This window comes from Diadema antillarum, unplaced genomic scaffold (genome assembly GCF_040938485.1).
Source record: "Diadema antillarum isolate AM-2024a unplaced genomic scaffold, OU_Dant_1.0 seq00000085_RagTag, whole genome shotgun sequence".
Lineage (NCBI taxonomy): Eukaryota > Metazoa > Echinodermata > Echinoidea > Diadematoida > Diadematidae > Diadema > Diadema antillarum.
Window position 1 is genome coordinate 341,547 of NW_027271177.1, and position 72,089 is coordinate 413,635.

The 72,089-nt window shown below is 38.1% G+C and overlaps 2 protein-coding genes across 2 annotated transcripts; both read left to right on the plus strand.

The window, feature by feature from the left end:
• Nucleotides 1-10,808: 10,808 nt before the first annotated feature.
• Nucleotides 10,809-14,605, plus strand: LOC139726487 (uncharacterized). The gene is made up of 2 exons (XM_071637441.1): nucleotides 10,809-10,955; nucleotides 12,492-14,605. Exons 1-2 carry the CDS (start codon nucleotides 10,833-10,835, stop codon nucleotides 13,863-13,865), a joined length of 1,497 nt encoding a protein of 498 aa, XP_071493542.1. The 5' UTR covers nucleotides 10,809-10,832; the 3' UTR covers nucleotides 13,866-14,605.
• Nucleotides 14,606-28,178: 13,573 nt separating this feature from the next.
• LOC139726458 (sodium channel protein 1 brain-like) lies at nucleotides 28,179-54,468 on the plus strand. Its single transcript, XM_071637414.1, has 28 exons — nucleotides 28,179-28,487; nucleotides 32,261-32,388; nucleotides 32,918-33,004; nucleotides 34,269-34,292; nucleotides 34,909-35,037; nucleotides 35,476-35,582; nucleotides 36,126-36,338; nucleotides 37,023-37,080; nucleotides 37,617-37,628; nucleotides 38,090-38,252; nucleotides 38,995-39,129; nucleotides 39,409-39,672; nucleotides 41,453-41,597; nucleotides 41,857-42,131; nucleotides 42,523-42,693; nucleotides 42,892-43,236; nucleotides 43,901-44,252; nucleotides 44,566-44,696; nucleotides 45,125-45,637; nucleotides 46,400-46,573; nucleotides 46,933-47,055; nucleotides 47,636-47,899; nucleotides 48,372-48,425; nucleotides 48,845-48,982; nucleotides 49,518-49,631; nucleotides 51,367-51,637; nucleotides 52,394-53,619; nucleotides 54,436-54,468. Exons 1-28 carry the CDS (start codon nucleotides 28,179-28,181, stop codon nucleotides 54,466-54,468), a joined length of 5,958 nt encoding a protein of 1,985 aa, XP_071493515.1.
• The last annotated feature ends 17,621 nt before the right edge of the window (nucleotides 54,469-72,089 follow it).

Genomic DNA, 72,089 nt, shown 5'->3' on the forward strand with positions numbered 1-72,089 from the left:
TTTGCGTGTTTTATCGACTTGAAATTGCTATAAAGTACAGCATGTTACGTGCACGAAGAACGCACGAAGGAAATGCGAACAACCCAAATTTTTCAATAATCATGGGAGAATTTAATGTACCCAAGGGTTGGTGGGAGCTGTCTTGAGTTTTTTTTTTCTTTCATGAAATTTTCCTTTCTTTTTCTCTCATTTCTCTATTGTGTGCTGGCCTAGAGTTTTTTCATGGGACCTATCTCCACTAGTAAACCATTTGATTTTTTTTTGTTTTTTTGGGCAGTTTCTTCAACACATAATCTCTAGTTTCAGATGTAGTTTTGGCATACTTTAGATTCTGCGATTTTTTGTACATCAAACATTTCTTTCTCTTTGGTGGTCTTTAATTTCTTTTTTACTATATAGTTGTTAATAGTTGTTCAGATATATGCTACAATTCTGATTTGTAGAAAAAGTAGGTCATCCAAACAAGCGCTAAACGTGCGTGAGAATGCCTCAGAAAGTACGCGAACAGTTTGCGGTTTGAAGTAAAAACGACATTCGCGAACGATTAACGACGCTTCCGAACCTTCACGCTCGTTTGGCGATCTACGGAAGCTTATAAGCGCCAACCAGATGACGAGATAAGAAGACGAGAAGACAAGTTAAATACCGAGAAGCCGAGTTATTGGAACTCGGCAAGTCGACTTGTTTGGATCAAGAAGACAAGAAGCCGAGTTGTTGAGTCGATTTGTTTGGGACGAATAGACAAGATGATGAGCTGTCGAAACTCGGCAAGTCGACTTGCTTTGGACAAAAATACAAGATGACGGGTTGTTGGAACTCGGCAAGTCGACTTGTTTGGGTCAAGAAGACAAGCAGCCGAGTTGTTGGAACTCGGCAAGTTGACTTGTTTGGGACAAGATTTCAAGATAACAAGTTGTTTGGGATAAGAGGCCGAGTTGAAAAAGATAACGAGTTGTTGAAACTCGGAATTTGACTTTTGGGGGATAAGAAGACAAGATGATGAACTGTTGGAACTCTCCAAGTCGACATGTTTAGGACAAGAAAACAAGATGACAAGTTGTTTGGACAAGGGGACAAGGAGCCGTGTTGTTGAAACTCTTCAAGTCAATATACATATTTCTTTGCGACATTTGCAACCTCATTGCGTCGTGGATTTGCATACTGAGTTTCTCTTCCACACGACAGCAATATCTGGGAAAATTGACATTCTTCCTGATTTTTAAGCTATTTGCCATATTCCACGAATTGTTAACATGGAAAGAATAGTACTGGAATACGTATTTGACAGACGGAAGGCAGCAACTTGCTCTTTAAAACATCTGAAACTATCTGAAATTATATTAAACTATAGGAATTAATTGCGACAGTAAATAAGCCTCTTCATTTGACATTTTGAAATTTTGTGGAAAAACTGAAAATAAATTATGCAACTAATTGGGATTAAAACCAAATCAAAGACATGGACTATTGAGCCATTCACTCTGGAAATTTAAAATAGAATCATTAAATAAGCGTTGACAATTGACACAAGTATTATCATAAGCATTTCTCAACAAAATGTGATATCAACACATAGCATTGATTTACCAAGGGCGGAATGGGGAGAGGGCATAGATTTTATCTACGGCCACTAGCACTAACTTTTTTGACAAGCTGCAAGAACTAGAAAAAAAAGATACAAGAGTCAAGCTTATAGATCGATTTACGGAGGTGGGGGGGGGGGGGGGGGAGAGAAGGCAGCTCAGTTCATAAACCTGTCATTTATGTATATTATGGTCGTTCCTTTACTTCTACAGCAATATCATATTTCGCAAACATATTGTTCCCATCTCCCAGAGCACCCCTCCCCACCAAGCAGGGGCGTAGATAGCAGGGGGGGGGGGGGGGGGAGGTATGCACAATCATTCCCCGCAGGTTTCAGAGATAGTAAAATATATGTGTTCCTAATAAATCGCCTGATTTTTCCTCGTGAAGGGTGGGGGCAGTTGGCAATGAAAATATTGGGGGGGGGGGGGAAATATTGTCCCCGGCCCCCATAATCAGGTCGCTTAATGTCAAAATTTGGGCTTCACCGTTACAGGGCGGATACAATCACCAAATTTGGAGAGGTGATCCCCTAGGACCTACTCATTGATATTAGAGCAGGAGCCCTCTGGATTTTTTTTTTTGATTTTTAGGGTGAAAATGCTGAATTTCAATATTTCTCAATTTATGATAGATACATACCGTATTTGCGTAATATATAGGGGAATATGGTGACATATAGGTTCAGATCTGTTGTGAATTGATTTATGTTTTCATGGATTGAAAATATTTAACGTAAACTTGAAACCATGATCAACATCATACCATATGAAACATGGAGTTGGTGGAATTAATTACCGATCAAATATGATATACATATATTACATACCAATCAAATATATGTATACAGTTTAAAAAGAAAATAGTTTCTGACATAAACGGTTTTCCTATACTCAATAGTGGATCCAGGTGGGGGCGCACCGGCCCCTCTTCTTTGTTGAAATAAAATAAATGAATAGAAAAAAAACATAGAGGGGGAGCACGTACCCCCCCTTTTTTTTGTAAAGGCGCCCCTCCCCCTCGTGGAATTCCTGCATCTGTCCCTGCTTCTCCCATAATCTGACACTTATTTTACACTGAAATTATTGTGCAGTAAGATTTTGAACTGTTTTCAGGTACAGTGCACCCTTGTAATAACGAACGTGGTAATAATTTTCGTCATTATAAACGTTTTCGTTTAAAGTTAAAAACCAGGTCCCAAAGCTATCATATATCCTTCTATTAATACTTTACTGTTCGGTTGTAACGAAATTTCGATATTACGGGAAGAAAACTGCTGGTCCCGACGACGTTTGTTATAATGGGGGTGCATTGTACTGCAGTCTTTTGGAAAACATTATTTTGACTCCCATCATTATTTTGACTCCCATCGTAAATCTAGCAAGGTCTAAATTGCATGAAATTGAATGGTCATCGATTAACTAATTACTTAAACCACGAACAACTTCCTGTTGTGCTACGGAAGGTCATGCTGAGATAAGTTATTCATCTAGAAACAGCCAAAGATAGACATCTTAGAAACCACTGGTGAGGATGTTTGACTACATTCAGCTACTGCATTATTCTTCTTGTGCCACCGAAACGTGTCTCAGCAACCGAAAACTTCCCTTCTGAGATTATGGGTGAACTTTATCTTTTACCAGGAATTTCACTGAATCAGATAATCATACCAAATGAGGACAGAAAAATATACACGATGTCTTGTCATAGTTGTGTTGGCCATAATCTATATTTGTGTTTACAGATGTTTGAAGTTTTGTGGGATGAGGGAGGTTTGTTTTGCAGAATGTTTCATCAGACGAAAGAAACTAGCTGACTGGCATAGTCGCTTTGTCCTTTTTCCCCCCAGAGGATTACCTTTATCATGTACATGTGTTTTCTGCTGTAACAGCCCAAGGCATCATAAATGTACATACCTAGAGATCAATTTTCACCAGAAAATGTCTTTGCTGCCAAATACATGACAATATTACTCCAATCCACCTTAAGTGAAATGATTGAATGGAATTCAAAGGTTTATACGATAATTGGATTAAATTCCAATACTTTTGCTTTTCAGAATGTAATCCATGCATGGTAATAAAGTGGGATCGTTGCGTGATTTGCCAGCAAGACACCGATGAACCCTTGAAGTGTCCCTTAAAGAGTTCAAGGGCAAGTGGTGACAAGACAGATCCCTACAAGTCTTTCCTGTCGAATGTCGAACAGTTCCGAGTCATTAATGCTGTTCCAGTTTAACTCTGTTTTGGAACGAAGAAAGTGTTGAAAGCTTTGTTACAACTAAACTCTGCTCAATGGCACAGAGCTTACCATTTGCAATTCAATAAATCTAAAGTGGAGAAGCCAAAGAAAAGAGAGTTCACACCCAAAATAAAGACCAAAAAAGGCTCACCAAGCGCAGAGATGTTCAAAAATGTTTCTTCTGTGAGAAAGGAGCAGAGGGTGGAGGATGTCCTCCATGAAGTGTCAACATCCGACGCTGATAAAAATATCATTGACATGATCACAGAGCTCAATGACACCTTACTAATGGCCAGAATAGTCCGTAGGAGATGTCATTACAATGGAAGCAAAATATCATTTGACCTGTCTCCTCAAGCTTAGAAATCAATATCGCAGTCACACTCGCAAGACAGGCCAGTCGTCAGAAACATATACAGTGAAACCCCGTTGTAACGAGGTCCGTGGGACCGCCGAATTGTAACTGGTTCCTCGTTATCAACGTACGCACTAAAAACAAAGAAAAACATAAGCGTGGAGTCGCATACCAAGGAATCAAACTTATGAGCAGTCTTTGTATTGTTATTACACAAGTAAATGTATCATTATTATTGAGAAAGAATAAAAAGGAATCATTTGTGAGTTGATACCGTAGCCAAAAGAATAAAAAAGAAGGGGTTGAAAACGTGTTCTTTGTTTTTCTTCCGAAAAATCTCTTCGCGTGTGTTGTGCATGCGTTCTTGAAAAGTGCACGGCAGGGTTGAATTCGTAATCCTTTCTACACTATCTCTTCCTCGTGTTTTGAACCATTCTGAAAGAATGAAAATATAATTTGTGAAACACAGTATAAAGTTTAATAAGCAAAGTCATATTGTATTAAAAACGTTTGTTACTTTTTTTTTCTGAACATGGTGCAAGCAGAGTAACATGCATTATTCAAAATCATTTTACGCTGTGTGCGCCCAGCGGGATCGCGATGATTACATTAATTATTTATGCTGTACTTAGTATTCCATGTCTGCACTTTGCGTTATTACATTACACAAGTAAATGTATCATTATTATTGAGAAAGAATAAGAAGGAATCATTTGTGAGTTGATACCAAAAGAATAAAAAAGAAGGGGTTGAAAACGCGTTCTTTGTTTTTCTTCCGAAAAATCTCTTCGCGTGTGTTGTGTATGCGTTCTTGAAAAGTGCACGGCAGGGTTGAACTCGTAATCCTTTCTACACTGACACCTATCTCTTCCTCTTGTTTTGAACCATTCTGAAAGAATAGAAATATCGTTTGTGAAACATAGTATAGAATTTTAACAAACAAAATCATTATTGTATTAAAAACGTTTGTTACTTTTTTTCTGAACATGGGTGCAAGCAGAGTAACATGCATTATTCACAATCATTTTACGCTGTGTGCGCCCAGCGGGATCGCGATGATTACATTAAATATTTATGCTGTATTCCATGTCTGCATCAGCAGGGGTTGAAAATGCGTTTTGTATTTTTCTCCCCAAAATCTATTCGCATTTTATACATGCGTTCTGGAAAGGTAGACGACATGGTTGAATTCGTGATCCTTTTTACGCCTATCTCTTCCTCATTATAACGGACCATTCTGAAAGAATGAAATTATTCATTTGTAAAGATACAGTGTGAAATAATAATGGACATCACGATGATTTCATAAATTATTTCGGCTGTAATCTTTTACGTATAGTGTACACATCAATGTTTCCTAACCAGCAAAACAACTGGAAGTCGGAACTAATATGGAAAGGATTATGATAAGCTGCACATGCATTCCAAAAATATATTTCTCAATGTTCTGTCACCAGTTTGTTTTACTGGATGAAACATTTTTGAATGAGTTTTTTTTTTGGTCACATATTATAAGGCTCAAGAAAGGGACACAGAGCGGGAGGGTTTAGGAGAGGTACGATCCCCTCGTAAGCACAAGAGATTTTACATTGCATGCATTCTGGTGCATACTTTGGAAAAGATATTTAGACAAACGCAAGAAAATTTTCCTCATTTCGGGAATTATTTGGCGACAAAATGACATGTTTACCCCCACCCCCCCGTCGTCCAGAATCTACGTCCCTGCATACGAACTGGGCTTTTGCGTTCTTAGAATACAGATACAAATGAAAAAAATTTTGATGGCAAATTTGGAAAGCTGTCAACCCCCAGAATGTACTATAAGGTTTTTAATGGGAAACAAAGTGGGGAAAAGATGGATTCAAAGAAGATATCCCCTCCCACCGCGATGGATCTGTCGTGTTCTCTCTTGTAACTGAAGTGAGAGACCTGGTGCACTCTTAAGATAAAACTTTTGGGAATCTTGTAATCTAAAAAGAAAAAAAGAAAAGGACCGAAAGGGGAGGGGGTATCCCCCTCCCACGCGAGATATTTTTTTTTTCGCATTTTCAGAATTGAAATTCTGCAATGTGTTGCACACTTTGGATAAGATGTTTGGACAGTTTTCTATCCAAAAACGCAAGAAAAGTTTCCTCATTTCGGGAATCATTGGGGATCAAAATATATGTTTGGTACCCCTTGCATTTTTAGAATTCAGATGAAAATATGTCGCAAACACATTTATAAGGTAATCTGGGAAAATTTCAATCCCAGAAGTGTATATATTTTTTTTTTTTGAGGGGGGGGGGGGGACCCTTCAAAAAATTGAAAGCATCTAGATATCTCCTCCCACCCACTGAACTTTTGCATTTTCTTTTAATTGAAGTAACAGACCTGGTGCACACTTTAGATGAAAACATTTTAAAAATCTGTCAATTTGAAGTGTACGGGGGAGGGTATGGGGACGGGGTAGGGCCCTAGGCCTATCCTCCTCTTACTCGAAGGAGATTTTTGTATTTTTAAGAATTGAAAATTCCGCCATCTTTTGGTGAAAATATTAAAAACAGTTTTTTCTATTTTGAAAAAAAAAAAAAAGGTAAGAAACATTTCCACATCTCGGGAGTTACGAGGAGGAGCAAAATGATATGTTTGTCCACGATACTTTTATTGGGGAACCCCCCCCCCCCTCCCCCCACCGACGCCTCTGCATATGAGGGAGCTTTGTAAGTGAAAGATCTGCTGCACACTCTGTGATAAATTATTTGGAAATATACGTCAATCTCAAAAGTGTACAAAGTATATTGTAAGGGATCCAGTATATAGCGGAGCTTTTGCAGGTTTATGAGTGCAATTCAACGATCTGGGTCATAGCTCTGGCGGCATTTGGTCAATTTTCCATGAAGAAAGTTCGAGATTTGTTCGAGATCTTGAAAATTCGTGGGGGACAGATGATTTGTCTGCCCAAACACTCCCATAGGGGCGGGGCAAATGCCCCTTTGCCTCCCCCCAGATAGATTCGACGCCCCTGCATCCCTTAGTATACCCATAGATGTATCCTGACTGAGTCAGCAGAGTCATCGTCGTTTCTCAGGAATGATTCAGGAATTAATGGAGAGGGTTCAATTACGGCGGTATAGTTTTTGTTATTGTTTGTTTGTTTGTTTTTCGTACATATTTTGCAGATGGTCCCGAGTTGCTCGCGTCATAGCACGTTTACATGTAGGTCTATATCTATTGACGTTGTTAACGTCTGGGCCATTCCTTACAGTGTATGTCGATTATTACTTTCTTCAGCGCTTGAGAAAAATATGTATTTACACAACATCCTACAAGATAGAATACTGTTCAGTTCTGTTACCTGTATTTCGGGGGGGGGGGGGAGGGATTCATACCCCCATCCCCTAGTATTTACGCCCATGCCTTGTACTCGTGGTAGGGTCATTGTCATGCTACTTAAATTCTGCAACATTGAATCGTGATATTTTGCAAATTGTATAAGCTTGCGTACTGATCATGGAAGATAGTAAAAAAAAACACTACAAATACAAATGTGCGAGCTTTTTTTTTCTTACGATTGACACCCATGACACTATGTGACCGTGCACCACAAAACGAACAAAAAGTCGTACAAACTGATTTTGTGTGAGGACTGAAAATAAGTGAAATGGGCCAACTTAACCGATCTTGAGTTTTTCATATTTTCTGACAGAGCAAGTCTTCTTCTACATTATGCTAAAATTTGGGATCATAAAACGGGTAGAAAAGTGTGTTTTTTAGCAGTTTATCTTGAACATGTTTTGGTAGAATAGTGTTATCAGGTGTGTTTTTAGAGTCCCTTTTTCATTTCTTAAGAACCTTGTGCGTACTCTTCACTTTCAACTCTGATAACTTTTTAAAGGATGATGCTACTGCTTTGAAAGTTAGCATCAATTATGAACAAAATATGTTGATAAGGCACGCTCAATTTCAGTTTAATCTGATAATCTCTTCATTATTGTTACTTTTGTGGTTCACATCCTGTTTTTTGTCCCATTCATTGCACAGCCAGCGCGGCTTGGTAAAGATTTAGTTAGCGCTTGAATAGACACTGCACTTCAGAGCCTCTTTTCTCAGTTCACACTTTTCCTGAGTGTGTGTTTTCATTTCAATATTCAGATAAAAATATGAGAGTCCATTTGATTTGAGTTATACATCATTTTAAAACTTAAAGTCTGCTATTTTAGACTATGCTCTTAACTAAAATTTCATGTCTGGCGACTTTCTGTGCGTTTTGTGATGCAGGATCACCTATAGTCTGTGGCAACATCTGACAGATTTTAGGATTTGTTAGGATTTAGCCCCCCCCCCAAAAAAAAAAAGCCCAAGCTATTTTGACCCTTCCCAAGCACGGGGGGGGGGGGGGGGGGGGGGGGGGCTAACTTTTTTTAAAAATCATTTAATGTATCACCGTCATATTTGGCACATGGATAGAGCAACTCACATGCTGCATGACCGTACATTTGAATTTTCTCATGGTCACCCATGGAGGGCGCTATTTACGAGAAACGATAAAGAAATACAAAGGAAATATGCTAAAAACATGATTTTCCTGTGTAATATCTTCATCCCGGTATACATGTCTTATTATAGACCAATCATTCTCATATTTGCCACAAATGATAAGTAAGTAGAATCTCATTATTGGCTATGGTGGAAATTTCTCAAGATCATCACATGGAGCGCTATTCATATGACATAAAAAATACATTTTGAGACCTGTGACCTGGGATAGGTAGGCGTACATGTATAGTTATCACATTTCACATTTGCATGATATTGGAATTTTGAGTTTGTAGATAGATAATAATTGATTATGATAATGTAATGATATTACAGCCATAACTGGAGTGAAGGAATCAAAATGATTCATTATAGAAGGGCAATCGTTGTAAAAAGCGGGTTTTTTATTTTCGCTATCAACGTTTGATGCTTTTGTCACATACAAACAATGGACATGATAAGAAAAACATTTTTAGGACCATAATCACTTCACATGTTGCTTCTCCAGCAAATTTCAGCCCAGAAACGCCCATTCCATTCATTGTAATTTTGTTAATTGAAAGTGGAACAGAAAAAAAAAAATGAATCTGACTGACATGGTTATCAGTTTATGGTTGCCATGGTAGCCAGCAATATCAAATATAGCTAAATGTATATCGAAATGTTTGCAATAAGATGTTAGGATAGGTCACTAAATCTGGTTGAAATTGGATAGAGGGCAAAGGAAAGGCAAATGAAAATCGGAACGGGCTCAGTGCCCCCCTCCCCTTAATGGGCTTTAAAGGGTTAAGCTTATGGGGAAGGGTATGAAACTTTAAGTTACGAGTACTTAATTATTAAAACAACATAAGAATTGAATATTTCCTTGTGAACAATAGCAATAGCGTAGCAACAGAAATGCTATTAAAATAATAAGAAAAAGAAGGAAGAAAAAAATAATGTACGTACTGCTGTCAATATGTATGTGAATACGTGTGTACTTAAACTCTGTCTCCCTAATATGTGATACATAAATATGAAATGTGATATTGGCACATTATGGAAACAGGTCTCCCAGAGATACTTGTTTTTCAAAGTGTCTCCCTAAGGTGGACTCTTGGGTTAGAAAACCTAAAGGAGACAAAATTATCACTTTTAGAATAAATATCTGAAATGAATTTTCTTGGCTCCAATTTATATTTCGGATTAAAAAGAGATCTTCATTTCCAATGTTTTAACGTAATATGCAAAAATAGAAACTACGACAAAATCACTCTTTTCAGGGTTTACCATATTGTCGCTGTAAGGTATGTATTTCACGAACGTCTCCCTAAGGTTTCTTCCAGGAGTATATATATACATATATATATATATATATACAAACACATACATATATAGACCTATGTGTGTGTGTGTGTGTGTGTGTGTGTGTGTGTGTGTGTGTGCGTGTGTGTGTGTATGATGTGTACGCATGAACTTCCAAAAAACTATAAAATATAAGGTATTTGCAGACGGTGAAATGCAAACTGTGCTACGATGTAGCCCAATATGTTCATTGGGGTCAAAGTCCAAAGGTATACAGTGTATACTCATCAGAACGTTCTCTATAGAGTCACGCGGAGTATCTCTCGATGTACAATACTCGCGGATTTAAATAAATATGACAAGTACTAGTACGCGAATGTCCATGAAATCACATGTTTGACGTGGTGTGAAGGTATTCTATCTGTGCGTAAGTATACATCATCCCCATCTATGGTGAACTGAGACAACCAAGGGTTTTGACACACGGCTTGCGTTCGTACAATGATTGGCGTACATGTAGTAACAAACCTTGTCTCTGCAACTGCATTACTGGAATTTGAACCTAAATGACCAAGTGTGGCATTATCCAGTCTGTGACTGTGGATCTGTGATTAAGGCATTTACAATACATCCACCTCGATAGGCCTCAACAAAATATTGCATCTGGGAACAACAGCCGCCAGAACTCGACGAAAGCGGACCAGAAATTTGAGAGTATATCGCAGTCATCTTATCAAGGGAGCCATAGTGGGCTCCGGGACCCCTGTCAAAGGAACTCAGAGCTCCCGCGGGCGCCGCTGTCAGGAGAACCGTTATTATTGATACTGTACTCGATGGTCGACGATCAGTCATGGACCCAGTCAGTATCAGTGGACGGCAGGGCCAAACAGTGACCAGCGCCCGCTGTAACAGAAACAACAATGAGAGTAGAGACCAGGGGAACGGATACGAATGGAACATACCTCTCGACGAGGTAATAGTTATGATTAGCCATGGTATAGACATCATTGAGAATAGTCTAGACCTGCGAACAGTCAAAACACTCTAAAAATGTCTACCTTATTTTATGTCAAAGATTTAAAACCTTATCAAAACTTGCCATATTTGTAAAACTTATGTTATAGTGATAACAAATCTAAAAGGTAGAAATTTTACAACGTATACGTGAATCATCATACACCTACATGTTTCACATTGTGCAGACGATATAAATTCATGTTTATAGTCATGTTGTAAATATGTTATGCTTTACATCTTGATGAAATCTTTGAAGGCTTCCGTGGCGGTAGAACGTTGGGTGGCAGAAGCCTGCACCAAGTATTTTTTCTTGGTTATGTGGTGTCCCTGAAAAAGGCCCTTATACTCACTTCCCTCATTTCGGCAAGCATGTTCTTACCCTTATGAAGAGAATGAGTTATTAGAAGAAAATACTCACTCTCTAAAATACTAATTATTCATTCTCTTCAAAATAGCACGAACATGCTCGCCGAAAAGTCGGGAGTGAGTAGGCTCTTTTCAGGGTCATGTACATACCCAAAAAAGAATAGGTGGTGCAACGTTAAGTCTTCTATACCACTTTATTTTCTTGCATACGCTTTTTCTGAACTGCCATCTTGTCGTGTTTTCTTTACTTGTTTTTCCACCACTCTTATTCATATTACTTGTATTTTGTTAAACTTTCAGATTTGATTTATAATATTGTATTTCTTATGATCCAAAAGGGGTTAACAGAAACGAAGAAAAAAAGTTCAGAGTTCAAGTGAACAAAAAGTGAGAGTGTGAGGGTAATACTTTGCGAGGGAGCGACGAGACGGGATAGGAGAGGTTCATGTTTGCTAAAAGAGGCTTCTACATTTTCATCAAATAATGGTGCAATCAAATGCCTGACTTTTGGTTTATTTCTCCACACACTTTAGACTCATTCTCGTCTTGAGTAAGATTTAAAAGAGGCGATTGATTTTAGTTCGAAAGTACGCGGATGTTAAAAAAAACCGTGTCAATTTCGGGACCCATTTTCTTCCGGTAATGACTATATTATTTATATCTGATAACTAATTCCATTAAATTGGGCTCGGTAGGTAGGTAGGAGTACATTCCTTCTAGGATTGAAAACACACCGGGTCAAGCTTTAAGCATTCATTGACATTATCATATTCTTTTCTCTACAATCAAGAGTGATTTTGTTTTCAGACATCAGAGTGAAATTTGTGAGTCTCATCGGTGCATGTGATCTCCATGGTCTCACAAAAGTGTAATGCCTTTTGCACTAGTTCGTTTCCGCAGTGATCCAACAATATCTTGACTTTTTATTCAGAATGAAAAAACGAGAATTCTTGTTGGATTTTCCTGAAAAAAAACCCCACACAATTTGGAGTACTGTCTGACTTTTATTAAGATGCGGATTTCTTCCTCTCTTAAAAATGTTAAAAGGTACATGCTGTCATAACACACGACATTTTTCAGCGTTCATTGACCCTTATCTATTTGTTGTTTCATTAACTAAATACAGGTTTTCGACTGCGACTCTGCCCCTGAGTGCTGTCAGAAGTTTTACTATAAACACAGAAATGTGTCTAAGAAAACAAGGGTGGCCATCGCGTTCGTCATCGTCGGCATCGCGGTTGTCATCACGGCTATCGTCGTCCGATTCTCACTCGGTCCCGTCAACGTCTTGCTGGGGGCGGGCGACCAGCGGCCGATAGTCGGGAACGAGGACAACTTCTCACCTCTTCTCTGCTCGCAGTACAAAGTGACGGCTTCCAATATGATCTCCAATCCGGTCCCTTTATCTTCTCCGTCGTCCTCATCGACATCCTCGACATCCTCATCGGCATCCTCGACATCATCGCAGTCGTCTGTGCAATCACTACAATCTGCCTCAGAGGGCCTTCGCTTCACTGCCTACATGCTTTTAGACACTCCTTATAAAAATTATCGCACCAATTCGTATGTCAAGGAGGAAACAATGCTGTTTCCAAGTGATAACTACTTGAATTATTGGGCTTTGTACTTGAGTTCTGGATCAGAGGTTACAGTATCATTGTGTGCAGCTAACCATACTGAAATAAAGCTAACAGTCGTTCAAGGAAGAAATGAGATTGAAGAGATCATCAATCATGGCGATGTTCCAGAAACGGCAGATCACGTTTTTGGACTCTGTACGTCCCTTCAACAGAATTCTTACCGGTTTTCAGTGAATTCTGGATCCGACGATTTTGGCTTTGTCTTCACATTGGAGGAGACGGGTGTCAGTGGCGGGGATGCTTACACCATTCCTCTCTCCTTCTCTGTACGACGGAGCGCTCTTGTGTTCGACAAGTACGCCCTCTATGCTGAATGCAAGGATATGGTGCAGTGCTCGCTCCCGATGCCGAATCAGGCGGACGCTGTGATGCTGACCATGCGAGAGAATGCCACCACGTGGCCAATCAACGTCCGCGCAGAGTGCGTGCCAGCTATCGGAATGTACTGCGCGTTTTTCGTCGGCATACCCGTTGGTATTGCGGTGATCTTACTCAGCTGCGTCGGAGTTCTTTATCTCTGCGAGCAATCTATCTTACGGGATGTCGAACGCGCAGATCGTCTCCGTAACACCATGGCCTCACGCTCATCATCGTTCGGAGGTCGCAGAAGTTCTCAAAGAAACACTGAGACTTCTACGAACTCGACCACGGCAAGGCGCTCGTTCCGCACAACAACTTCGCCGAGAGCACCACTTGTAGACCACGATGTAATGTCGGCGATGGCGGAGGTCAACCGTCAACGAGACCTACCACCACTATACGGCGACATCAAGCGTGTATCGACGGCCGTGAGCGACAACGACAGATCTCAATCCGATAACGACGAGCCACCCCCTACTTACGACAGCGTCGCCACCTAATTGGATGTCATTTGTATTGACATAATCCTACATGGAGTATACAATACTGTATTCAGACTTATAGATTTTATAGTACTGTGTATTGTACTGTAGTTGTAATGTCCATTTGTTTTTGTTTTTTGCTTTTTTTGGTAAAAAAGCATGTCAGCAAAACAAATATCCATGATATGGACAATAAGTGACTGAAATGAATAAATGAAATGAGTGAATATACGGCAAGCTGCCGAAAATGGAACCTGCCTTCTACTGCTTCCGGGACAGGAGTAAGCACCAGCAGGATCAAATTAATGTTCGAAATACCGCCGTCGTAATAAGAAGGAATATACTCATGGTTGGGTATACGTCACTTCCGGTGATGCTGGAGTAACTCTTGAAAAAAACCCACAATAACCCAAAAAACAACAAACGGTTCTCTTGGACATAAGTAGGCGTACACGTACGTGGAGATGGAGTGTGAATCGGTGTGCCGGAATACTGTGCATGTACAAGCATATACAGTGTATGAATCTACCCGGAGATACAGACGACACGGTGTTGGTGTTCAGAATCCTCGATCTACCAATCTTTTTTTTTTTCGTAATTTGTCCATGATATTCTTGTTTTCTGCCAGTTTCATGGAATGTCAAAGCCAACCACTGAAAAAAGTAGATAATTTCGTCTCAAAATACGCCGATCGCGGGTTTGTTTTCACTCCAGCCGCTGCTAATCATCCGGATGTCTGACCATGAGAATAATTACGTAAACAAAAGTCTTTCACATCAGCCCGATAAAAATCCAAGCTCGAAATATTTTTTGATTACCCAAGTCAGAAAATAGCGCGCTATTTCGAAACATCGGGCTGATGTGAAAACGCTTACTGTATGATCAAAGTGTAAATGTTCAATGGTTGAGGTAATGGTTGGATAGGTAGAGGGTTAACGGTACTCCCCCCCCCCCCCCCACCAAAGGAACAATCCCGGAACTCTCGAAAGTCATAGGATTTCTTGTGTTCAAATCTGACTCAAAACTTCGACAAAAAAAGAACAAAAAGAGAGATAGTAGATTATGTGAAAAAAAACACATTTTCTCTATGTGTGCCAAAAACACGGTCACCCAGATGTATCAAAACCCATGAAATGAAATTATTTTATCCATTTGATATGCTACTCTTTATTCAACTATTCTTACATCAAGTACTAGTATTGTGTGAATGCCAACAGTATTTGACATCTCATGTACAATCAAGTGCAATAATTGCTCTAGAATACCACAGCCAGATAAGATTTATGTGCGCATGAATTAATGTTGTAATAAGCATTGCCTTATTATGAAGCTTTTAAATGTGAAATATTATCTTTTTCAGTCTTACTGTGTCTAAACAAGTTCTCTCATACCCTATTTCAGACTCTCACTTTCATTGAAAAAAGTATGCAATTACACTACATGTACGCTATACATATATACGACATAAATGATTATACACTATCAAAATACATGTATCTGATATGATTATGTATATAATGTGATTATAAACGTTATGTATATATAATATGATTATAGAGATTATATGTATTATTATGTTGTGGATGTAAAATACATATCAAATATTTTCAGTATACTGTATTCGTGTGGTAAATATATCTTCATGTATTCACAATTTCCATTAAAATAGGGGAAAAGATCTTGCTGATATATTTATCAAGATCAAATTAACATTTAGTTTACATCCAGACTATCAAAAAGACAATACAATTCATTATTGTTGTTTTTCAGCATTTCAATTATCTGCAGTCCTCTTGAAGTTCCCCTATATTCTATTTTTTTTTTTACCACCCAATGTCCTCATGAAAACGCCTATGTCCTTTTGTATTATATCCATAGTCGTCATGTCTAACCGTCAGTGTTGAGTTTATTTTCCGTCTCTTATTTCTTAAACAAACAAATTAGAGGAACCCGCAGTCTGAAATTTTTTCTCGCTACTGTTCCTCGGTATTCACAGTGAATGTCAATTCTATTAGAATGAAATACAATGCTATTTGAAAATATGTTTAAATTCATAATCTTCTATTCACAGATATAAACGACGTGCCTCTCCATACATTGATTCTACTATATCCCTTGTTCAGGTCGAGTATGAGCGAAAGAAAGAAAAAAAGAAACGAAGGATTAAAGAAATGTCGCTGATTTCACAAAGATAGTTGTCTCAAATTATTATTTGTTCTGTTCGTTTCTATGCACGACAACACGTTGTTTGTTACAAGCATGATATTGATAATAATGTAGTCGCGACAGATATAAGGACATACTACATCACAAACATGTAATTACAATTTCCATACATGTAATGTTAGCCAGACCTTGTATGTCTAAATGTCGAAATGACCTCTGTATCAGAATTCCAGCAGTTATGAAACTGCACAGAACCTAACTACAATGGATTCAGTTTGTATTTCATCATTTTATAAAATAGGAAACGGATTCTTAGAACAAATATGCTGTACTATCTTGCGTTCCTTGGAGTAGTTAACATCTCAACAACACAAAGCTGCAGACCTGCTGCGTAAACCGATATGTTTGCATTCCGGCGGAAAATATGCATATAAGGTATACTACGAGCAAATTCTTGATTTATCTGTCTTCGTGTTGAAATCAGCCGATTCAACAAATAAATGCGAAATATATCAGGATAAGTATTAGAATCGATTAAAAAAAAACCTAAATCCTCTAAAGCAGAATCAGAACCAAGAAAAAAAGAAAGAAGGTCAGGCAGGCCTGAATTTGGTAAATAACTCAAGTACATCAAGCAAATAATAACAATTTCCGTACTGTATGGTAAGCATCTCGTCAAACAGAGGTCACGATGTTACGTGATTCGCTTTTCGTTACGCAAGCTGCAGTTAGTGACCAACGTGCTCTGAAAGAAAGTTCAAAACGAGTTTCGTAAGTACGCCCTCTAGCGTTTCCCTCGTAATAGGACGGTCATTGCTATTTTTGACCACTGTTTCTAAGCTTGGGGTTTGGAGCGGGCGGCACACCTCACGATTGGTGACGCACGAAAAGCCACTTTGTGTAATGGAGTGTTCGAAAGGGAATAGTCTTGATCAATACAAATCAGACACAATAGAAAGGGTGATGAGGTGGGTGATGGTACGAATTCACAATAGAGACATCTACTGCTGCACAGAATGTAGTTTGCATATTGATTGGACCCAGTGGTGGTAAAGTCTTTCTCAGCTCAAATGGGCAACCATATATATTCCTCCAATTCCAATAAGAAGAGTGTGCAAGGTTGTGCGTGTGTATGTGTGTGTGTGTGTGTGTGTGTGTGTGTGTGTGCGTGTGTGTGTGAGTGTGAGTGTGTGTAGAGTGGAGGGGTGTTTAATGGGACGCGTGCAGGAGTGTAATAGAACATAAGGCAGCACAGAGATAAAAAAAGAAGATCATCTTCTGCTGATCTGGCGGATCACGCAATTCTGCCGAAAGAGAAAATTTACTCTTCAGTTATCAATATCATTCATAATATTTCAGGCATATATTACAAATCAAATTACTATTATTACATTATTTTTTCTTCCTGACATCTTAGCCACACAAATTGAATCTGCTATGAAAAGCGCCTTTCTTTTTTTTTTTTAATTTGTAAAATTATCCAGCCAACGTGGCCAATGCTAAAGATATTGAGTGACGAATATTGAAGTGTCGAAGCGAATGGCATTATTGAACAATGCAAACGAAAGAAAGAAAGAAAGAAAGAAAGAAAGAATGATGGAAGACACAGATGAGGGTACTTGCACAAGACAAAAAGGTGCTGGATGTAACTTTGAAAAAGGGATGATCTTGTAATCTGGCAAGCTGAGATAAAAAACAAAACAAAACCACACGACAGTGACCTACAAATTGCATTACCTTTGGGCTAGATTCCGCGATTGTATTCAAATGTACGATATGGGAAAGAGGCGATTTTCAGAAGAATTGAATTAACATTTTTGTTATCAAACAATATTGATTGAACACAAAGATATCACGGTAGGCCTATTCGTCAACGCTTATATTCGACATGCTATAAGGTCCATATTCTGCTAAAGATTAAATAAACTTGTTTGATAAGAAGCTGAAGGTATAACATCATCACCGGGAGCTGGATAAAGAAAGTGACACACACACAAACAAACACAAAGAAACAACCAAAAACACAAAACGTAGAAATGCAACGAAAAGGTTAAGAAGTGAAAAAAAGTATTTGAATAAACAATAAAACAAGGAAAAGGGCAAACAAACAGATAGGTCCAAAGGATAGACGAATTCTGATGACATTATCAAAACAAAGAAAGAAAAGCACAGGAAGCGAAACATCAATTAAACAACAATCAATCAAACAAAAACAAAACAGTATAGCCCGGAAAACAAACGATTTTGAATGTCATTACAATGAAAATAGAACTTAAAAAAAAAACACACGCAAAAGAAGCTGAAGAGGAAACTGAACCAACAAGCAATGAACAAAACAACAACAAATCAACCAGGAAAACAGACGAATCATTACGTTATTACGATGATGTCGCGTCTTTCAATCCTTGATCTACTTACATCACGTGCTGATGAGATCTCGTGGTGCTTATAAATCATCGTCTCCGGCTCAGGCAGAGTACTAACAACGGTCTGAGATATCATCATGGTAACCAGCCATCTGCCAGCCAGCCAGCAAGCTAGCAGACGACTACAACGACTTTTCGGAGGCGCAGCAGCAGAGAAAGAATATGAAGACTTTGAAAGAGCGGAACAAACATGACAAAAAGTAAGTTTTGTCATTTTGAGTTGTAAATTATAATAGTAACATTATGTGTTTCGGAAACCACTGCTTTTTTCTCTTTTTTCATCATTCAATGAGTTGATTACGTAATCACTACATTTGAATTTTCTGCAACGCATTCCAATTTGTCAAACTACACCCATTTTAACACATTTAAACGCTATGTTTTCTTCTTTCTGTAGTTGAAAGAAGTCTCTTCAGCTTTCAAAAACGAAGTTGATGGCAGAGGCGATATATATATATATATAATCAATATTCCAGGATATATTCAAAATATATATCTTTATAGTTTTTGTTTCACTTCCTTTCATCCGACAAGGATTATCTGAAATCAAAAGCCAGTCGATATGCTGCTAGCAGTATTCCAACTCTTCATCTGGACAAAATAGTTTTGATGTCAGTGCATGCTACATTGAAAATTTGAGAAGTTAGAAATGAAGTGCTTTGTTTAAGAAGATTAAAGGGGATGGCTAGTAAATGATCAGTGGGAATCAGTGGGAATGCTGGGGGATGATTGTTCCAATTCTTGTGGAATTCATTTAAGAGTACATTATATATCTACTGTTGTGTGAAAATTATTTGCTTCAGAATGGTCTCATATTCAAGTAATGTGCAGTTTAATGGTTCCAGGCTAGCATGCCTGTACAGTGACGGGGCATTTAATTGCACATTACTTGAATATGAGACCATTCTGAAGCAAATAATTTTCACACAACATAGATATATAATGTACTCTTAAATGAAACCCACAAGGATTGGAACAATCATCCTCCAGCATTCCCACTGATTTCCACTGATCATTTACTAGCCATCCCCTTTAATGCAGATTTTGCCGCGAAACGTTATATCTCTGTATAGCGAATGCAATGTAAGAATACCGGGAGGGAATGATTCTTCCTCCAATTCATTGAATATCGGCAGAAAAGAATCATAAGTTTGTGATGAAGCAAGAAGTGCAATGATATCTGAAAATAACCTTTGTTCCGAAGCTTTGATAGCTTTTATATCTCTTTTCTTCAATTGCGTCAATACTTCTTTGCAAAAAAAAAAAAAAAATGCAGAACAGGGTGCCATGAATTATCATCTGTGAGGAGAAAAAAAAACACCTGTTGAATTCAATGTAAATTACATACACGGTTACATCATGGAATTACAATATCTCCATGGTTACATTGAAAAATATTTGACACGTACACGTAAAGCTCAGATTTGGTAAGGAGCAAGACATAAACAGTTGCTCTTCATTTAATATTGCCAACTTTCTAACATAATATAAACAAAGAATGAAAACGATGAATGGCATTCAGTGTTGGCCAAATATCCTCTCACCATACATGCTCACTTTTAAAGGAAGGCTACTTCTTCGATTTTGAGATTTTGTATACATGATTTATCAAAGTGCTACCAATCAATTAAAGCATACAAATTGACTTTGTATTTTCCTCTGTACGTATGTATGGTTATGTTAGACATGAGCCTACCTCAAATGAATAAACATAAAGTGAACCTTCCAAATGCTAGTATATCATTTGTGTGAAAGCACTCAATTTAATTCAATGCCAATCCATTCAGTAAAATTAATTTCATTTCAATTCAATTCAATTCAATTCAATTCAATTCAATTCAATTCCATTCCATACCATTTAATCAAATTCGAGGATACTTTATTTTCATCGAGCAAGAGGTAATAGATAATGCGTAGTATACTAATGTTAATTCATATTGTTACACAATTTGAAAGAAGAGCAAATCAGAAAGTATAGCACAGAATATATCTATGGATAATAATACAACGAGAAACAGTGCACACTTTGCAATGGTAAAACAAAAATAAAGAGAGTGATCTAGCAAAAAGCAGAGATTGTAAGAAGCAGATCACTCGAAAAATACCAATTACATATTTATGCAAAATTAATCTGAATTATACTTATGCACTATCAAAACATTTGATAAAGTATAAGAAAATACAAACATTAACAATGTTACGACATAGACACTATTTACTCAAATAGACCAAACCGCTCAATTCAACTGGAAACTAACAGCTTTATCCGTTCTTGTTTATACCTTGTATTACCTTGTACATAATGATTTAAAAGGGAAATCTCCAACGAAATATGATAAAGATGTCGCCACAGCGTGAAAGTGATTGAAAGGGAGCGTGCATAGCTGGGTTTCTTAAACACCAGCAGAATATATGCAATCAATTGCCATTTATTCAGTAAAGTTACCATTTCCAAGTGTCGAAAGCCTGCAGAAGTGATAATTAGTCATCTCAAAACATCTGCTCCATGGCAAGTCGTGACTTGGAGAAAACGTAATCAATCAAACTGCACTTGTGTCCTTTTTCTTCCGCGTTGGATACTAGTCCAGTTGGACACACTTCCCCGGCCATTACCGGCGAGACAGCAGCCTTACGTGTTGACGCGGAGTCTATAATTGACTATGAACTTTAACAAAAAGATTATATCTCACCATTTCGATTTTCATACTTTAAAACAACAACAACATCATCAACGACATCATCATCATTATCATTATCATTATCATCATCATCATCATCATCATCATCATCAACAACAACAACAAAACAGGAGGAGAAAAGGTTGACTGCGAGCGGTGCAATGGTAACATGAATTCAATGTTCATGGCGAGTTGTGATTTGGAATGGCGATTGGTTTAGTGATGTAAGCCTAGAATCAGAGGAACAAAGGACCTACTTGACTACGAAGATGAGTGTTAAACTAAAAAAAAAAAAGATTTTTTTTTTCTGAGCTGTTGTGTGTAGGACGTTGGATGTGGAGAACTATCACATAAAACTTAGATTTTCCTTCTTAGTGTGTGATGTAAAGAGTTAAAATGTTATTTTTGTTGTAGTTTTAGTTGTAGTTTTGTTGCTGTCGATGTCAGTCCTTCTTTCTCACGGTTGTTCTCCTTTTACTCTGGCCAACACTTTGTTTTTATTCTTCAATGTGACGTGCTTTCGTCGCCCTATCAAATGCCCAGCAATTCACGCACCTGCAGCGGTCTTCTCACCTCCTTCTCTTGCTTACTTGGAAGCAAGAGTGCGTGAGTTCTCTCGCCACTCTCAATCAAAAGCACCTGTCCGACAAGACGGGCCCAGTTTCCGGTATTGCTACTAGCATTCAAGTCTTCGCTCCCTCAAACAAGGAGCAAATTACTGGCCAATTTGCGTCTGAGTGAGTTCAATAAAGAGCACATTGGCAATCTATGCTTGCCTAATGCATTAATGGCACCAAATGGAAAGTGTGAGCCTCGCTCCTGCAAATTACCGCCGAGAATTTTACCCAATGTCTCTGATGAGTGTAGTTTTTAGTATGTGGATACACACTCTACACTACCGACGTGTTAGCGCCTGTTAATAACATTGACTTTCAGCTAAAATAGAGTCAGTTTAACGGCTGATATATAAAAAAGCGCTCTCCTCAATTAGCATGTGCTTTTAGCATGTGCTTGAATACGCTAATATGACCACTTAAACTCTTGTAATAACTGTGATTCCACCATAATTTCAACCTCCCACAGCGACTTCTAATCTTTCATAGAAGATTTGAAATCGATGATCATGAGACGACTGCGACCAAAATGCGCTTATGCTATGCAAATTTTTGCTCATTAAGGATTCTTTGTGTGCTTTTTGCATTTGGGGTTTTTTTTTGTACAGAGGTAAGCTTCATTAATCAATTGAAACATTTCCTTGCATTGATTCGTCGAACAATAATTTTGATTTCCTAACTTGACAATGAAATGAAATGAAATGAAAATTTCTTGAAAATGACTAATGAGGTCGAGAGTTACGCCTCATGCATGTGAATGTATGTGAGTCAGGTTGTTTGTTGTTGTTGTTGTTGTTGTTTTTTTTTTGGGGGGGGGGCATAAAGTAAAAAAATTATATATCCTGAGTTGAAAGTAGTGTGAAATCTTCACCTAGGACTAGATAATCGAGTAAGTTGGAGAAAGGAAATTAAGGCAATGGCTCTAACAGAAGACACCAATCAAAATTACGCAGTTTAAAGATGGTACGGTCGCAGGAGTGACGTTGCTACAAATCCTCTTCTCCTTATAGGCATTACAACACTGTATTTACCATTTGCAGATGAAGCAAAAACCCAGCTTTAGTGCTTCAAATTAGTTCTAAAATGTGAGTAAGGGATAGAAACAACCAATGTAAAGCTTTTTATCATTATATTCAATGTTAAGTATTGCTAAATATACAAAATGTGAAAAAATAAGATTGTTGACAGACTACAGTTATGGTTTAGTGAGAAAAAAAGTGATAATCCCTTTATGTTAGGCTTCGCATTGCGATTTTTTTTATATGGTAGGATGTTTTGTGATACAACTGACCTACATATATGCATGAAACGTGATAACTCGAACATTTTTTTTTTAATCACTGCTCCCGATGGTAAACTGTACCTTTAAGTTATTTGCCTAGGTTTTATTTTTTAACGCGAATGAAAATGCTGGTAGTGAATGCTGGACTGTATACCTTGGCATAGTGGATGAGATCCTGGGTCGTAAGAGGGTCATTCGTTCCAATCCTGCTTGATTACACGAGGTGATTTTCAACGATTTCCCTTCTAACCCAGCAGGTGTATACATGCACCTGGCAATAAATTCTGCACTAAGGGACTATAAATGTTGACAGCTTAGAGACCCTTTGTGAAGCTGTAACTCCAACACAGGAGAGAGTAAATGAAATCATTGTCATTATAGTTTATGAAATCTGCCAATTAAATTACGTCTTTGTCAATGACAGAATCGTGTCAGAAAAGGAAAGTCGACTGAATTTAAAAACTTAGGCTATTTCAGCTTCTTCAGTTTCAGCAATTGATAAAAGTGGTTCAGGGAAAACGGAGCTTATCATCAAAATACTTGTCACGTTTACCACTTTCTCCGAGGTGTAAAAGCCATCAAGAACCACAATCGATATAGGCCTACGTCTGTATGTCAGTGCTTCACACGTTATTCCCTCTCATACGTTTTTACGCCGATTCCTCGTCTTCACATGAAGAGTTTGATCGCAAAACGACTTAACCCTATTCTCGTTTAATTGAGATATTCACAAACAAATGTGTTAAAAACAAAGGAAATAATAAGAAAATATGGGATATTTGTAATCATGTTTTCATCAATAATCCTTCTTATGTAATAAGTAAGGTATCATTGGAAAAGTTTTATTTTGTTCTATCTGATGATGGACTTACTTGAAACTAATTTTTAGAAATGGCGCTTAGATCATTTTGCGATGAAACTCTTCACATGATCGTAAGTGTGGTAATTACTAAAACATGACTTCATAATTAGAGCTCATAACATAGCATTTCGAGTAGGCCCTATATGTGTTCTCTATATCAAATTTTCTTTTATAGTCTGGCTTTATGAATAATTTCAAGATCTTTAATAAATTTTCCAATATTTGATTTCAATTTCAATTCATTGTCATATTTCTCAATGAAAAAATAGATAAAATATCACAAGGTACAAAAATGCATAATAATGATTATCTCTCTAGGATGCACAACAGATTATTAAAACACATAGAACACGGTGGTAAGTCAATTAAAATTTTGATCTAACTGTAAATGCTTAAGAAATATGCTGGAACCTACTTAACTACTTGACGTACATGTGTGTTTCCGCAATTGATGGAGAGATTTCAAACATCGTCAGTATGGTTATTATGCTGTGGCTATGAACGAAGAGAGAATTGTGTAGTTCTGTACTAAATTGATTGCTAAATATGCATATTGCCAAATCATATTTGAACAGTGCGCTTGTTTCGTCATTTATGCTTTAAACACTGAGATATCAGATTATGTTCAAATTCAGTCAAGGTTATTTCTATTGTTCATATTTTCCACGACATCAAACATTCATGCCATGGTGTTTCTATGTGTTGTATCATACATAATTCATGCTAACATGTTTATGAGTGTGTAGTGTGATAAAGATGACCCGATGACTGCAATATCAATCAGTTATCAGCTTTCTGAAAACGAATCATTTCAATCAATATATTATTCGCCATCAACGTGAATATCGTTATTTGTCTTGAGCTCTCACGTTTCGTTATTCACACTCACGTTTTTCTTTAGTTCAAGAAGCAGTGAAATTATGAGCAGGTGGATGAGACGAAGGCAGAATACGTGGGCTATGAAAGGAGATTGATGTTCCGCTGAGGAGCTGTAACTCCCTTAATATCACTTCGATCTATAATGGGCAGCAAGATGCATCGTTCACGTTTGAATCAAGACAGAGATCATTCTTTTGCGGCATTTGAAGCAGCGATTCAGAAGAAATGCATACAGTGGCTTTGATTATCTTCTTGTGAAGTATCAGCTAAGTAATTGCGTGTTTGAGTTAAGAATCGACTGCCCTAGACGCTATTTACAAAAAGGACGAGAATTTGGGAAGAAAACTTAGCAAAAAAAATAATAAATAGATAAAAAATCAGTTTTTGTATTCAAATCTTAATTTTCGACTTCTGTTTGAAATGAAATGCATACATATAGAAATTTAGATATGAGGAAATATGACTATTTTACTCAATAAACCATAACTGTTGACAATTTATTCTATGGATAATTTTATTATAACTATTGTGCACGTACTTAACATTGATTGTACAGATTAAAATTGTGACATTGGTTGTCTCTATCCCTACCTCACATTTTACAAGTATTTTGAAGCACTAAAGCTGGGTCTTTGTTTCATCTGCAAATTGTAATGCCTTCAGTACAGAGAGATAAATAGAGAAAGGAGGAGGAGGAGGAGGAGGAGGAGGAGGAGAGAGAGAGAGGGAGAGATGGGAAGGGGTGAGTGGTAAACTAATGAAGGCTATAAGCTAAAAGTGAAGTCTTTCCAATTCTGATTCGATCGTCCTTCCTCCAACTCTGTATGTTTTTATGCGAATCATTAAAGAGTTACCCCCACGAAGACCCTTGGTGGGATTCTCTCTTTCTCAGCCCAAGCACTACTGTAAGTGACCGCGGGCAAAGGACCTTGTGTTATCTTCTTTAAGACAGAGAGAGAGTGTGTGTGTAAAGGAAGTGTACCATAGGTGCGCTAGCTTGTTATTAGCATAACAATAGATGGTTTATAGCGGGCTGTCAGGCCATCCTCTACAAGATTGGTACACAGTATCGCAGCAAAAGGTGCTGTCGATATTGCAATAAGACACAAACAACAAACGAATAAAAAAACTGAAATCAACAGGCTGAATATATTCCACCATATTCAGCTAACCCGAAAATCTTAACATATTGTTTTTAAAGGAAGTAAACTAATAAATTTTACTTCTTTTTTTTTGTTCTTGATCTCCAAATGCTCGTCAATTCTTATCATAAGAAAATATAAATCGATGAGTAAACGTATGAAATGAGGTAGAAAGGAAGCATATATATATGTACATATATTTATATATATATATATATATATATATATATATATATATATATATACATACATATAATCTAACGAAAACGGAGAAACTCAAAAAGTTTACAACGATGAAAGTCGAACCAAAACTATATACTGGTACTGGTAACAGCAGAAGGAGTAGCAGAAAAGGTACAATTTCATGGATCCAAAAACACTAGTCATTATATATATATATATATATATATATATATATATATATATATATTTTACGATGTACGTCTTGTGTACCAGTTACGTTGTTATTATCATATTTTATTTTGTAGCAAAATAACGATCAGAAAACAAAAACACCAACAATTTAGATTTAACATTGATTGCTGACGGTAACTTACTTTGAAGAACATTAAGAGAGTATTTCCTTGACCAACTGTAATTTCACTTCCGCTCCTACACGAAAAAAAAAAATGTGTGCTAATTTTAAGGTGACTAACTAATCTAAATGGATTCTAAATCTAGTAGATAAAACTCTTTGGAAGTGTTTTTAAGCTTGTTGATATAAAGGAAAATTTAATTAATAATCTATTCAGAGTATTATGTACAGGTATTCAATGTATAATTCTTCAATGTGTTACCATTTTAGATTATCTTGGACAATGAGTGACAAGCATTGACAAGTATGCGATTTTCTTATAGATTTTCCACTGAGACATTGATATTTTGATAATGGTTGTGATTACAATGGAATGATTGAGACAGAAAAAAAATCTTTATAAACACATAAATGATTACATGCATGCGTGATTAGTTTTAAAAAAAGATTTTCAAAATTATCTACTTCTTTGGCTTAGATACAATAATAATCTCAAATTTGAAACCTTAAATGGCTTCCACCTATTGTATTTGAATATCATCACTTGATTACATTGTGTTGTTTCTAGGTAAACAGCAACGATTCCCTAATTGAACACTCCTGCCGAAAAACTAGGTAGACCCACTTACATACTTTCATCGAGGGGATTTGATTTTATTGTTTCTACGTTACATTCATACATTGATAATTGTAAGATACTTTGTGGCTGTTCTTTAGTATATACTTTCATGACACACCTTATAGGTTCCCACCCCCTCCCCTCTCCCCCTCTTCCTCATCCCCCTCTCTTCTTCTCTCTCTCTCTCCTTTCTTCCGCGGCCTAGCGGGCTGCTAATGCTGCATATAACTGAGTGGTAGGGAGAGCGCCTGTTGTTCGCTGGGCTGTGTGGGTATAAAGGCGCTGACCACGTACAAAGGAGCGCTCCATGGTAACCTACGTCAACTAACGGGGCAAAGATGACCCCCTCGAGTTAAGTCCCAAATACTTTCTGGACACAAACAATAGGAGGGGGGAGATTACTCAAGATAGAACGTTGTTGACTCAAGCACATCCCGTCCGCCATCAGTAAGAGTTACGGGACAGTTTGAAGCATTACCTCCAACATCGCTGAGAATCATGGAATGATGTAGATTTTCATGCCTAAAAGTAAGTAACAATTACGATTCTTCGATATACCCAAGGCCAATCTTTTCAGGATTTGTATCAGGTTTGGTAAGTAATAACTTCTGAGCAGATTTTGATATGTTTGTCGGCATGTGGTTGGTGCTATGGCGCAGATGTTGACGGTGTGATATTTACTAATCAATAGCTACTGTTTCCTTTACCCCCTATACAGATCACAGCGAGCTTATCCCATCTAGACAACGGGTAGCCGAGAGGAACATCCTCACAGACATATTTCAGAGGTTCTTATCTTGGATATAATACATGCAGCGAGTGTAAACTTTGAAGAGGATATTGGTTAAAGTGATCAGAGCCTGATTTCAGCTGCTCGGTAAATATTTCTATTGGTGTCGGCGTGATAAACGTTAGGTTTTGCCGATATCTCGATTGAACACTTCTCCACTGCGTGGTTCGCCAGTCCACCTTGAATGTCTGCAAAATGGTAAAACCATCATGGCAACCCAAGAGAAATATCTGATTGTCTGGACGAAAGCTCATCGTAAGATTTCTGACTTATCATAGAACAATCCTCCTCTAGGATTTTTAAGGGACAGTTTTTTAGGGGACCGCCCTGCAGCAATCATGGATGCAACACCCGCCGTTATCACCAAGGCTAATATCGACAACATCAACTACAGGAAACTCACTCGGGAGGCCATCGAGGAGGGCGACGAGAGGTACTATGCCAAGCTCGAAAGAAAGAAGCTCGTCCAGTCTGGCAAACATCCCGAACTCGAGGATGAAGAGGAGGAGGTGGAGGAACATGGCGGTATCGAGATCGATACCGAGTTGGACGCGGGCTGCGTGGTACCAGCCAAGCTCGGTCCTTTCCCCAGGAAGCTCTTGAGCACTCCTCTGGAAGAATTCGACAAGGGACGGGAAGACGACAGGGTAAGCAAAATATACCAAAATATCATGTTCAAATCTCTACAACGTTATTATTCCTTTTCAGTTCCATGTACTTTGGAACATAATATCATGATATATTATTGGTGATAGTAAAAACTTCATTAAAGCGAAAAGTTTGAATCACCTGGATCACATACCTGTGGTGAGATAATGTAATCGCGTAATACACTTGTACGTTCCCTTTTGTCTGCCATTTCCATGCCGCTTATGAAATTTCAGCAATTCTGAAACCAAACCATTGTTTTGTTATAAAAGGGATGCGTTTATACCTGTAGCTACTACTCTTTTTAATGATGCTTTAATAACCCATGAAGAATTTGAAGATAACTAAATTTGTAGTGGTTTATACAAAAACTGAAGAGGAATATACACAGATATTACATAAGCTCATGTTTAAATACATATTGTATTTGTATTTACACATACACGTATCCATAAAACTGCTGTTATGCGAGGACTTTCATAAATTTACATCCATGCTTTACGGAGTTTAAGATCAAAACCTTAATATCATCACATATAAAAGTTCACCTTTAAAAATACATTATATGTAAACATAATTATTTTGAAAATAAGCCTGCTATCATTTCCAACAACACTTTGTTGTAAAAATCATAAATGAAATAACATGAAAATGAATGACGATATTTGTAACATAATACAACACTAAACAAATCATATCGTAATCCTCTTAAGTAAGGGTTAAAGCATGACCTTAGGTATCCATTTCTTCCTTACACCTCAAATTGTGAGGGAAATTAAGCAGAACGACTGATATAAAGTAATGTGTATTAGCATGTCCTGGTACAGAGCATAGAAACTAAAAGATTTATCAAAACACAGATAAGAATTTTGACATCTGCGGCCGTATATCATTGTAAATTTCATGGGGGTCGCGTTTATTCCTTGGCATATGCAGAGGGAACTGCCGTCTTAGAAGCGACAAGGTGGTCGCCATTTTGTCTCCACAGCAAACAGTAAGAGCGAAGAAAAAAGAAAGACGAAAATGTCTATTCGCTCTATTCAAAGGTTCCTCCATCTTGGTTTTCTGTCTTACCACAGTATTTGTTGGGCGGGATCCCGGGCAGCCAAGCAAACAAATAGATAGACGACAAAGGAAAAGAAAGGCAACTCTATTTAGAATATTGATCAAAACCAACGTGACGTCAGCAGTTAAAAAACAGTCGTAGGTGCTGTCAGAAACCCCGCGTTTCCTCCGCGGGCCTGCGCCAAACTTTTCATCTGTATTTCAACATCATCTAACATCATAGCTGTATTCTATGACAACTAACCTTCTGACTATCAATATCAAGCATTATTTAGCGTAAACAATCTACTCATTAAAGAAAGTAATAGCATTAATCTTGAGACGATCCAAATTACAAAACAGGGAACAAAATGTCGCGACTCCGCCATCCTGTTTGCTGGCATTCGCGCTGTCTAATTAAATATTAATGTCATATTGATTGCTCCAAGAAGATGCGGTCTAGGCATGTGCCCTGAATATAAAAAATTGCGTGACAACGAATGCACATTATTCTACTGCCATTGAAAGCGGCCTACTGCTGAGTGAGAGAGTTATTGGTCTACGTGGCCTGTAGTCAAGATTGAGCTGATAGCAAAAGACGCGTACGGTAATTTAGGAAATCCTCAGGAAACAACAACAACAACGACATCAACAAGAGAAAGAGATAAACTATCATTCACTGGTCTACTCATTAGCTTAACATACATAAGTAACTCGCATACAAGTGCTTTGACGTAACGTCTTGATGAAAATCTTCCTTAGTTGGAAAGATTTCAGGTTTTGTTACTCAGTCCATGGGTTTGTTTTACTAAGAGAAAATACTCTGTGCTAAGAAAAGCATAAAAAAGAATATATACAGAAACATTCCGGCATTTCTCTTCGGTTATGCAATATGAAAACTCCTAACTGTTCAACTTCCATTATGTAGTATAAATATATATATGTACCATTATGCACTTTTCATTCAACCACCGCTGTGTTACTCTTATGACAAAATCGAAGTTCTTAACAATATTGCTCCTTGTCGACCTCATGCATCCAATCATTGTATTTGGTACTTAAACAAATTGTTAAAAAGGTTACAAACCATTGTTAATTGGTGTAATCACACATTGATCGAAAAATATACTGCTTAAGTAGCTGTCTTGTATTCGATGCAGCGACTGATCTGAATTTCGGCTTCCCTCGTGAAATTGATTCCGAAATGCCTTTTAAATCAAAGATGTCGAGACGATGATCCCCACTGGGAGCAGCAGGTATGCATTCAGGCTTCTTGCTCTGAAGACAAAGCATTGTTGAACAGTGCCAACAATTAAGAACCACATCATTCCCAACCAAAGTTTAACAAACAAAAATACCCGCATACAACTCCCTCGCACATGTACTTTATTGTCAATTAGCATCAGCAATGCGCACATACATGTACGTGAAGATGTCAATGGTTGTGACGATAGCACTGAGTTCACTGCCGAGCAAGACAGAGTTTACACGTCAAAGGGATGTCGCAGGAGCACTTTTGTACACTGAGTGCTATGTGTAATTTGCTCTGTCTTTGAAAATTTAGCAGAGCCAGTGAAGGTGCCAATAGGTCAATATTTGACTACCTGGTAGAAGAGAAAGAAGAAGGGTACAGATGCAGTGTACTATCGTAAATTCCATTAGCAGAGATTGGCTAATCTTTCAAAGAGCGATTGGATCAGTAAACACAACGGAAGTAAACTTGTATCAGCGGTTACGTTGTGTAATTTTCATGCATTGTACCTGTTGTAGCAATCATGTTGTCAGAACTTCAGATTTTTTGTGTTTTTCTTCTCTGTTTAAGGCCCTTTACAGCAACTCGAAATAACCGTAAATATATAAGATATTTTGAAGCTGGCGAAGATAATGCCGTGCTTAAAGCAGAAGAGTCAGTACCTAATTATCATCAGATGGCAATTCAAGCCTCTCTCCGAATTGATCGTTTGAATTAATCAGCATTAAAAATGTTTCTTGGCACGCAGGTCGTCTCGAAGGCCTCATAGCGTAACCATGGAAACGCTTAGTTAATCAGTCGAAGTCACTGGCTATTATGAACGATATTCCTTATTTCGTTCTGAGAGCAGTAACGACTTGAATAAGAAAAAAAATATTGAGAAAGATAGATAAAAGGCGGATGAAGGGGAAGGCTGGGTGGAGGGGTGACTTTATTTGCTCGTAATGGTGGTAATTTGACCATGTAATTGGTATCTCCTTCACATAATGAACGAGTTCGCGACAGAAGGATTACGTCCATGATGTTTACTGTTCATCTTTTCACCCCTCACCAAATAGTTATTACCAACGTCGTCACTTAAAGTGCCAACACTAGGTGACGCCATCTCCCAAACTCTTGCCGTCATGACTGCAATATTGAGTACATCTAATATTTATGTCACGATCGATAATGGGATGTTTCTTTTCCACTCTTTCCTCGAAACATGTTCATGGCATAATGATTAAAAGAAATTCCTGAATGCAGCATGTCTTCTCAATGTATCACCTTATGAATGCATTGTTGTAACATTTTCTTTGGCTGTGACGTATGCAAGTTAACATACAGGCAAACACTTTTTTTTTTTGTTAATAGACGTAATGGGATCATTACAGTAGTTAGACAATATTCTTATTTTGAACTTCATGTCACGTTATGTAACTATGTTAGCATACCATTCAATATTTTCATACCTTCTATGTTCATTTCTACCTGCAGACGTTTGTGGTGGTGGCGCGAAAATTCAAGAGCACGCAAATATTCCGCTTCACGACAAACAAAGGCTTGTGGTGTCTATCTCCCCTGAACCCACTCCGAAGGCTGATGATCAACATCTACACCAACCAATATCCTTTGCCATGGCAACATAATTTCTCCTCTAGAATTAGAATTAGATATGAATATTCATTTTTTTAAATGTAAAGCATATGCATTATTCCCTCAGATTTTCCATGGAAAAAAATGTTACAGAGAAATCGCAATCTGAAATATCTCACTCAAAGGCGATCGAAGGTCTGAAAATTTGACGGCTACATTTAGGGCAGAGATGCCACATCAACTACAACCTGTAAAAAGTAAATACCGACAAACTTCAGTGTGGATATGTGTAGTGCAAATAGAAAGCAAATAGTGCTATTATTCAATGTTATCAGCTAAATAGCTTTAAATAATGATAATGATGATATAATGTAACCTGAATAGCGCCAAATCCACTCCGTAGAGTGCTCGAAGTAAACACATATCAAATGACTTGAGTATATGAATGCAGAGATGTGCTCAGATGTTCCTAGAAGACGCATTTTTACTGATACACCAAACTGAAATATACGCTCAACCAAATCCTGCAGTAAAGATTTGCCCTTAACCGCTTTGCACGTATTTTGACGTCTTTGTCATGCTCACCATTGTGGCAAACTGCGTAATTCTGACCCAGGACACGCCCCGCCCACCAGACGAACCAGAGTGAGTATATTAGTCGATATTTTTATCCCCTATCCCATGTCCCTACATAACTTTCGATATTTTAATGTACTTATAGTGTAAAATGTAATTTCTAGCGGATGTCCGGATATTTTTTTCTTCATTTACCTGTAATTAATTTTGAAGATGATGGGATGTTTAGATTTCCCTCACTTAAAAAACAACAACAAATGTTTAATTATTCACTTTTACTTATCATATGAATACATATAACTTATATAATTACCTACACATACACATAATATTTTTCTTAATGGCTTAATTGAATGAATATTGATATGTTTGATATTTGGATCGTATGCATGTTACTCAAGTTACTTAGTCAGGATTCACATTTATTTTGTATATAGACCATACTGGGTGAAATATCGCATTTGTTATGTCTGTATGTCAAACTGCAGTTGTATTTCGTTTGTTGGAAATGACATAAATAATATAAAATGATATGAAAATTAAGTTGTATTCAGTATTTGCCTGAATTGATATAAGTAGATGTCTGAAAACTCTTTTCAGTATTCCAATTCTAAACTTTGATTAACTTCTGAGACACATTAAAGGGATCTATTCTTCACAATTTCGCTTCTTAATCACTCAAACTGAACTGATACACCCAGTTGACCTGTGAATTTGATATTAGCAAGCCAAAAATAGGGGAACTAAATACCGTAAATATAAAAATTTTATGACAGTGATGATGAACGCCTTTAAATTAACCAAGAAATAACTTTAACCTCAGCTGGGTTAAATTTGAATATCAAAAGAGACAGACAGATGTTCCATAAAGGATGGGAAGAAGCAGGCATAAATCAAGTGCTTTCCCCGAACACCGACAGCACTTTAAAGGTTTTGCTTACCCATCAGTGGTAATCGCAGAACAAGAGAACGCCGATTGTTTGTGCCTTGTCGAGAGGGGAAAGTCTCCTGGGGTTTTTTACCCCATGTTATGGAAAATGGTGGTGGTAGTAGTGCGGGGGGGGGGGGGGGGAACTGGCTCTTTTTATGAACCATTCTCGTTGGTCCTTAAATCGGATTTGAATTTCAAAAGATGCCTTGAAGTCGGATCACGAGTGGCTAGAATGTACTTATCACTTTTAGAAATGGAGGACATAATAGACGTGGCTCGTCTTCCATCTCAGTCACGACAGTTCGCTTTCATTTTTGTTCATCTTCTTCCTGTCTGTTTTACCTCTCTTTTCTCCTATTTTCCATCTCTTACCTAAAACGCGAATCTTCCTACGATCACCAGGCCAGCTTTCCTCAGTATCTCAGAGTGAGTATTCATAAACCTTTTTCTTCTTCTTTTTTCCTCACATCGCAATATTGAAAGACAAACAACCTCAAACTTCAGGCAGTTTCAAAGCCATTTAAAAAAATAATGTAAAATGTAACACTAAAAACATCAACAATAACAAGGCGCACACACGTCGGAACATGACCAGCTGTGAGCACCATTCACACCATTTAATGAGAACGTCGAATGATGGTCACTTGTATCACAGATCAATGACAGTCATGGCTTCAGTAAAAAAAAAAAAGATGCCTGAAGTCCGCTCCCTCAAAGTTATTTTCATCTGTAACTTAAATGAAGATCCTGTGTTGTTAGCAGTCTAGAAAACAGTACCATACCACTATACACCTCATGAATGGACGGAAACTGAACGCTATGTAGTGATGAAAGGAATGTAATACATGTTATGATCAGATGCAAACTTAAAGCGATATTAGACTGAATGTAAAGTGGGCAACAATCAAGTATAGAAGGACAACAGTCATTTGCCGATGAACCATCCAAAGCTGATCTTGATTTTATATATTATTATACACGTAGTTCCCTTTTGTCAATATTGTCATTTATTCATGTTTGCATGTGCATTTGATTACGACAGGTATGTCTTCACTGCCATCTACACCGTCGAGATGGTGGTCAAGATTATAGCCAGAGGGTTTGCGTTACACTCCTTCACGTATTTAAGAGACCCGTGGAACTGGTTGGACTTCCTCGTCATCCTCCTAGCGTAAGCATCCCGATAATTTCCAGCTCCTAACCTCTCAACCTTTTTCAATTGTTTTTCTCGTAAAATTACATTTTCCGCGCCATTTTTGTAACCTTCATGGTTAAAAGAGTAGCATTGCTTCCAGGAAGTGTATGGATAACTTTCACAACAGAAGTTTGAAAAAGGGCACCATTTTTCGTTCATTATTTGAAAAAAGAGGTAGTAGCCAGCGGAATGATAATATTAAGATGCTGATAGTGAAGTAGTAACCGTTGTAAACGATAATTACATGATGATCGATATTACATTGTGCTCACACACTCACACAGATAGACTAACAGAAAGGAACTAATTCTGCAAACTTACAGAACTTACAGAAGTTGAACTGTACCGGATTTCCTGAGAAACTTGTGAAGGACGCCATTCTGTGACGTATCATATTTTTTATTCTCTTCACAGGTACATCACATTCATACTCCAAGGAGCGAAGGTGGATATTGGAAACTTTGCCTTCCTGCGAACGTTCCGCGTATTGAGGGCGCTAAAGACCATCTCCGTTGTGCCAGGTAAGAGTAGCAGCCAGTCTATAATCTTTCCTGAACATCATCATGGTATTAGCAAGGATGTCCTAGATAGTAGATTTAACTTTCATATCATTAGCATTGAACAAATTTAGTTTTGAAATTCTGCATTTGATATCAGATCACGAGAAGACCTACTAACATTTGTATCTTTTATTGCAAAGGTGAATAGAATTTAAGATCTAATTTCAATCTACAGAATGACAGATTTATCATTTGGCATTGCAATTATCATTTTTGTTCATAATACTTACATTACTTTAGTTATCTGTGCACATTTTGGCAATCTAAATTGTCATTCAGTCAACTTTAGTTTTCCACATAGAAGCTTCAATTTTCCCGATGTGCTGCGGCATCTTCTACCTGTATTTCTGGACTTGTGAAATTTTGATACAAATGCCGAGTGTGATTATATAAACAACACAGTAGATATTTTCTTCGAGAGGATAAGCTGCGTTATGAATCCACTTTGAAAACCAGTGTAAAATTATGAGTTCACTGACTATAAGTTGATTCTTTGACGACCAGGTTTGAAGAGCATCATCAACGCACTCATCCGCTCCACCAAGATGTTGGGCGAGGTCATGCTCCTCACCGTCTTCGCCCTCTGCATCATCTCCTTGTTCGCCCTCCAACTCTTCCGGGGAGTCTTACGGCGGAAATGCGTCAGGGTGGTGCCGGAGATTGAGGCCGGTCTCAATATCAGCCATGAAGCCTACTACAACTTCACCCAAGATCCAGGTATGCAAATTCACTAGTCTTGCAGAATATCACCAATTACTGGGCAATAAAGACAGTTTCTTTCCAAAAGTTACCACTTGCTTTTAGCACTGGTAGACAAATATTTCTGTATCATGCACCATTTTGTCACAGATTCGTGGGGGCGCTTTGGCATACTAGTAGTGGAAAAGACTCCCGATTCCAAATCGGAGGACCCGAGTTTGATTCCCGCCCAGCGTTTACGTCCTTGGACAAGATGTTTTTACCCACCAAGTCCCTCTCGACCCAGGTGTATAAATGGGTACATGGTAACGCTGGGGTAATAATATCGCAAGGCCCTGTGGTAGAGAAGTGGCAAAAAACAAACAAACAGAACACAAAACTCCTGAAGAGATTACCCTGGTTTAAGAAGACATTATTATTTTCATTATACATCTCAAAGGATAACATAATTCTTTTATGTAATCAATGCATTCTATGCTATTTCATGCATTGATGGAAATGCTTAAGCTCCGGTGTGTCTTCTATAAACAGTTTACAGAAATCACACACAAAAAAATCTCATTTGACTTGCAAGTTCTTTTGAAGCTTTTAAGCAGACTATATGGGAGTGAAAGAAATGCCAGATGTCCGGACTGATTACGTGATGACTCAATGATTTGACCAACTCTTTCCTGTCTGTGTGTGTGTTTTTTTTTCCCACAGTAAATTGGAAATACTGGGCTGGGGACCCTGTTGTATGCAGCAACATAACATTCCGAGGGTGAGTACTGCCAGAAAACAAAACAAAACAAAACAAGACAAGACAAAACAAAACAAAACAAAACAGAAAACAAAATATAACACAAAAACACAAAGATTAACGAAGCAAAGTAAACTGAACTAACTATAGTATAGCAAATAACCCAAAAAGGAAATTCCGTCTATTCTTTTCAGAGGTGTTTAATCTCTTCTAGACCGTTATATAATATATTTTAATATCTGTTGGTAAAAGGCAAGATAGTTATATTTCCTTCATCATATTTCATTGGACGTTACTTATTGTCATTGTTGTTTAGAATGGTTTCACCAGACTGGCATGTTCATGATGTCCTTGATTATCTCGTTTTAGCTAAAATGCTTTAAAAACTACACGCCAAGAGTATGATGCAAATTGTTTACGTTAATACATATCATGAAACCCATTTTTCTAATCAAAACGTAAATTGAACTTGACAACGATTACATAATCACACAATTAATTTTCATTATTTTTTTGTCTTTCGTTTCCCCTCGCTCTTCAACGACACAAACGCACAGCCGAGACTGGAGGTAGGTTGAACTCACGACACTTTCACGATGTCAAGAAACTGGTCATCTCCAATCCATGCAGTGACATTAACCTTATCAATTGTCCATACTCTGTTTGCATGTGGCATCATCGAATTTTTATGAAACTTCTCCCTGCCGTTTATTCCCAAGCTCTATTGATCACTACTCAGTTTGTCAGCCTCAATTATACGACATTTTTAATCATGATGATGCTATAGTTCTTCCTGTATTTGATAAAGTATCGCTCAGTGACGGGCTAAAATCGATATGTTGCTGAATATTAGCTACTGAAATAGTACTGTTCTAGAGATTGAATTACAGATGCTATTATGAAACTGCTAAGGCTAAAACATTATGGAGGATGAAATGTTAAAAATTGCCTGTGATGATAACAATTATGTGCTATACATACGGAAATTGTCACCATCATTCAAGACACTTCAATGATAATTGTTCGACAGCGGCTGCAATTTCGACATCGAGGACGACGGTAACTACACGTGTCTCAAAGACATCGGGGACAATCCCAACAACGGCTACACCAACTTTGATCATATCGGTTATGCCATGCTGACATGCTTTCAACTTATAACACTCGACTTCTGGGAGAACGTCTACAACCACGTGAGTAGCACATGAACCATCATATAGCGATGTAGTGGATTTAGTGTCTGCACTCGTAAATGATCCTGGGTTCTAATGAATGTCCAGTGTCCAACCACCTCGAACAAATTGTTCCCCCAATATGTACCCCTTGGCCTAGGGGGGTAGAGATCAATACAATACCTGGTAACGCTGGGTTAATCAATTCCCTATACGGGAACCTGATGGTCAGTACATCAAGCTTATGGGGATTTCAGAATTCAGCATGGAACAGGTTAATGACGACAAAAACGTCTCGAATATTAGTGTTTACACTCCAGATGTTAGTTTAAACTTGTGTGCTGTGCTTCAAGTCCTTCAAATATCGGACTTGGTATCATTCAAAATAGAATGAAAATGTGATACTTTCTGTTTATACATTGTAAACACAACCCCTTTACGTCCAAACAAATAAAAAAACAGAAACAGACACACGGAAAAGGTGTTTATTTTTTTTTCTACGGGCAGCCCTCTTGTAACGAGTGATGAAGCAAATAACATGATGACCTGACACGGTATGGACTGCAAGATCAATGATAACTCGAGGATTTGAAGCAAATCGTATGTAGATACATGTGAAGAAATCACAAGAAGATGTTAAGTGATGAATAGATTAGCGAATCAATGAGATATCAACCAAGAAACATTGGTGGTGTTAGCTTTAGAAAAAAAAGTCTAATGACAAGAATGACAAAGATGCATTGCATGACGCTCTCTATAACAGCTGATTCGTGCGCAAGGACCATTTGCTGCATCTTTCTTCATCCTGACTACGATGTTTGGCGCCTTCTATCTCATCAACCTCATGCTCGCGGTGGTGTCGATGGCGTACACGGAAGAGATGGAGAACCAAGGGCGGGTAAGTCGACTACCTCACCATATTTTTATAAAATATCGACAAATTCCAGATTTTTATTTATTTTATTTATTCATTTCCAGCAGTAGGGTGGATAGCCCTTTCAGCACAGCTGATTTTCAAAGGGGTCCACTTGACATACATATGATTCTAAGTTTGATTTTTTTTTTTTGCGTAAGCGTTACTTTACTACTTTTCTGATTAAACATTGATAGATTTTTAGTACTCCAGTGGCCATTTGAAATTAAGATTGGTTCCTCAACAATATTTTATGCTTTTCAGGAGAAGGAGAAGAAAGCAAGAGAGAAGAAAGACTCAGTGCTGCAGCTTGACGCACAGAAACTTAAACGACTGGCTGCCAAGAAAAAGAAGAAAAAGTTGAAAGAAGAACAAGAGAAGCGAAGTAAAGAAGGCAGTCAGGCTATTACGCAATTCACCGAAGGGCAGGAGAACGATGGCTACGCAGGTGACGAGGCTAACACGTCGTCGGACCCAAACCAACCACAGAATTACAGCGTGAGCGACATCGAGTCCAAAGTGTCAGAGGTACGATCATCAATTTTGGAACAGAAAAAAAAACCACAAAAGAACGCGATTAACATTTGGTGGCAGGAGTGAACTTATGGTATAACACCTGAAAAGGTTCAGATATGCAATACTCTTGATGTAACAAAATGTTTGGATTTCAAAATACTAGTCATGGTAGTGGTACAAATGAAATTGATGCAATGTTTCAACATTTTAACGTTGACATTGGTTATTGCCATGTAAGTCTCGAGCGTGTGGTGATAGAGTGATGGTCGCCTCTACAATTTTTGCCGAATGATACAGTTATATCAAGTTAATAATGATAATGCAACCTACTAATTGCGCAATGCTTAAATTTGGTGTCATTCCCAATAATTTCCCATTTTGTTTTAAAGGAACTGACATTGAGTGCACTTCAATCGACCTACGACGTGAGTTTTTGTGTGGAAATCTAAATGTTTAACTCTTGTGGTAACTTTTTGAAGTGATACTAATCATATTCCAAAACAAGTCTTTATCAGAGAAATTTGATACTTTGGGGCATCATGTTGATACGGCATAAAGACCACAGGATATTGGTACGATGATGATGTCGAAAAAAGTTATATTTTGCCGGTTAACGATTGTAATTTTTTAGTTTGTTGATTCAATAACTCACTAAAACTATGTATCTCCATTTAAACACGGTTAAACAATGTTTTTCCAGAATCGCTTCTGCTTTTTGATGTGTCGACGATATCAGTTGTATTCACTAAAACCTGAACTTCATCCATATTTTCATCTGGTGTCTCTGAAATGTGAGTTATAGAGCTCAGTTTGTTTACATAGAATAAAAACAGGGGGGGGGGGGGGGGCGTTAGGTTAGGTTCATGCCAGATCGTGAAACTCAGTTATAAGAAGAATCAACACTTCTTCGGACAATGAGCAAAAGAGTGTAATTTGACTTTAGCAGTAAAAGTATTAAGGTCCACACCATTTTTGAAATTCCTTTAAGAGAATCCGAAATGAACTCTTTTTATTTAAAATCACTTATCAGATACTTTTACCGATACTAATGATATCAATACACAATTGACAATTAGAGAGGAATCGTCACAGCTTCGATTTAAAGAGTATTTGCTTCGAATGTTCTGAAGGGTTTTGGGCATCTCTTCCCTGAACTTTGTAAAATAATCATATAAAAAAAGTGTAATATTCCATATATTTGTCTCTCCCAATGACAGTAGCTATGACAAGTAACGTGAACATAAAGTTTTCTTTACAGTTGAAAGCAAAACGCCCAAATTTAAACGCTGCATTACCTATAGAAGTCTAACGATGTAATTATAAACACTCACACTTATACTGTCTCGCAAAGGAAAAAGTCTTATTGCCCTGTTCGGGGAGGTATGCGTTCTCAAGCTGCGGAACCAAACAGGGTTAACAAATAACCTGGGGAGATAGCGAAGCTAGCGCAATACTCGATCCGCCTGGCTTTACTTCATGAATACTTGATGCGATCGATACGGTCCAGTGTTACTGAAATCCCTTCAACAATGGGCAACCCAGCAGGAACAAAAGACTTTCCCTCCGCGTTGGCAGAACAAGGCTGCGAAGAGGTACCCCACAGTGCACCGGTCGAGTGGTTGGCATGGCCAGCCAAGTGTGGATGTTCCCTCGTACGTAAGCTAAATTCCTGCACCCCCCCCCCCTTCCCGCTCTACCCCTTGTACGAAATATATTCTTTAGGAGTAAAACTTAGTTATTTTGTCATTTCTTTTCATTAACCTAATGTCACATCCGTCCTGTGCTTCATCAGAAACCCGGCAAAGGCAGCACCATAGACATCGACCAACAAACGACACCAGAGAACAATGAGGGCGCTTCAGCAGGTGGCAGCGGAGGAGACGGTGATAGTACGGCCAAGGAATGGGGGGCGACCGGGGATGAAGATGAAGAACCAGGTATCACTTTGACCCTTTCGATATCTCTTCATCTCCGTCTCTCTATGTTTCCATTCAATGTGCTTGTATGGATCCATTTTTTTTTTTTTTACAAAACAGTTGTTCCTTTGTCTGCAAAATACAAGAGCACATTGACATATGCTCGTATACAAACGAAAGGAACATTACAAAATCCACTCTTTTTTCTATCATCTTACTTTAAATGTGCTTTGATATACTCTTATTGTTCTTTGTCCATTCTTTCTCGTTGCCATGGTAGTCAAACTTGAAGATGACAGCGATCCTGCAAACCGACGCGACGTCCCTTGCTGCGACTACTCGAGCTGCTGCGGCTGCTGCCGACGAAACTTCATATGCCCATACCCCCATTACAGGCGGTGGCGGGTGGTCCAGTATTGGGCGGGATGGATCGTTCTAGACCCCCTCATGGACCTGTTCATCACTCTCTGCATTGTCGGCAACACGGTTTTCCTCGCCATGGATCACAATGGTATCCCTGAGCACGTTGCGAATGTCTCCGAGAAAGGGAATGAGGTGGGTCAAAACCCCAACCAGAGTATAAGAACTAGAAGTCAGAATAAACAGAGAAGAGATTCACCGCTAGCATACAATGTCCCATGATGTTGACTATCGACTAATACTTATACGCGCCTAACTAATGATGTGTTATTTCTATATCGCAAAGAATAGTTATGGCTCTTCCGATTTGTTTTTGTCTCTCTCTGGCTTAAATTAGTCCAACCTTTTTAATCAACAGCAATCAAAGGTCTATGTGATTATGTCTGCATTTCATTACAATAGGAAGTTCCGTTTTCCTTCCTTTGTACAGGTACGATTGAAATAGACAAGAATCTGGTAAAATATGTCTCATTATCATATTACGAGTGAATAACGAACACATTCTTATTTTCTGATTGATTTTCAGGTTTTCACCTACATCTTCACTATCGAATGCGTACTCAAGTTAATAGCGCTAGACAAAAAATTTTTCCGGAACACGTGGAACATATTCGACTTCGTGGTCGTTGCCGTAAGTTTGTTGGAGCGAGGACTTCAGGGTGTACAGGGCCTGGGTGCTCTGCGGACGTTTCGAATGGTAGGTAGATTTCAATTCCTGCATATCTTCAGCTATCAATGTATTACAATTCAAATATGAACTCCATCATATCAATTTGTCATTATGAATTATAGCAATATGATGCTCGAAATCCAATTTAATGTATCCTTAGAACAATGGTAATGATGATAATATTTACAATATATCGATTTGACTCGTCCTTCTTCAAATTTACAGCTACGTGTACTCAAGTTGGCCCAGTCGTGGTCAACCATGCGGACACTCCTTTCTATCATTGGAACCACGCTTAGCGCCATCGCCAACGTGTCCGTCGTCCTCCTCATCATTATGTTCATCTTTGCCGTCATCGGCATGCAACTATTCGGCGCCTCTTACGTCCCCGAGAACTTTGGCGGTGACGTGCCGCCCTGGAACTTCACCGACTTCGGCCACTCCTTCCTGCTCGTCTTTCGGATCCTGTGTGGAGAGTGGATCGAACCTCTCTATGACTGTATGAGCGTGGCAAACACGGCTGGTTGCATCATACTCTTTATCAGCACCCTCGTTGTTGGCAACATTATGGTAAGGACTTATAAACTTGAGCCTCGATCGGGTGCTGAAGTGCAAAGTCCGAGTTAGAAAATAATGATATACTCTTCTCAGACGTATATTGCAACCGTCAAATCGGCAAAACGGGGCTTTTCTAACTTATTTGATATTTGATAAAGAATGAGAAGAGTTTCAAAAGAATACGGCTTGTAAAATGTCAGCCATCTGGTAACCATGCAATGTCAGAAGATATCAACAAGCTAATCATACTAAATCAGTAGCATAACGAGTTAATGAGCATATTGAGAATTCTTTGTAGGGAATAATACAATTTAACAAAACAAGATGATGAATGAAGATATTGCCTATTTTATCATTTAGCCTTCTCTCGTGCGTGAAAAATAGACATGTACATACATAATCACATTCTTTAACGTATTTTTCCCTTCCTGGAAAAGGAGGTCATGTGCTCTTAGTAAGTCTAACAGTTTTAGATAGCAGGCTAACTACTGGATCCCTCACATTTTCCGTATGCCTGAATTCGTGATTACTGACATCTGCTACGAATCATCAAATCACGCAACTGACGCAAATCGGGGTCAGGATCGCCAATAATTGGTTTCCTTGATCGTGTGACGTAGGCGATAAAAGAAACAAAATGAGCTCATCAGTATTTTGTTTTATATCGAATTCATAGATCCTTAACCTGTTCCTGGCCCTCCTGCTGAACTCGTTCGCCTCCGACTCCCTGAGCAACAAGGAGACCGAGGAATCTAAACTTGTGATCGCCGTCAAGAAGATTGGTCGCTGGATCATGTGCTGCATTCGACCCTGCCTCTGCTGCAAGCGCTTCCGAAATCAGAACAAAGTTGAGAACAGCAGCGAGAATTTGAAAGAGGTCGAGGCGAAGACGGAGGCCAAGGCAAATGGGACAGCACCACCTGTGAAGAACGGGAAGCCGGCCATCAACGAATTCATTGTTGTCGAGGACGTCGGGAAGGACGAAGATAAAATATCAACTATCGACATCGAGAACTCTTCACAAACACGTAAGTCTAGCGTCCTTAACAGATTCATCGACAATAGACAGACAGACAAACTAAGCCACAATTAAAGAAACAAACACCCAAAAGTACTTACAAAATAGCTTTTAACACACGCATATTCATGTTGTTTTTTCTAGTGTTCATCACTCTTCGTTATATTCCAAGGCAGTTTAGTTGATGTATTTTTGAAATTGAAATCGAAATTTATCACAGATATATTTTGATAAAACACTTTGCGTCATATAGCATGGATGTGAAGACACGACAAAAAGCAATCATTGCATTGACGAGTATTACTTTATCGAACACCATACAGTGCGTAACAGAAGTCATCTGACGTCCAATGGAACCCACTTACACCCCACCCTAGCGAGGTCCAACGGCCACCTGCCTCACATGTACACAAATGGATCCAGCAGAAATGGTAGTGCCGTCAGCATACGATCGGTGAGTACATCAACTGCGTGGCGTAAGACGTTACTCATCATCAAGACGATGTTCTCACTATGTTTGTTGTCTTTATCATTATTCAAAGACTTAACTATTTGTACCTATGAATTTAACATTATTAGTATCGGTTTTATTAACTCTTCAACCCAGCTTCATGATGATTTTTACTCATTTTGTAATGAGTGGTAGGACCTACATTTGGGTAGATATAAATGCAAATCAATGATAGTAAAAATGATATTGCATTGAGATGTGTCTGCCATGTTAATGTGTTTCACGAATCGTACAAAAGATTGATATTCACCCCGGTATGAATTAATTGACAGTCTTTCAAGGAAGAAATGTGGATTCTTAAAGAACATATCTGCAGTTGTTCTAAGAGATAATCCCAGGATGCCACAATTCCACTCTTTTCCGTCATTCAGTTGCCGCCGCCCCAGCCGATTTCCCAGGCCTTCGTCACCCCAGCTCCCGTACCACCCATCGCCCCACTCCCGGCTCCTATTCTTGCCATTGAGCCGGCACAGGACGACGATCCCGTTGAACCAGCCTCCAATGCCCTGGTCATCAGCACCAACGCTGAAACTGGCGAGATTGAGCCGAATCGCTCGATCAACGCTACCCCGGTGGCTGGCCGGTCCTTCAGCCACGCCTCCTTGGCCAGCATCTCCAGTAGGCGCGACACGGCAAAAGTGGTGGAGACCACGGCCACCATCGACGAGCCCGAGCTCGAAGATCCTGTGGAAGACTGTCTGCCTAAGTCCTGTATCCGGTGGTGTCAAATCAAGTGCTCATGCATACAGTGCTGTCAGGACCCCAACACAAACGACGTCGCCCACCGTTGGCGAAGGTTCCGTGAGATCATGTGTACCATCTGCGAGCACAAAGTATTCGAAACCTTCATCATTATCATCATCTTCGGCAGTAGCATCACGCTGGTAAGTAGCTGATCCATGACGTTGAGCCGTGCGTTGATCCTAGCCTTCGCTTCAGAGAATGCGTTCTATAAACCACGAATCGTAAATTTGATGAAAATGCTGAGCTATGATCAGTATTAGACATTGGACTCCTCAATATCTCGCTGATTTCGGGACTATACAATTCATCTCAAATTTTATTGTCAGTTCATACAATTATAGTGGCAATTGTTTCTCCCTTTGCGGCATATTGCTTCATGATGAAATCCTTTAGCAATGCATGTTTTTCGCCTCTATGCCACCTCTGTTGTTCAATTGTTTGAATTATTCTTATATATATATATATATATATATATATATATATATATATATATACATATATATATAATATATACATATATATATATATATATATATACATATATATATATATATATATATATATATATGTATATTTGGTGGTGGGGTGAGATATTGATGCACTGTTGTTGGTGCACCCCTAAAAAAAAAGATGTATTCAAAATACACTGAGATCGTAATGATGATGTTGGTGACAATATTGACAATGATAATAGCAATAACAGTAATGCTACAAATGGTAGTAGTCATATCCTGACAATAATGATGAAAATAATACCACACATTATATACCAAAATAATGAAAACAATTGTAGAGTTATAGTAATCAAAATAATGCTTTATGTAAAAAGAACAATAGTTACGCAAATATCTTAAATGTTTAGACACAGATAGCTTAGTTATTCAGTCGCTTTTCTATTTCAGATCTTCGAGGATATTTACCTGGAGCTCCACCCCCAGAGGCAAATGATCCTAAATTACCTCAACTACGTCTTCTTCGCAATCTTCGTCGTCGAGATGATCATTAAATGGCTCGGTCTCGGCTTCGTGAAGTACTACACGAGTTTCTGGTGCTGGCTAGATTTCGTCATCGTAGTCGTAAGTCTATGCCTTTAAATTCATTGCTGCGTAGTCTCCTTCCTAGACCTCACTTGCCATGTAATGCTATGGCTAGGACAGCTTGTGCTTGTAGTGCAACATTGCCTCGAGTTTGCAATGCTTGAGTTGCTGATAAGCATCATAGATAGTGGATATACATTATCGTCTAAGTATCTCTTTTTTAAACCGCCAACGTGTTTATCATCCAGACTCTATTTCATTTCACCAAGCAATGCAGATATCTTCCAGTCATAATGTGCAACCTGCATCATTCGTCCGCTCTCCTTTCTTTTAACATGATCACCTCGTTGAGATCATCGTAGGCGACTGATTATAAATGACTCTTTACTTTGTTCCAGATAAGCCTTCTGAGTATCTTGGGTGACGTCATTGGTTTGACGAACATCACAGCTTTCAGGGCCCTGCGTACGCTTCGTGCACTGAGACCACTTCGAGCTATTTCACGGTGGCAAGGAATGAAGGTAAGGGTTGTCCGTCACTGTTACCTTTATTAAAAAACGAGCCGCGCCATTCCCTGGCTTTGATAATCAGCCTGCCATGTAGCATAAGGTTGGCCAACTAGGAATAGTTTACGATTAAGCGGCGTCATGGTTGAAAGTCAGTTAGGACCACTCCGAAGGTTAGGGGTAATATATATATTTGGAAACCATATTAGTAGATGATGATGTCTGTGTTGCCATGGCGTCTCGATGCAAGTCTAAGAAACATTGTTCTAAAAGCATGCCAATGTGTAACCGCGTAAAGGCCAAATGTTGCCAAAATATATGAATGTGAAGTGCACATTATTTTGTAGTTCTACCCTTTTAGCTCGTCCTACTTTTTTTTTAAAGTTTTACGATTTTTTTAACACAATGCATTGCAGCATTGCAGTGCAATCTACAAGCTGCAAACGTACAAGCTACAAGATACAAGCTACATGGAGATTTTATACGCGAGAGAGTTCATACAACACAATGAGCTTACGAGTCGATTAATCACATTCTGCAACATTTGTGACACTGCCAGCAGTCAATGACTTACCTTTCAACCACCTCTTTCCAGATTGTCGTCAACGCGTTAACCCACGCCATCCCGTCAATCGCCAACGTTCTACTGGTGTGCCTCATCTTCTGGCTCATCTTCTCAATCACCGGGGTGCAGTTCTTCTCTGGGCGCTTCTACCGATGCGTTGACGAGGACGGAGAACGTCTACCAATCGATATCGTCAACAACAAGTCCGACTGCCTCAATCTGAACTACTCGTGGGAAAATCCAAACATGAACTTCGACGACGTCTTCAAGGGTTACGTAACCCTCTTCCAAGTGGTACGTGCGCATCACGGTTTCACCGTGTGCTAGTACACTGTACTATCAGACCATTTGATGCTGGTGCAGACCCATCTGAAATACTACTGCGATCACTCGCTCTTCTGAATTTAACATCTCCTATGTGAAATCAACGCAAGAAAACACACATTTGTGCTTGCTTGTGTTCATTGGTTGTGAATATACATTTTCGTATATTGCATTTTTTTTCTCTATATTTATGAACAAGAGCATTACGTGATTATGAGAAGAAATAAGCCTGCAGATAATGAAAGAGACGACACAATTCAGACTCGGAGATGGACGTGCGCTATACATTCGGTATCAGAGTTTTGATTTTAGCTTAAGAAGACGAATGCTTTACTGTTTTACTGTTTGACTCAATTATTTGGGGCTTTTGAAAGTTACTGTCCTTTAGCAGTATGTGTATGATGGGATTTTAAATCATTTATTCTTTCTGATTTAAATTCAGGCAACCTTCGAGGGATGGATGGAAGCTATGAGTTCAGGAGTGGACGCAAGAGGGGTAAGTTTTTTGCTTTATTTTTTGGGATGCTTTTTTCTTGGGGGGGGGGGGGTGGAGGGGTTGAGGGTAGAGGCAGCGGAGGAGGGGATTCGCCTTCCTTATAGTCTTACGTCGAAACCAAAGAATCAAAACAATCGAAACGTGCAAGTATAACGCGCTAGACATTAAAGTGTGTCATTCATGAAATGACTATTTTAAAAAAATATTCAGCATTACATTTTTGCTGAGGAAATTAGCGGTTGACGCCATTGTGTGTGCGTGCGCGCGCGCGTGTGTGTGCAATAAACATTCCCTTTGACATATCATGCATGTTCACATAGTGCAGAGTGAGCTATTAATCGGTGTAACCAAGCATGCGATCAAAACTTCTTGTCTGTGTGAATCCAAAATATTTTATGCAGTTTTGTTTTCTTTCTCAGTACGACCTCCAGCCCGATCAGGACAACAACATGCTGGCCTATGCATACTTCTTCATCCTCATCGTTATCGGATCCTTCTTCCTCCTAAATCTCTTCATCGGCGTCATCATCGACAACTTCAATACGCTCAAACGCAAGGTAAGCGATAGTATATTTCTTTTTCTTTTTCTTTAAAGACTTTTGCAGGATTAGTTCAAGTTTACTGTGAAACACTAGTGTCTATGGATCTGTTGACTACTTTCATTGCCGAAGACGATTCACAACGGATTTCGAAGCTGTTCACGCACCACACACATATTGCAATGGTTTTTCATTTCATGTGTGTTTGAAACAGTCAGCTTATGCTACTACCATGACCACCAAACTTCCATATGTATAATGCCTCACGTATGGATCTGTTATGTTCTCGAGCTGTGTTTGTCGATAGCGTATAAAAGCGTTAGTCAACGTGGACAGCAATAGCATTATTGTTGAATTTTATTACCTGAAGACATCCTGCATACAATAATCTTACTTTCGTGGAGTAATGTCGCGCATGTCTTTAATCCCTTTTAACAACACTGTAATAAGATTAAAAATATACAATTCAAGAACAATGCAAAGTATAGGAGTTACCCGTTCCTTGAAATTGCTAGCAAGCGCCTAAACCTCAGTGTTATTCTGTCGTTTCTAGTACGAAGGTGACAGTTCTATGGACATGTTCTTGACGACGAATCAAAAGCAGTACTACCAAACCATGAGACGATTGGGAATTAAGAAGCCTACCAAACAAGTCAAACAACCGACGGTAAGATGATTCATCGATGACGTCACTGCTCTGATGGAAGGGGCTTTTAAACATGTTAAAAAAATATGACGTTAACCAGTGCGCGCGTTATCATTATGCTGACATGTTAAACCCAAAATGCATCACTATTTTAAAATCTGTTACAGTATACAGTATCTTTCACCACAGTGAGAAGATCAAAACAAATAACGTGTTATTATGTTCTTGCAAAAAAACAAAACAATCATCCGCTGAAAAAGATATTACCACATGTTAGTATAATTGAGATTAAATGGTAAGCGGCTTCAAGTATAGCGATTAGAATCACAACTCGAATAAAAAATGATGTCCCCTCTGTTTTATTTGATTGCCTCTCAGAATTAGATTACCAACATAAAAAGAAGGAATCAGTTATAAGAAATCAGAAAAAATAAATCAGAAATCAACAAGCTCTTGAATGATTAAATGCAATCAAAGTTAATATAAAAGTGTGGATGAATTGATGCTGACTTACACTGTTATGTATGATGATTTCAACCTTTGCTGTATTTTCGTTGCCCCTTGATTTTGCCTGCCTTATTTATGTGGACCACTGTAGACCGGGGTAAGTATGTGCTGACTTGCACATCACAGATCTTATCTGTGGACGCGTGAACTTTTTCTTAATTACTTGAGAGACTTTAGCTATCATATTACATAATTTCTCTACATTTTATGCGTGAAATATGTATGTATATATGTAAATATATATATATATATATATATATATATATATATATATATATATAATATATATGTATTTACATATATGCATATTAATATGAATAAATAAATAGATAAATAGATATACTATTTGTTTGCAGTGTTAATGTGTGTGCAATTTTCCGATAACTGCTGTGAAGATTTATACAATTTTTTTTTTACTTGGGTGTGACGCTCCGTGCAATCAGTACAGTACAATGATAATACCAAAACTGAATAATTTTGACATTGTTTGACATAATTACGGAGTGGAAAATTGAAGTATATTACACGTCCTCTTTTTTTCATAATTTTATCCCCAAGCCATGTATTACCCTACATTTTCTTGTCTTTACCTTTCAAGTTTCCAGGCTCAATAATTGCACCCTTAGTATTTCTTATTTATTTGAATAAATGCAAGGATCCATGATTTAACGACTGTGGCTACAGGCATGAAGTACCCGGAGAATCGAGAAATAAGTGCACATCTATGAGTTTTCAGAATGCACCATAAGTTATACAGCAAGTTATACATGAAAGAAAAAAAAATAAAGCCCTCAACAATTATAAGCTTCTGATTTATTCCGCACTGTGTGACATTAATCTTTGTGACTAACATTTCGTTATTTGGACTGTAAAGTTTATTAGTGTCAACGTACATAGACATAGAACACAAACAAGTGCAACTGAGCAATTTATATACCTTCAAAGATATATTCACACGAAGGAATGCACCTAGACTTGCAGAAATTGATGCCTAAACACGAATAAATACCGTCACTTGGATATTATATTCGCGTGCCGTTGCAAGTGACTGAATATTAGCGCACACTGTACAGTGAAGATGAGGGGTATAATTATACATTAACATATTTCTTTCATTCAATGTGTGATTTGCGATGAAGTTTCTACCTGACGATTATTCATCCTATAATTTCACCATCTTCAAAACAATCTGACAAACAACATAACAACTAATTCTCCCATCGACCAATCTCTCATTCTTTCCATGCAGAACAAAATTCAAAGTTTCTTCCACAAGCTGACGTCGAACAATAAATTCGAAATCCTCATCGTCTCCATAATCATGCTGAACATGCTGGCGATGATGGTCGAGCACTACCAGATGTCGCAGGAGTTTACTGACGTCCTTGACAACCTTAACATCTTCTTCACTTCCATCTTTACTCTGGAGGCCATCATCAAACTCATTGCCCTCAGTTGGTACTACTTCAAGATTCCCTGGAACGTCTTTGATTTCATCGTCGTCGTCATGTCACTCCTAGGTCAGTAGCTCGCAGCTGAGTTCACTTACTTCTCTGAAAATTACCTCGGTGCCAACCACTGTGCCACCGTCTCCGTAAGCAGCAGAATATTCTGTGATTTGAGCAATTTCCATAGCTCAAGTTGCAACTGTAATCCCAATCAAGCAACAGGAATGGTGATAACAACAGCATGAAAAATTTGTGTTTACGTAATGATTCGTGTATATCATATTTTACAGTGTTGTGTAAAGCTGCCATCATCATCGAAGTACTAGTATTAAACACACAGGAAATTCTAACCCTGGTGCGAATAAAATTTCAAGCAATTGCAGCTAAAGGGCTTACAACACTTTAATATTGAGCGTTTCCTTGATACGTTCATAGTATCACATTGTTCAAGTAGTCCGATAATGACGGTAAAATAAAACATTTGCTTTAGTGGACGTGGAAGACACGGGTGAAATATAAAATCAACGTCATTACCTCAGTACAAAGTTCAACAGCGTCTTTCCTCATGATTGTCAAGATGAATCTAAATGAACGGATGTTGAGGTTTGTGGAAGTAAACAAATGGGGATTGTTTAATATCAGACACGTTATTACCCCGAGCGTTAAGAGCCTTTCAAGTAGAGGAAAACTAAAAATTGCAAGTTCAATGTCTTTACATTTGACTTCGTACGCAAAACAAATCAAATGCTACAAACTTTTTACAATCTTGTTAATGATTTCTCCAGCTGACGGTACAGCTTTGATATGATTCTATTTGCTTTCTTACAGGCATTATCCTCGGAGACCTTTTGAACGACTTTTTCATCAACCCAACGCTGCTGAGAGTCCTTCGACTCTTCCGAATCGGGAGAGTATTGAGGCTGGTCAAACAGGCCAAGGGGATCCGCAAGCTTCTCTTCGCCCTGGTCATCTCCCTGCCCGCTCTGCTCAACATCGGAATCCTCCTCCTCCTCGTCATCTTCGTCTTCTCTATCGTCGGCATGTCGCAGTTCGCCTACGTCAAGAAAGACGGTGCCATCGACGACGTCGTCAACTTCGAGACGTTCCTGAACAGCATCCTCCTGCTCTTCCGCCTGTCGACATCGGCGGGCTGGAACGACGTCCTGGACCCTCTCATGGTGGAACCACCAGACTGCAACGCCACCTACGGTGGTTACCCTAACGGCAATTGTGGTAGTTTCCACCTGCCAATCTTCTTTATGCTTGTCTTCCTGGTCATTACGTTCCTCGTGGTGATCAACACATACATCGCAGTCATCCTTGAGAACTTCAGCCAGGCTCATGCCCAGGAAGAAGTGGGTATCACTGAGGACGACTTTGGTATGTTCTACCAAGTATGGGAGAGGTACGACCCTACTGCATCACAGTTTATCTCATACGAACAACTAAGCGATTTTTGCGACGCGCTAGAACCGCCTCTGCGGCTAGCTAGACCTAACAGAATTAAAATCGCGGCACTGGACATGCCAATCTACGAAGGGTTTAGGCTACATTGTCTTGATGTGTTGTTTAGTTTGACCAAACGAGTGCTAGCAGATGTTGAGGAATCTGATGATTTCAATGAACTCCAGAGACAAATGGCGGAAAAATTCGCGGAGTCCTTCCCTGACCGTGAGCAGGTACAACCAACGACGAGCACGATGAAGATCAATAAAATGAATCAAGCGGCAAAGATTGTCCAACGAGCTTACAGGTTCTTCCGCCTCCGCCGAGAAATCAGCAAGGCCGCGTCGGCCAACAGGGCCGCAAATGCGAGTCACAGTGCTTCGCGGAGAAACTCTCATGACGCCGGTCGGTCGACCTTAGACGCTAGCCATTCGGGTTCTCTCGGACCCGCTATGGAACTTCCCGGTCAATTGGGGCTCTCTCGAAGCACCACGCCGATGATAGCCGAAGATCCGAATGAGAGCTTACCGACAAACAATAAAGCCGAGAAGTACCAGTTGGAGATGAGAACCTCTTCTCGAGGACGAGAATCTTCCAGTGACGTGCTTGTGACGAAATTATGACATGACAATAGAATTTACGTCATAGAGACTGATCTCCAGGAGGAAACAAATAAGAACTGATATGTAACGTTGCCAATTATTTTGCTATGTACATGACTGTATTTCTAGGCAAAACACAAAGAATATCAACCTTAGTTGAGTCGAGGCAATGTAACTCATACCAACGCATTGTTGATCGTACAGGTGTGCCTAGAGAAAGTGCAATAAACCACTGATATTCAAACAAGTGTGTGTGAAGAATTGAGAGAAAGTATTTGATATGTAACTTATGAAGAAATATCCAAAAGGACCTAAGTGCCTCACAGAAATATCTTCACACAATGTGTCTTACGTAGCAAGTGTATGATATAGTTGTACTGCTTTTAGGTTATGTACTCTGTCCAGTAGGTGTTTTTTTTTTAATGCTTTGAACCATGCAAATGCAGACCTCCCGCTTGATAGATAAGTGGATTTGTATTGATATTTTGGATGGTAGTTTGTTGACGTTGAGGGATAGCGATGGGTTTTTATTCTTGCTAGAGATTTATCCATTTTTTTTTTACCCGAAGAAGAAATTTATTTTGGTGTCTTGTCCTTTTCTGCCTGTAAGTAAGCAAAATCTTACATTAACATTGAGAAAACAAGCAATATACACACATCCAGACTGCTCTAGAGGAGGTCGACCTTCTACTAAAAACCCTGTCTAGGTAAAAATGAATGTGAATCGAATCTAGAAACATGTTAATATCTTAATTATTCGTAACGAGTCCTTTACTTCTGTTGACAAAAGTAAGACGGACTATTTTCGTCGTGAAAGTGTAGGGTCCTCAAGGTTCAAAGCATCAAGTTCATTGATTTCCTGATCACTTTTTCAGTATTTTATCTGTATATGCCTTTTTAGACTTAGTATGTAATTTGCATGAGTAAATCACAAAAAGGAGAGTGTAAAAAATTATTAAACAAGAATATTCCAAAAGCTACGATGCCATACAAAATACTGAAATCGTTTGTAAATAAATACAGTGACTCGGAATTCGAAATTTGGTCACGCCATCGTCAAGTCATGAGTTAACTAAACAATATTTAAACGGAATTGACGAACTTCATTACAGAGTAAACACAGTGTTGGAAAACAATGAAAATGACGGCTTTGTTTATGTTTGCTTTACACAATCGAACTTAAAAAGAAATCAAGGTTTTACTCCGATACAGTTAGTGAATAGTAAAAGCACTTCTTGAAGTCTGTGGTATATTATGTTTGATGAAAATAAGGAAACAAATGATGTGGAAATATTCTTCTTCTCCTCGTAGAAATATCTCTTTCTTTGTCGACTGCTATAAATTTTGGTTTATCTTTTATCCTTTTTTAACTTGCATTGAGAAGGAGAAGGAGAAGTCACTGTACATAATGATTTCATTAAAGGTCATGCTCTATGTACATCAGGTTTTTTTTTAAAATGATACATACCGCCAAGCAGCTTGCTGGTGTATGGTTGTAAGTGTTGGCGTATTCCTTTTACATAAAGAGAGTTGGAAAACTGAACAGAGCTATCGACTGTGATTTGGCCTTTTTCTTGAGCTGATCTGTGAGTGTGTATGTATATTAGTTTGAATACATGACGTAGGCCTATTCATTCTCATGAATGTCGCATGTTTGCGTGTTGGTTTGTGTGCATGCTGTCACGCTTCTGTGTACATGGGTTTATGTGTGTTTGCACGTCAGACGCCATGAACGTAGATATGAATGTATCTTATTTGTGTGTATGCAGGCATGGACGAACTCTTGTATGTCTGTATCTGAGCTCGTAACGTGCTTGTATCTGGCCTGGAAACAGCGGGTTTCCTGCCACAATAACAGCCCTCCCCCTCCCCCTCCCAGGCCAACAACAACAACAACAACAACAACAACAACAACAACAACAACAACAACAACAACAACAACGACGACGACGACAACAACGCAATGAAAAGGAACACAGAAACGCATTAAGCTGCAGAATGGGGTAACTGACATGTTTTCTACCTCAATGTTGTCAGATTATGAGCAAGTAGGCCTACTGTACATATACATATATATACATATATATATATCTATATATATACATATATATATACAATATATATATATATATATATATATATATATATATATATATATATATATATATATATATATATATATACAGTATATATAAATCACCCTTCTCAGCATCCTAAAACTCCAGTTGATGGATCCCCTATCCCCTTCAGCTCTCGTACTACGCGTGCGTATTATAAAGTGACACCTGCTATTCAACACCCTACCCAACTGACTGCTCCAATGAGAGCTAAAGCTACAAGTTACCTCGAAGATCGCGTGTTCCTTATAAAGACTCATTACGATCAGGTTGGTTAGGAATGCTTCTGTGCAATCTCGACATTGAGTAAAGAAGATGTTATATAGTTATCACCAAATGAGTTTTATATTAAAAAAATCGTGAATGCGAAGACTTGACTTAAATGTGTGTTTACAGGTGACTGTGAGAGACCTGTTCGATAGATGATGATGATTGATGATTCAATTTTTTTTTCAGTGTGCATGGAGGCTTGCCCGACATAACAACAAAATTGATAAAACGCAATGCATTTAATAGAGAAAGATAGATTTGATAGCTCACTAATGAGATTTCAAGGATTTTTTTTTGAATCATGAGTGCATAAATCGGATGTTTATTGATGCTTTGAAAAGTTTGCTTTCCTGACGATTTATATCACTTGGCTACGAACTGTCGTATTTGACAGAGAAAATGAAAATTCATCAAAATCATAACGTATTTTTGTAATCATCAGCGGATTGATATGCAGATAATCAAGACATATGTCATGACAGATCCTTCCAAATTTGGTATTGTTAATATTCACTGTTTGTACTTGTATATACAGATAAGGATCACTGATTGATGCTGCATAGAGCGTAAGTAGCACAAATCATGTTTGCTTTTTGTAAGGGGAAGATAGCGGCATTATCACTTTGTTGCCTTGGTAACGGTGCACATCCAACGGCATATACACCGGATTATAAGGCGGTCCCACAGCATGGGGTAACCATTAGTACCACTCTGTCCAAGGGCATCGCGAATTGTGATAGTGTCCCTTTCATCCAATTTCGTGTAGCTTTCCATATGATAGCCTGCAATCCTTCCCCTCAAATATAGGTAAACTTTCAAACTCTAGAGTTGCCCAAGGAGCTAGGCTTTGTCACTGAAAACACATTTCCTTTTTCTGTCAGCTGATATGCCTCATGGGTCAAAAAATGGCAACTGGAGGCTCTCTTGGAGGACAGAATCTGCATAGACGAAAGATGGTAAGTTTTGAAGGACTGTACGCTGTCATGTTAACACGAAATTTATTTCATCATTTGAAATAGGCAAACATGAAATTGTGATAAGAGAATGAGCCTCTAAACATATCATTCCCTTCATATTTCCAGAAGGCTGATGATGATTGAAACTGAAACCTGTTTTAAGTGAAAATTACATACAGATAAACTCATAATGTATTTGCTATATTTACCCTAGTATAAATGTACAATTACGCTTAATTCTATTTTCGTTCATGTTTTCATAAAATTTATGATTTTTTGAAATTAATCTTTGATATAGAACCATGTTAATAATGTAGGTAGATGCACTCCAATTAAACCACTTCTAGGTTCGTTTTCTTGTTTGTTTATGACGTTGTATACTCATTATATCGGTCATTGTTATATTTCTGAGATTTTCATTTCTGGTCTTTACTGCATCCTGTTTTACTTTTTTTTTCCATTCTGTCCCATTCAAATCACTGTTTGTTATACTTGCACAGCTAAGAGTACAAGTTTAAAAGAAAATATTATCAGTTATTCTCATAAAGTAACAAATACAAATGTGAGTACAAATAGATGTTACAATTCTTTCGCTTTTTATATTTTTCTTACTAGTATGACTGCAATGATTTTTACTGTTGTAGAAATTTTATCACTTTTGTCATTATCATGGCTCTAATTTAAAGGAATTTACCCTCACTGCTGCTTTTGTCATACATCATTTCAATATACCGAAGCAGGGAGGTGAATCTCATCTCCCTGACGGAAGCGCTCAAGCACACACGATTTGGAAGGGAAATATGTAATATGTTAGCCTATGTAGGCAATTACATCTTATTACTGGAGTCCATTAGAACAGATTCTTTTTTGTGTGTGTGTGAGTGTGTGTTTGTGGACGAGCAAGAGGTACATTGTGGGGGTTCTATCCTATGTTTCACTTTATTTACTCAGGCAGTAAGGCACTGTGGGGGTTAAATGACATTATACGAGTAATAATTAAAATGTCTATGGGAGAAAACAACGGGGTAATCCCACAAGATGACAAGTACCTATTGCTAGTTTGGGTGGTCTTTGTGTGTGTACACGTAAGTGTGCGTGTGTGTATGTATGTGTGTGCGGGCGTGTGTGTGTGTGTGTGTGTGTGTGTGTGTGTGTGGGTGTGTTTGTGTGTGTGTGTGTGTGTGTGTGTGTGTGTGTGTGTGTGTGCATTTCAAGATGAGGTAGGCGTGTCAAACTGACCTAATTTTCTGTAGTCTTAATCAGGTCAGGTGCATTAAAAGGCATCATTTTTTTTTTGTCCGTGTGGAGAATTCAGTGATCAGATCATCTGCGGCTACCTGTGATTGCTCAAGAACAATTCTTGGGTTGGATGTGAGATTAAGGCTAGATGAAATGTGCCTTAAAGGTCCAGTTTACCTTTGGGAGCAGTCATTTGCAAAATGTTCATGATATCGCCTTTCATGCATATGTGTAGGTCTGTTATACCACAAAACACCCTTCCATGTGAAAGTTTTGCAATAAAGCCAAAGTTATAAGGAGATGTCATCATTTTTCTCAGTAAACCGTAGCGGTATACGGTTTAGTTTTGAAACATTTTTATTATAACTATTGTTCACATTTTGTATATTTAACAATACTTAGAATCGATTTTACTGATTCAAATTTTACAGTGGTTGTTTCTATCTCTAACTCACACTTTAGAACTACTTTAAAGCACTAATGCTGGGTTTTCGTTTCATCTGCAAATGGTAAGTTATGCCTTTAAGTTATCTAGTGACAGTGGATAGTGGTGAACAGATCGAGTTTAGTGCATTGAATATTTATGAACCATTGCATAGTCTTTGATTCGTGCCACAGCTTCTACACTATCTAGGCTGATGCTTCAAGTTAAGACCTAGTTTCACCTTCTAACATCCACTAACATGAAAGGAACAAGAGATAAAAGAAAACACTCATGTCTATGCCTTCATCTTTCATTATCTATCTATCTATCTATCTATCTATCTATCTATCTAATCTATCTATCTATCTATCTATATAATGACTAAGTATGTTAATGAATGAGTAGATGAATATGTTATATATATAAAAATCCATTATACATACATATTTGCCATGGCCAGTTCCCCCTCGTCAATTCCCCCCCCCCCCCCCCCACATCATGCCGTCTTTTTTTTCACTTTATGGCTGAAGCTCTGTATCGCAACTTTGCATGGAAAATATAGCTACGAGTAAACCTTTAGTTTATCAGGACACAGATGATTGTTGATAGTAATCAACAGAAACTAGTAGACCGTTAAATGCCACGTACTGAAAGCTGTGTTGTTCCTAAATGCGATACAGACCTTTATCGTTCGTAATTTTGAAGAAGGAAAAACTAAACAATTTCGTCAAACATTTTTATCATTATAATCACAAATCATGACAGTTCAATCAGATAATCAGATTTTATTATTTACTTAATTTGCAGGCAAGGGGAATATTTCCGGCTGGATTTGTCGTACGTGCTTTCTTCTTCATCATCATCTTTACATCCCAAGGTAGGTCTATCAATTCATTCAAAGACCACGTCAAACAAATTGACCGAACTGTTAATTTCCAGAATTGCAAGATAGTAATCTCTCGGATTACCTTTCGAACTTTCCTGGGAAAGACTTACATGAATGGCGCCGCTATTCAGTGCCTCGTATATCACGTGTTCTGTTTGATATTCATCTCTCTCTCTCTCTCTCTCTATATATATATATATATATATATATATATATATATATATATATATATATAATATATGATATATATGATATATATACTATATATATATAATATATATATTCTTTGCTGAAAGTTGTCACTAATAAGTCATTTTGTTGTTTACTATATATATAGAAATAAACACATACACGTACACACACGTGTATATATATATATATATATATATATATATATATATATATAATCATAATGTGTGTGTGCATGGGGGTGTATTGATTTATGTCAGGTCTCGATACTAGCTTCGTTTCTCTGAAGGCCCGTTCGAGCCACTAAAATCATAATGTTTGAAATGTTGGTGGCTCGAAACGGAATGGTAAGGGCGTTGAATAATAGGACTCAACATAGCGATATATTTGACTCTTAGTTGCTAGGTCGGGCCACCAAAAGATATACTTTCTGAGAGTCTGATGGCCCTACACCAACAATTTCTAGTAGCCCCGGAACACCGGGTCACCGCCAATGTTGAACCCTGCATATATTATCTACCTTATTGTATAATTATGCTAGCAAATGCTTGTTAGCAAAGGAGTAGCAAACCCAGGGAGGAAAATACCCAAGATAAGAAATACGATTAAACATCCTTATTGTCAATCGAGAGAAAAAGAAGACTTCCGTTTGGTCGGTTGGAAAATGATATTGATATTGATATGGAAAGATCTATGTCGGAAGAATTTCATAAAGGTAATATGTTACCGATCTCCAAAACGAAATCTAAAAGAGCGAAACATCGATAAGTGTTCTTTGATCTATACCATTCTCTACTCTTTATTGTTGCACTGAATGAAGAATTTGTTGCATTTACATCGCAAACTAATCACAGAAATTTATACTGTTTCGATATTGGTTTCATAATGAAGTTGCAGGTTTCAACGCCTTTTTGTCGCCGGGGGATCAGTCGATAGTTGGCACTCTTTGTTTAAGAAACGGAACAAATGACTTGGAATGGACAGATCTGAAGATTAATCCATGTCGTGCAATCAACGGTTCACGAGGCGAACAGATAAATCTATTTCCACATGAAATACCTCTCCCATTTCCCAGAGGCCATCGTCATTTTGTCTGCCGTCCCGCTCTTGACTACAGTAAGTAAGATCTAGACTTTTTAGCTTTCTGCATTCCTCAAGTTACCAGCTGTACTTCCAATCGTTACCGATACTAACCACTAGCTATCCATTAAGCGGAAAGAACTTGCGATTGTCACACCATCATTACTCAGTTATCGTTATTATTACCATAATAATTGAATAGATTATGATGATAATGATAATGATAATAATAATAATAATAATAATAATAATAATAATAATAATAATAATAATAATAATAATTGAGTATATTTCGACTCTGTCATATCGTGCCTCCTTTCAGGCAATAACCCAGTGATTAAAATTTCGCTCTTATTCTGTCCTTCTTACAGCCTCCGTAACAAGCACGACAGAGCAAGAAAATGTGGAAACAACTCAGAGTTACGTTGCAACAACTCCTACACGATCACAAACATCAACAGAGCCTGCGGGAAATACACGAGCAACGACGGCGTCACCTTTCCTAACCACGTTGATTGAGACAGCTCGTGCCACTACACAAGCGAATACGTTCTCCCATACATCATCCTTCCAAGAAACCAGCTTGGCTGAAGAAGCAACGCCATCTAAGCCAACCCAAACTGCAACTGATGCTACGACCGCAATGCAAACATCGCAAGTGGCAACGGAAAACTCACCTCTTCAGACATCAAATCCTGTTACTTTTCCACTGACAACCTTACAAGAGGAGACCACCTCCCCAACGACGATGTTGTCCACCGACGAGCAGGTGTCAACTGCTGTAAAAATAACTACATACCCGCAATGGAGTGAAGAACAGACTGTGATGGAGACAGAAGACAACCCACACACAACTGTTCAGGTGACTACATCGTTCGAACAGACGTCTCTCGCAACAACTGCACCACAAACGACTCAAGTGTCTGCTTTACTTTTCTCACAAGAGCAACCGACAACGAAGAAAGAAGGAACGGTTCTCTCAACCCAATTTCACAGCTCTCCAATAACTTTAACACAATCCACTGGAGAGACCACAGATGTGCTATCAACGACTCCCTTGCCAACTACGACACAAACTGCCGCGCAATCTACATACTTGTCAGTTACCATGGTTACAGGCGAGCTACCATTCTCAACAGATTCTCCAATTACTGAACCCAATGTTGCACAATCAACTGCCACAAAGTCGAGAAAACTGTCTACGTCTGCTCCAACGCAAAATGCACAAAAGGGGTCTACCGTAGGGGTGGATGCTACATCATCCCCCACGACTTCCCTTAGTCAAACAACTGAAGACGCTGCAACCACTGGAGTTTCTACCTTGCCTGTTTCAACAGAGACAACAGATTTTGAGTGTGAAACACCGGAAGGTACGTGGTTATTTCCAGACACCACTAACGATACCAGGAGACAACTGATTTAGTTTAAAGTTTGAATAAACATTATGTAATGGAGATTTATTGGTATATTATCAACATTTTGGTACTGCACACTTTCAACACGTTTCGACAGTCAAACCCTTGGCAACATTGGTACCTGACAAATTAAATTTGTTTAAATCCTGACTTATGTATTGATAGTGCGTGTCATGCCTTAGCCTCACTTCTAAAAGGACCCGGGCTTCTTTCTTGTAATAAGCCAGTTTACAGTTACTTAGTAGCTCATGGGCACATTGTACAAATGACCTTTTTCTCAATCGGTTAGGCACTTCACTCGCTTTTAAAAAAGCATGATCCACAAGCATGCCCACAATTTATGGAATTCATGTTCAAACAAAGAATGAACTAAAGGCCCGGTCCCACTGTACTTACGGATGCAAAGAGGATGTTAAACATAAAAAAAAAAATCTTGCCATCCGTTGGAAAACGCTACGCATCCGCTGTGTACTCATCGCAAACGTGTTTCATACGCTCTATCCATCGAGCATCCGTCCACTGTGATTTCATCCGCGCAAAAAGTTTTAAGCTGCTTAAAGGGTGTGTACAGTTCTGGTCGAGGTGAGGATTTAGCTTTTAATGTTTTGCGAGATATTCAGAAACCAATCTGTGAGATGCCAAAGAGCATGCAATTCTAAGGGGTATCAAAAGTTTATTTGATGAAAATCGGTTTTGAAATGGCTGAGATATCCAAAAACAAGGTGAAACAAAGAGATCCTAATAAAGTTGTGGCATGTCGCCTTTTATTATTATCATTTTTTTTTGATATCTCAGCCATTTGAAAACCAATTTTCCTCAAATAAACGTTGAATACTTCTTAGAATTACATGCTCTTTCATATTTCATAAGAGGTTTCTCATTATCTCACTTAAGAATGTTCAAAACATGAATCCCCACCTCAACCAGTACTGTACAGTCCCTTTAAAACTTTTAGAACGGATGAACTTTCCGCCGTGTACGATGTAAATCCGCGACATACGAGCAACACACGTTGTATGTCCGTTATCATACGTTAAACGTCCGCTGTATCCTCTATGCATCCTCTGGGCATCCTCGCAACTCACATCCGCTGCAGCTGAAAACGGAAAGAGGGAGGAAAGATATGGTACATGGAACGTCTATACATCGTTAATAGCACGGAAAAAGAAAGGATGTAAGCGTAGGCATTTCGTATATAAAGTATTTAAAACGGACAAGGCGTTTGTTTCCGCTAGGCGTACGTGATGCATCCGCTTCTTCCGCTCTGCATCCGCTCTTTCCGCTATGCGTCCGTTTCGCAATTATCCCCGGTAACACCCCTTCGGAGCTGTTATCCACTTCCATCCGCTTTCATCCGCTAGGCTTCCGATGAACATCCGTTTAACATCCCCGCTACATACTACCCACGTCCGTTCTTTTTCCGTTCTGTTTTCGCAAATTTTCGCCAATTTTGTCAATTTCTGGAGAGGATGAAAGCGGATGGAGCCAGCCCCGAAATTTTGCTCGGCCGTTGTGTCCTTTCTGCATACGTTTTGTGTCCATCGGCCAGTGGGACCGGGCCTTTACGCAGAGCAGGTGACAAGAATGGTCTGTCAATTGATACTTCGACAGGCATTCATTTTTTTTTTTGTTTTTTGTTGAATGCATAAACAAACTTTTTCAACCAATATTGCTAAATACCAGGCTTGCTGTCAGGTGGATGTGCTAGTAAGCACCATTTATAAGGGTTGCATGAATACAATCATGACATCAGGGATGCTTATCTCAGTGAATTAAAAAACCAACACGCCTGATTGTACAAATGACCTTTTTCTGCTCATGCGCAAAGTGGAACTGTAAACTGGCTTATAACTTTCTTTCTTTCTCACCACATGCATCCATCCCTACCGAGCTTGGCCATCCATGCTAAAGTATTGATGCTTTCTAAATAACGGCCATCTATCATGTCTATACAGAAAGAACCCATCCCAACCCATTTGAACAACTATAGATTTGAAATAGGATTTCGGATCATATTTTTTTTTTAATAGAACATGTAAGATATAGTAGATCATTAATGATGAATATTTTCAATTTCATGAAATTCTTCCGTCGAGATGTTTTTCATCTCAACTGATTCATAAATTGCCCTATATCGACTAAAATAAGCACTGAATTTATCAGTGTTTTAGTTATAGCAATGATAACAGAAATCATAAGGGAGATCAATCACTCGAGCGCGATTAGAACCAACACTTCCTGTCGGGCGGAAGCTAGTGAAGATGACGCCTGTCGGGAGATCAAAAGGTCGTAGGTTCGAATCCTGCACGAGTATGTACGCCCATGATTTCTTTTATCATGGCAACTACTAAAACACTAATCAATTCAGTGCTTATTTACTTCGATGTAGGGCAATTTATTAATTAGTTGCAATGATGAATGTTTTGTTTATTCCGTTTGAAAAGTAAACATACATGCATAACTTGTTTCTGTTACGCACGTTGATTGTTCTCTCTTGAATCGAACATTTTGTATGCACATGTATAATAGATATATATGTATATTTTTTACAAGGTACAAGGTCAAGGGTAGCAGTGATATTTTGATTGCCTGTGAAACTGAAAAAAGCAAGCAAACAAACAAACAAACAAACAAACAAACAAACAAACAATCACACATACAAACAAAAAATGAGAGACAGATACTTCTTCAACTCGACTATGCCATTTCAAAAATTCGGGGTATTTCATTTAAATAACACAAGTAGTTTGATCGCTGATGATTAAAATCGACATTTCATTTTGATCTTTCTTAAATCGTCACTTCTAGAAGTATCTCCAGAAAATTCAGACAATAATTACATCGAGTTTCATTCTTTCTCTTTCAATTCTGTGTTGCCGCAGGTGCCACCATCTTTGTTGGTGATCAAAACCAAGGAGTTTATGTTGCAGACCTCGACAATGAGACTGTCGCCGAATTTTTCAACTTTTCGACAACACCATACTGTCTGGCGTACGAGAGTGTGCAGAATAAGCTGTACTTGTGCGACGTCAACCAAATTTTGCGCGTCGATCTGTCCACCAAATCCAAGGAAGCAGCTTCAGTTGTGTTTAGTTCGTGTCAGTTCTCACCAAATACCGACGACATACACTTCCACCTACGTGATACTTTGCTTTGTTTCGTTAATAAACAATATTAAATTTGATTTTTTTTTTAATACGGACGCTTCTTTATTCGACGATAGCACTTACAATAAGCTGTTGCTTCACGTGAAGCTATTACTTCACAGAAACTTATCGCATAATGAGACAGAACAAAAATGTTCCTCCAACAATGATTATTCCTCTTTCCTCTCTACGTATTTCAGCAACAAACGCAAATGCTCTCTGTGAAGAATGTTATGATATTGCATTTTTTTAAATTGCCATAGCGGTCGGTCGGTCGGTCGGTATTTAATTGTTCTTGTTACTTATCTTTCTTTCTGAAAATGTCGCAGATCCAAGAGGCATCGCCATAGACGAGGCCTCCCGCATCATGTACTTCGCTGAATCATACAGGGTCCTCAAAGCTCATCTTGATAATCCATTCAACCATTCAGAATTCCACAGCGATGGCAACCTTCAAACCATTAATGATGTTGAGCTAGACAAAGAGAGACGGTAAGAAAAAAAAAAGGAAAAGAGAACAGGGAGATAAAAGCCAAAAAAAAAAAATGATAATGTTGAATACTACTACTATTTCTGCTATTACTACTTGTATCACTATCAATCATAATAATAATGATAACAAAGATGATGGTGGTGATAATGATGATGATAATGATACAATGATAATAATAATAATAATAATAATAATAATAATAACAATAATAATAATAATAACAATAATAACGATAATAATGATAATAAATGTCTGATGTCGATCTTCAAAACGATCAATGTTTCGTGACTGCTTTCGAGCTCGCGTGGATAGCTCCCTCGTAGGTCGGAGTAAGCAGACTGGGAAAATGTTTAATCCGTCAGATTGTCAAAACAGCTTCTTCCTTCACCATTCGTGAGAATGATCAAATTTTGTTGTTGTTGTTGCTTTTTTGTTTTTGCTTTGAATGAAAAAGGACGATTTATAATCAGGACGAATTCGATGGTCACTTAAAAGTGAGAAAAAACAGATTAATTCGGCTAATGTTCTTGAGGACAAAGAATAGTAACGCACACTTTGGTCGAATTGAAATATAATGTATGACTGAAGAACCTGAACTGTGATTGACAAACGAAACTGAAACAAGAACTAAAGGAGTCCATGTAATGTAAAAGATTAAGAGACGAACAAACACAAATTTGTGCTGCAAGAATGACATTTACATAAAATCAACGAAACTAGACAATGGCATTGATTGACATTGATCTGATATCTTTTTATGCTTTAGCTTGCAGGTGTTTATGTGTTTTATGCTTCATACAATTATAATCCTTATGATTACTTTTCTGGCTGTAGAATGGTGTACTAGGCTAAGCTATACACTATCCAGCGAAAAGCCATGAACGGAAGTACTTCGGTGGAAACCTTTTTTTACAACAGCGGAATGGACCAGTTGCAGGGGTTGGGATTGGACAGCGCAGGTATGATACAAATCAACCACAATGTACTTTGTATATCAATCTCTCTCTCCCAAATATTCATTCATTTCAGAAATGAATGAATGCATAACTAAAGAATCCGTAAATGAAATTACCTAGATACGTACATATAGGACGGTGTCTGTTTATGTGCTCGTGTGTCTTTTGTTTTTGTTAGTTTATAGTTTGTTTATAGTTTTCTTAATCTATAGCTTCAGTGGCAGTCGCCAAAAAAACAAACAAACAACCAAACAAGAAATTCGATGGCGGATCTAGAGGGGGTGCACCGTGCGCGCGCCCCCTCTTTATTGTTTGTTACAACAAAAGAAATAAAAAGAACAAAATGGGGGAGGGGCCCCCTTAAATTAATTCTGCCCTACTTTGGCTAAAGGAAGCAAGTGACATTTTTATGGATATTGACTTTTTCATTGATTTGGCATATCTGAAGCATGCTCTGTAACCGAAAATCCCAAAGTTACAATTTTGCCCATTTCTGAGATATTCGGATGGCAACAGGAAGCAAGTGCACACAATTGCATGGAAAAAATTGGCAAAAGGAAGCAAGTTACAACCTCTTGATATGATTGTCACTTGCTTCCCTTTGCCAAAACATTTATATTAACACACAATCTAAAATACTTTGGCAAAAGGGAGCAAGTAACATCCTTATGATATGATTGTCACTTGCTTCCTTTTGCAATTTTTTTTAAAATGTTTGCTACAAATCTATAATACTTTGGCAAAAGGAAGCAAGTGACATTCTCATGATATAATTGCTTTTTGCTTCCTTTTGCCAGATATTTCATGTTTGCTAAAAATCTGAAATACTTTGGCAAAAGGAACCAAGTTACAACCTCATATGATATGATTGTCACTTGCTTCCTTTTGCCAAATTATTTATATTTGCACACAATCTATAATACTTCGACAAAAGTAAGCAAGTGACATCCTGATGATATGATTGTCACTTGCTTCCTTTGCCAACATTTTATGTTTGCTACAAATCTATAATACTTTGGCAAAATGAAGCAAGTAACATACTCATGGTATGATTGCCACATGTTTCCTTTTGCCAGATTTTTCATGTTTGCGATAAATCTATAATACTTTGGCAAAAGGAAGCAAGTTACATAATAATGAGTTTTTATGGGAACATCAAAATAAAAGCATCACCATAACTTGCACGAATACGGACATAGTATTTCTCATCACAAATGTCCATGTTGAAGGGCCTACCCAAAAACATTTTTTTTTCCATTTGTAGCATTTGTACCCGAAGTCACCTGCTTCCTTTTGCCAAAGTAGGGCAGTATTGCACAAAAGAGAATCTAACCAAAGCTTTAGGCAGAGGATTGTTGTTTATATTCGTCCGCTGTCAGTTACAAAGTTCTCGCTGAGACTCACTGAGAGTGGATACTTAGATCGTTTGGATTTTATCTTGCCTCCACTAAACCTCTTTTTATGAAATGTAATGTTTTAGATATTTTTGAATTGAACAAATATATTATTGGTGTATTCATGTATTTCTGTTTTAAAAATTGTATTCCCCCAAGTCTTTCTTCCTTGTTTCAGTTAAATAGTGCTATTCATTCGTATTGTTTGAGAAATCCTCTGAATTATCATTTACCTCTTAATAGAACAAATGTTGGTTTATATTCTGTTTTGTATAGAGGACCTTTAATTTGGAATAACTTGCCACAGTCAGTTAAAATGAGTCCATCTTTAAATGTTTTTAAACGAAGATTTAAATTATTCTTATTGGAAAAAGAAAAGTAATCTACACATTTGGGTATTACTCTGTGTTTGTTTGTTGTTTGTTTGTTTTTGTCTCTATATGTCTATTGTAGAATATGTATTTTCAATCTCTTTGGTTTTAAAATCTATGCACATTTATTTGTACGATTTAATATGACCTTTATTATAAATGCTTTTGTTATGGTGGCGGCTGCTTATAAAACTTTGTTTTTCTTGTTGTCTCCACATTCTGTTACATTTTTATTGTCAATTTGAATTTATTTATATACTTTGTCTGAATGTTTTTTATCTGTTTGAATGAAATAAACGCGAATTGAATTGAATTGATTTTCCCCCTCTCAGTTGTTGTCGACTTAGAATTATATCAGGACAGGTTTATCAGCATACACTACACAGGCTCAAATTTTGACACAGAAGTTAGAATTCATTGCATTAATTCAACGTCATGACAATTGAGCGTCGATGTACTTAACGTCATCGATGAGCATTTATTTTTCTCTTGACTTAGTCTTTGTTGTCTAAGTCCTAATCAATCTCAATACGGCTGTGTATGAAAAAATATAGGAAATCGGCTTTTCTTCTGTGAAAGTCAACTCAACACGGCAATGTATAAGTACGTGAATGATACCAACTCCGACTCCTTCACAAACTTGTCCGCTTATGTTGACACCAACGGAGGAGAAGATCTGTACGACGTGGCTATTTTCAGCGGGAAAATCTACTGGCTGTTCACGAAGAGCATCGGCATCCTGGCGGACCCAGCCGACGGCACTTACAACTACGCCCTCTGCGACCTACCGGAAGTGAATAACTTGCGGTCAATATCGATTGCTAGCGATAGCGTACCGGTGTAGAAAATGAAGGTTTTGTCATGAGCCTGTTTATAAGAGAAAAGGGTATGCCATCAATTAAGATACAGTAATTATGATAATCACGATTGTAAAACTCTGAAATGCTGGCAGCTGCCTAATCGATGCCAACGTCACGCTATGATACCTGTGACTGAAACAATAACTCGTAGTTGCATTGTATTAGGGCATCCTTTATGATATTGGTTGTGAGGAGTCCTGTATATTATACGTTTCTCCAGAGAGAAAAATGCATGTATAAATAATGCTAAGAACAATGGAAAGTACCAGTCATCAGTACTAGTGTTGAATGAGTTTTGAAAACCTGTAGTTGTGATACACAGGATGACACTTGCAGTAAAACTTTGCGGAAACATTAATTAGCCTGAATCTTATTACAGGCTTGTATCAACAAACCTGGAGTCTCATTTATGCGAAAATAAACACACCTCTTCTGTACATGATATTTCACATGATATCTGCGACATATGCACACACATGCGAGCGAGCACCTACACTCATACACGCGTCCGGACACGATACACTGGAGTAATGTGAAAGAGGGGAAGGTACAGGCGGATGTTAAAAATAGGTTATTTGTGACTAGCATACAGACACTTAGCACTAACAGTTCAGAGGTTCATCGTATAGGCGGGGCCTGAGAGTCCATTCTCCAGTGAGTTGTTTCCAGTGCAATGTGTAAATTCAGTGACAATTACACATGGTATACACAATGAAGCTTTAGAATTTTGTCGTAGGCATGGTAGAAGAGGTTAAGTATCCTCTAAAACTGTGATATTCAGAGCGTTAAAGTGTTAACTTGTTAAATAAATTTATGGATATTAAAGTGTCAAAGTGCATCCAACAGCGATTGAAACATGCAATGCACAAAGCATGCAATGAGTAAAGTGATTGTTATGCGCATCCATGCATTAGTGATTACACTGTGCTGAAGGGAAAAGATGTAATAAATTGTATCAAATCAAATCAAATTGAACAAAATAAGATAGAAAAGAACAAACCAATAAAGCCATGAGATGTTTATGATATAAGAGAATCTTGAGCGACATCACAAGAAAACCCCCGAATATACAACAATGAAAAACTTCAAAACAAATCCGAACTAATGATAAAACAACCACAACAATTTCTAATCAGTCTTGGATACTCAAGAGGCATCTTTGCTTGCGTGGCACACTTTAGATTTTGGTTTCAGTTGTATATTATCTCACAATTCAAAGATTTCCCACGAACACAGGAATACGAGTACATAAGCAAACGCCCAGATCGAGCTCTTATAGAAAGCATAGCGTATTCACTACTATATGGATTGCTTTTGATCTTGTTCTTTGTTAGTTATTAGATTTTATACATGCAGGAATATAAGAAATTACCAGAAGCTTAACTACCACAGTTACTACTTCTACAACTGTTACAGCTACCAGTAGTATTATTATCAACAGATTACCCGTACTACAGTGCTAATTTTACCATTACTACTGCTACTATGACTTCTACTGCTACTACTCCTCCTACTCCTACAACAACAACAACAACAACAACAACAACAACAACAACAACAACAACAACAACAACAACAACAACAACAACTATACCACCATCACCACAATAACTACTACTACTACTACAAAATATTAGAACAATATTATTACTCCTACTCTTTCTACGACGCCCACTACTACTGCTACTATTGCTTTCACTACTGTTACTGAACGACAACAACTGCCGCTGGTAATAATAATGATAATAATAATGATAGTTATTATTAAGACAGAAACTGAAAGGCTCCAATGTGTACATCCACGAGGATCTCACGCAAGAGAGGAGCAACCTTGTCTACATGGCGAGGAAGCATGAGAAGGTGAAGAGAGTGTGGACTACCGATGGACGAATTTCAGTACTGACAAGGGATGACAAGAAGGTAAAAATCAGATCGATCAAAGATCTAGAAAAGCTCTAGAACTGGTGACAGAAAAATAGCATCTTATCACATGCATGATTTTTTCCAACGGGCCGGATATTTCCATGCATTTCATGTAATAGATCTGTAAAGTATGATCAAAATGCTCTTCTGTGTGTTAGATGTAACGAATGGATTCATTTGATGTGTTCGTCTGTAACTTACAACTTTTTTCAGTCAAATTCTGATTATATGTGTACTAAATGTTTAATGTTTGAACTTCCTTATAATGTTCCGGATGTAGATTTTGAACACAATGTTCTAGATGACAGTCATACAGAAATAGAAATAAGTGATCATGAACAGATTGTTAATGAGTTCAAAATAATTGGTGGAATAAGTATTGCACACTTGAATATTTGCTCTCTTCTGAAAAATATGGATGAGATTCGATTACTTCTGAGTAAAGCTAGTATTGATATAATAACCTTTTGTGAAACTCGTCTTGATGAGTCAGTATCTGACTATGAAATATGTATTGATGGGTACAAGACAGTTCGTAATGACCGAAATCGAAATGGTGGGGGCGTTATTATCTACGTGCGCAGTTCTTTAGATTACGTGGCCCTTGAAGAGTATCATAATCGAGGCTTAGAGTTAGCGTGTATACAGGTAACTCTTAATAAACAAAAGCCTTTTATCCTAATGTCGTGGTATAGACCGCCAGATTCGTCTATCAATATATTTCATGGTCTTGAAAATATACTTCAGAGTGTTGAAG

Coding starts and splice junctions, on each gene's coding strand:
- LOC139726458 (XM_071637414.1), top strand. CDS start 28,179: ATGGATGCAACACCCGCCGTTATCACCAAGGCTAATATCGACAACATC. Junction 39,673..41,452: donor TCGAGTCCAAAGTGTCAGAG/GTACGATCATCA, acceptor GTGCTTCATCAG/AAACCCGGCAAAGGCAGCAC. Junction 48,983..49,517: donor TCAATACGCTCAAACGCAAG/GTAAGCGATAGT, acceptor TGTCGTTTCTAG/TACGAAGGTGACAGTTCTAT.
- LOC139726487 (XM_071637441.1), top strand. CDS start 10,833: ATGGACCCAGTCAGTATCAGTGGACGGCAGGGCCAAACAGTGACCAGC. Junction 10,956..12,491: donor GGAACATACCTCTCGACGAG/GTAATAGTTATG, acceptor AACTAAATACAG/GTTTTCGACTGCGACTCTGC.